We start from the raw sequence: 72,089 nt of genomic DNA on the forward strand, positions 1-72,089 counted from the left end.
TCTTTTTAAAAATTGTGGACCGGAACCGATGAGATTTGCTTATGTATCTCACATCCGGTGAGAATCAGACCCGCATAGTTTGTCAGTTTTGACGGAATAGAGGAAACATGACTTTTGAAACAATCACTTATTTTCTTTCTCTCTTTTTTTGAAAATTTCGGTGGAGTTTCGGATTTGAAATACCTACCTCTCACTTTTGATTTTTTTTCGAGTTTCTTTTTTTTTATTTTCTTTCCTATTCTAGATGTCAGTCAACATGCAAGCCGAAACAGACAGATACGCAAGTAGTACGTAAGATGCATAAAGATGGTCTTTTAATTTGGGTACACCTACCCTAGACGGATGCAACCCTTGTGTTGAGTCCCCAAAGTCAAATGCACGTGATGCAAACAAAACGTTCCTACTAGGGACCCGGCATGAGGCTATATTATTCTAGGTTTAAAACCTAGGTGTATTGTTCTAGACTTTGTTTACCCGAGCGGACAGCTCGAGCCAAGGGGGCAGCATACTGGGAATACAGAAAATTCACCGATTTTGCAACTTGTCCGAACCTCGTTCTAAAATTGCGATATGACTCTAACAGAAAAGAAGTCACACGAAGTGCACACTTCCCAGATGATTTAGAAGACTCAGAGAGAAGAGGGTTTCGTAACAATTTATATACAGTTCAAACAATATCAAAGCGGAAAAAAGAGGCATTTAGCACATTAGGTTCAAACATATAAAAATCATATAATAAATATAGCCAAGAATAACAGTTATTCTAAGCTCGAATTCTGAACCCTGAACCAGAGATTCTGGGTTCTTATCCCCAGTAGACGCTAGAGCTGTCACACCTCCTTTTTCTACCCCGAAAAAGGTATATAAGGGAGTTTTTTCCAATTTAAGTGACAATCGAAACGGAATTATTTATATTAAATTCAGAGTCGCCACTTGGGATAATTTATGGTGTCCCAAGTCACCAGTTTAAATCCCGAGTCGAGGAAAGATTGACACTGTTTTATGGTCCGCAAAACACAGAAATTTGGGTAAGGAATTCTGTTAACCCGGGAGAAGGTGTTAGGCATTCTCGGGTTCCGTGATTTTAGCACGGTCACTCAACTATTAAGAATTGGCCTAATTATCTTATTAATCGCATGTTTTAAACCTCCGTGCATTTTTAACCTTTTTAACTGCTTTTAATATTTTTTAGGAAAATTTAAAGTTATTTAAAACACATCGTAAGTCACGCTACATGAAATGCACCCACGGTTCACGACACGTTTTATTTAATATTGTTGGAAATTGAAGTAGGGTCACATAAAATGTACACCCGGATTTATAACAAATCACAACTACATCACAGGAGCCGTACCCGTAGCCATGATAATTTATTTAGACGCACCTAAAGCAAGCTACGATGTTCATAAATTATTTTCTAAACTTTGAGATTGTGGTAAGGCCAAATTTATGAACAAGATATTATCGGGACAAAGGGCTAGCTAACATGATTTATTACTTGGCCCAAATTCGTTATGGTTCAAGACTACCTTATGGCCCATTTTTATTCTTTACCAAGAAAGAGACAACTCCAATTTTTTCATCTACTCAATTAAAAACATTTATTCAAGAATCAAGATTACGTACATCACAATCGAAATAAAAACTAATTAAAACAATTTAATTGAACACTAAGACATGCCACTCAAACAACGTAGAAACAAAAATCAACCAACACGCGTACCGAACTATCATAGCACAATAAAATGAGAACGAAAATTAAGGAATGGACCTTTTATTGATGAACCAAGTTGAAAATTGTAAATCAATCGGACTAAACAAACAATAATCCTTAGATCGAACCACCAAAATTACAAACCGAAACCTCGAATAGATATCGGCAAACAACAAATCGAATCGACCTCAGTTGACATTGCAAGCAACCATTTCTTTAGAAGTGCATTTCTAGAACCCCTCAGTACAGTACGAAAGACCAGAATGAGAATCAAGATGCCTTCAGCAATGATCCATTATGCAAATCGACTTCCAATGAAGGTCCACCAAGCATGTGCTTGTACGGCGTAGGAATAACCTCCAATATCGCCAACGCACCAGCAACTGCAGCAGCAACTGCGCTGTCTTGCAAAAAAACGTTTGGAATTGAAAATTGTGCCTACCCGCTCTCTTTTTCACTTTATCTCTTTTTGGGAATCGGGCCTTTTTCTTCCTTTGGATTTAGGAATTGTTCGATAATCCCTTTAGCTCGCTGCTGCTGCTTTCTTTTAGGGGTCGTTTGGCAGGTGTATAAGAATAGTGCAGAATAAGATGTATTTGTAATTCTTGTATTAATAATGCATGGGTTAGTAATGCAAGCATTAGTTATGCATATATTATTTTTTATTTACTGTTTGATGTGGTATATTAAAATTATAATGCATTGTATAATTTTTAAGAAAAACAGTTGTTTACAAAAATACCCTCCATATTCTCTAACTTTAAGGGACTTTAAGGATATTTTTGTCTTTAACCATACTAATGCATGCATTAATAACCTTGGTATTACTAATGCCATGAATTTCTATGCATTACTTATACATAGGATAATATCAAGTATGATGTATAACTAATACAGAGGTTGAAAAAATGTACCAAACAAGATATTAGTAATGCATAGAGCTAATGCTTGCATTATTTTTTCTAATTCCTCCTACCAAATGTCCCCTTAGTGTCTCTGTAGGTCTAGGTCCTTAGTGTTCAAGCGGCAGATTTTTTCAGCTTTTTTGGGATCTAGGGTCTTAGAGTCTAGGTATTTTTTAGGCTAATTTTGGTTATATAGAGAGGATTTTTAGGTTAAGGGGTATGGGTTTGATATTATTGGGCTTTAAAATTGGGCCAAAGACTAAAAAAAATGGACTACAAAATTAAAATAGGACAAACTAACTCAAGACTAACTCTTCCTACAAAATATAAAACTAGTCTTAATTAATTGAACTAAACTATATTGAAACTATTTTTGTGTTTTCAAGATTATATGAAAATAAAGATAAGTTACTGTTTTTGTATTATTTTATTTAAATTTATGAAAGATACGTAAGCTAAAATATTTTTGTAATTTTCATTTTTGTGACGAAATAAAGTAAAAGAATCAAAATTAGATGAAATAGCGATATTAGGCCTAAACTAAATATTTACATGCTAAAATATAAAAAATCTTTTGGAGGGTCAAAAATCACATGTCTGAAATAGCGATATTAGGCCTAAACTAAATATTTACATCCCTTCTATCTTGTTTCTTTTTGTTCTTATCTATTTCGGAGACAGACATGTATTTTGTTTGTTCAACCACTATTTGTAGTACTCATAGATAGTCTGTGAGATTGTGACACCAGTTATGGGTGAAGTATTATTATGAGTTTTGTATTGGTACTAGTTAAACTGTTAAAATCTTGTTCTTCCGCATTTCTGTTTTCCGCTATTTACTTGAATTAACTTGGTGAATTGTTAAAAATAAAGGTAAAAAGATGGAATAATCAATAACGTTGGCTTGCCTAGCGGGTTCAATGTTAGGCGTTATCACGGTCCCGACGATGGGTAATTCGGGTCGTGACATACCGGTTCGGCAGAATATAATAGATTCAGCTCAAACTCTATATTTGTATGAAGAAATTTATTTAATATATGTAAATAATCTATTCCGAACCCAATAAGTTTTCTTGTCGGAAATTTTAAAACCCATATACTCAAAATTCTGGCTCCATATTTGCTAACTGGTTGGTATAATAAGTCACCTCCACTTTCAAACGAGAGAAATTGATAAAGAAACTCTTCGAGTTTATATTACACTTGACACCAAAAGTCCAAAAATGGATCCATGTGGACAAGATTCCTCTATCACGGAGCAAGAAAATAGAAAAGAATGTATTTCTCCAAAATCGATGATTAATGTCAAAACAATTAAACAAAAGAATCTCGTTAAGGGCATTAGAGCGTCAACTATAAGAAAAACTAAAAAATTCTCAAAGCATATATAAGGATCGTCAGACAAAATAAATAGTGGCGAAAGAAAGAGAGTTAGCTGGTTTTGCATGTTTTTGTTATCTTGACTCATTATGTTTTCTAGATATCGCCAATTAGCCATTGAATGGTATCGTAAAGTTGCTTTCCCTTCCAAAGTACCTCTCTTCTTCTCAGGTGGATGCTTTTTCTTTTATGTTCAAACCCTTACCCCCACCCCCCTCCCCCCCCCCCACACACATTTCAACCACTGACTTTTTGTTTTGTTAATTTCTTTTTTCCTTTTTTCCACTGAACTGAATGAAATCAGGCCTGATCATCATCCATGGTGTAGTAGAATACAGTATGCTATCCATATTTATAACTTATCTGACGAATGACTGGGCAGTGAACTTACCAAAGGCAGCTCAAATGGTGAATGTGCACGAAGGACTCTCAACTATTCTTGTCATTGTGGTTTCACAACTGTCTGACTGCTTCTTTGGTCGCTTATACGTTATTCTCTTCACCAATACAACTTTCATTTTGGTAAGTCTCTTTCTTTTCTCTCTTGTTCTGTTAGGTTGTGAACAAAATTACATTATATATATATATATATATATATATATATATATATATATATATATTATTGTTGCCTATATAAGTTATCATCACCGTCTGATATATATTAGCTATAAAACCATTAGAAACTATAAAAAATATATAAGAATACTAGAATTAGAATTAGATAATTTTAATACCAAGGATTCTCAGAATTTCCTTTTTCATGAAATAGAAAGAACAAGTATTGAAATACAAGAGGAGAAAAATTATATTCAAACAACTAGAAATAAGATAAAATATATTCCACTAGGGTAAATCATATGTTAAGACAACATCCTATAGCCAAAGAAATAGCTTTTAACTATTGGCTTTTAAGAAGAGATATAATCAGAAGAGAAGAGCTAAAGAAAATACTAAAAGAAACTAAAACACTACTATCATCAACTCTAGAACTAGCTAAACAAATAGGAGAATCAGATTCCAAAATAAATAGAGAACGAAGTTATATAATTAAAAGAAGTATTAGTTTAGAAACTATATCAGCTTTAGAGTGGGAAATACAAAGTATACAAGGAGAAATATATTTACAAAATCAAAGAATAAAGTTTTTTAAGAAGAGAAAAATTTGGATACCCTTAGGATAGACAATATAGCTACCTTAAGAAACCTATATATATAAAGTAGACAAAATTGCTTATAAGGCGTTAGGAAACTCTTAACGCTACTAGAAAACTGTCAAAACCCGTCCAGGAATACCGACCAAAGTCGGTCGAAAATCTTGAAAAATCGATCGATTTCCGACCGACTTTAATCCGTCGAAATAAGGTTGATCGGTAACGAGTAGTGATCGAATTCGGTCGCAAATTCTGACCGTTGGCGGTTGGTTTGTTCAACCAAAAGTTGACCAAATTAACTGACACATTTTCTACAAAAATTAAATATATCGATTGAAGTTGGTCGGTGTAAGCACGTGATTTTTGACCCTCCCCGAGAATTTTTACTTTTTTATCGTGAATATGTGAAATTGGGTCCAATACAGTCATTTTAACTATTTTTACTTTATTTCGGCGCAAAAAGAAAATTTCAAAAAAATATATATAAATTTTAGTTTATGTATCTCTCATAAACTTGAAAAATACAAAAATTGTACTTTATTTTGGTACTTTAAATAAATTCGAAAATTACAAAAAATATAGTTCTATTAATGTTTGCAGTCATTATAATTTTGAAAAAATACAAAAATATTACGTCATATTTTTGTCTTTATTAAAGAACGAAAATTACAAAAATAGTTTTATTAATATTCTATAGTCATTTTTAACTTTGAAAAATACAAAAATATTACCTCATATTTTATCTTAATATTTAAAAACGAAAATTACAAAAAATAGTTTTATTAATATTTTTGTAGCTATTTTAAATCTTGAAAAATATTTAAAAGGATATAGTTTTGTTTAAATACTAGTCTTATTTTTGGTAGCTATTTTGCTTACATAGGACTAATTAAGCAACGTGTTCCTATTTCTCGGGTCCGGGCAAAAGAATAATATTCGGGTTCAAACTACCCGGTTTTAGGCCTAATTTTCGGACCTAGCCCATAATAAACCGTGTTGAGGACACATGGGGAACCCACCACGCGTGGGGGACATAAGTCTCGAACCCCACCACGCGTGGGGCTCATTTTTCTTGGTCAAAGTTACAAATGCACGGACTTGGACATTTTCAAAGGGGGGACCAACGAAAAGGACTTTGAAAAATGGAAAAGAAAGAAAAAAACGGACAGAAGGTGAGGGAAAAGAGGAGTGAAAATTTTTTTAAAGCAAAAGTTTTTGAAAAGGGGAATGACACGTGAAAAGTAGGAAAAAGAATTTAAAAAAAAAAAAAAAGCAAGAAATTTTTGTTGAAAAGGGGGAGAAGACTTTCACTTCAGGGGGGGACCAAGGAAAGGGACTTTTGGAATTTTAAAGGGGAGGGTACTGTACATCTTCTTCTTGATGAAGAAGAAGAAGAAAAAACCTAACGGAAAAAAAAGGAAAACCAGCGAAACCCTCCCAAACTTCCCCATCTTCTTCCAAACAAAAACCCTACTGAAAAAAGCTCGGACCATCACTTCCCCGCGTCAAAAACCTGACTGGACGACCACTGTTCAATCTTCTTCTTCAAGAAGAAGAAGAAGCAAACACCAGCGAAAACCAAGACCAAAAACCCTAAACTCCTCCATCACTACCCAACTCCATTCCCAAACTGCCTCACGACCACCACTCCGTCCCGACCAACTCCCCCATAACAACCAACAAAACCACCTCCATCACGAACCAGACGCACCTCCGTCAACCACCATTGCCATCCGCCACGAGCTCCAGCTCCACCCAAAACCAGTCGCGACTCGGAGCGTCGTCAACCTCCAAGCAGCCCGCCACTAGCAACCTCCATTACCACCATCGTTGCCCGGCCAGCTGACCCCTCTCCGTCGACCTCTGCCCAACACCACCACCCAAACACCAGCCCCCCGTCGTCCAGTCCGTCAGCTTCCTCCACCGTGTCCAGCCTCCGTCGAGCAGCGACTGCTGTTACCTTTCGCGGCGTCGCGTTGCCCAGTCGACCCACTGCCACCAACAGGCAAGCCATCCTCACGTCCAAACGATCCCTTCTGCCCATCTCCTCGTACCAGTTGCCGCGTCGGAGATACAGTAGCAACCAACAATCTTGGGGCTTCGACAGTTGTAGGGTCCAAGCTTTCCATCGAGGTCGTCTTTGGTTCGTCGAGTTGTTTGTCCGTGGTTTCGTCGTTGTTCCGCGTCCAGTGAGGTCTGGCTTGAATTCCGTCGGGGTCGTGTTCGTCGTCCTGAGTTTGCCGAGGTTCAAAAGGTTAGTAAACCTCAAGTATTAGATAAGGAAATGTTACGTTATGTAATATAGAAATTGGTATGATAATTTTCTGCTTGTGTTTTCATCGTATGCATTTTTGCTTATTTTGCGTTATGTGATTCTTGTTTATTTGATGCCATTTAATTAAGTGGGACTAGTCGTTCTATGACACAAGTTTGACGTTAATCTGTTCGTCCTTTCCTTCAGTTAGATCATTCGGAAAAAAATAGTATTATTGCATGCTGTTACTGCTGCCGAAACACTCATTCACTAAACTCCTTTTATTTAAACTTCTAACAAGTCATGGGATTTTAGTTGTAAAGAGGCCGTAAGTTTTAGTATTGTTAAAGACATAAAAATGGCATCCTTTTAAAAAAAATAATAATAATAATAATAATAATAATAAAGAATAAAACGAGACGAGCCTCGCCGAATAAAAGGGACAAATTGCGGGGCCCTCACAGATATATGTATCATAATGAACACTTAGATTCTGGGACGGGCCGTTTAACAAATTTCACGGCCCTAGCCCAAAATAATAATGCGCTAGTTGCTTTAGGAGCGCCTTTAATAATGTTATCTCCCTAAACTCGGGTGCACATTTATGTGACCCAAATCCAAATCTCAACGAAATTGAAATGTGTCTCTAATCACGGGTACATTGACTGTGACGTGGTCTGAGATGTATTTCCATGACGTTGCAAATTCTAATAAAAAATAAAATGAGACGAGCCTCGCCAAATAAAAATACAAAATTGCGGGGCCCTCAGTAAATATTTGTTTTCAAATTGCTTAGATTTCGGGATGGACCGTTTAGCAAAATTCCACGGTCCTACCCAAAATAAATACGCTAGTCGCTTTAGGCGCGCCTTTAATAATTTAATTTCCTTAAACTCGGGTGCACATTGATGTGACCCAAATCCAAATCTCAACGGAGTCAAAGTGTGTCGACGACCACGGGTACATTGATTGTAACGCGGTTCGAGATACATTTTCACAACGTTGCAATTCTTGATAAAAACAGTAAATGATAAAAGCGGTTAAAAGTTAAATTTTGCACATAAGTTCACACTTGTATAAAATCAGATAATCAAGCCGAATATAACAGTTGAGCGACCGTGCTAGAACCACGGAACTCGGGAATGCCTAACACCTTCTCCCGGGTTAACAGAATTCCTTATCCAGATTTCTGGTACGCAGACTGTAATATGGAGTCATTCTTTTCCTCGATTCGGGATTAAAATTGGTGACTTGGGACACCCTAAATCTCCCAAGTGGTGACTCTGAAATAATTAAACCAATCCTGTTTCGATTGTCCTTTAATTGGAAAAAACTCCCCTGCGCCCCCGGGCGCGGAAAAAGGAGGTGTGACAGTCGGTATATTGAAAAATAATTTTTTTTTTTTTAATATAGCGATCGATATCGGTCAATATATTAATTTTACATTTTATTTGAAAATGTAAAATGATATCGGTCGGTGTTATTAAAATATAATAAATTTGAAAATTTAAATCTTGACCAATTTCGGTCGATAATTGTTAATCTTGGAAATTTCACATTACAGAACTATTGATTTCGGTCGGTATTTTTAAAATTTTGGGATTTTAATGTTGAACTTTTCGACTGACTTTCGTCGGTATGCGATCAGTTTCTGGATAAAAATTTGACAGAATATTGCTGCTTTAAAGCTACACCACCTGCCAATAAAAACCAATAAACAACCTATAATGACAACAATACATTACTGTCGTTCAACCACAACCATTCAACCACAATTTCAACATAATACACCAACAATATAGAAAAGCCAACCAATACTACAACAATGACGCCAAACACTATAATTAAGCAACCACAATATAAATTTTTAATAGCAAAATACTATCAACAACATTTATAGAGTTGCAACAATATATTCCAACAAACTATTCACAAGTTTAAGACTTCACATAGCAATACAAACACCATTCAAGGAGTATTTTGTACTGCATCATCTCCACTATTAGAAGCTTTTCATCGGCACGGTTTGAAGGATCACGATGAGAAGGAGTAGCATCTGGGGAAGACTCATCAGACAGACCCACTAGCAAGAAGATTGGTCAGCTGACTTTGAAGGCTATTAAATTGTTGATCTCTCTTTTCATCTCTAGCCTTTGACTGTTCAAGCTCCACTTACAGTTGTGCGATCTTCTTCTCCATAGCCGAGAGAGTCGACCTATCAAGTATCTCACCCTGTAACAGCCTAGCCCGCTAGTGATATTATCCACTTTGGGCCTAGGCCTGTACGGTTTTAAAATGCGTCACTAGGGTCTAAGGCTTATCTACTTATATACCCAGCATCTCTCCCGTATTTTATCGATGTGGGATTCACCTAGGGTCTCACGTACACCGCCTCTTAGGGACTCAGCGTCCTCGCTGAGGTTTGCCCCACCACCATTCAAGGTTGCACGCGGAGTGGCTCTGATACGATCTGTAGCAGCCCAGCCCATTATGATATTGTCCGCTTTGGGCCTAGGCCCGCATGGTTTTAAAACGTGTAGAGATGCTGGGTATATAAGTAGACATGCTTTAGACCCTAAAGACGCATTTTATAGTCATACGGACCTAGGCTAAAAGCGAACAATATCATTAGTGGTTGGGCTATTACAGATGGTATTAGAGCCACTCCGCGTGCAATCTTGAACGGTGGTGGGGCAAACCTCAGCGAGGACACTGAGCCCCTATGAAGGGGTGTATGTGACACCCTAGGTTAATCTCACATCGGCAAAACACGAGAGAGCTGTTGGGTATATAAGTAGACATGTCTTAAACCCTAGTGATGCGTTTTAAACTCGTGCGGGCCTAGGCCCAGAGCGGACAATATCACTAGCGAGCTGGGTTGTTAGTGATATTATCCGCTCTATGCCTTGGCCCGCACGGCTTTAAAATGCGTCATTAGGGTCTAAGGTTTGTCTACTTATATACCCAGCATCTCTCCCGTATTTTGTCGATGTGAGATTCATCTAGGGTGTTACATGCCCTGCACGGAAGTCCCTATACCTTACAATTCAGCCTTGTAGCGCCGAAATGATCTCTCTGAAAGATCACATGCTATCCCCTTTTTAGGACCACCGATAACATCCAACCAAAGTCGTTGCGCTTCTTCGTCTGGAATAGAATGTGGGTCGCTCTGATCATTTGGTGGCAGACTCTACTATACTCATCCAGGGTATTCTTATAGCGACCTTTTACTTAGAAGATAGAAAATTAGTAAGTCAATAATATTATAAATATAAATTTTAATGTATAGTAGTTATGAAACTTACATAGGTTGTCTCTGCCCGGTCTTCGACTATCTACTTGGATCCGTCGGGGCCTTCTTCTTCCGGATGTGAGTCTCCATGAAAAATTCATCGTGAGTCAGCTTCCTCCCATAATGTTTTCCTACAAATAAAATAAAACCTGTTAACTAAAATATAGTTCAAAAAATAGATTTTAATGCTTTAAGGAATTACCATTAGTCTCCTCGCAGTCCCCATGCTCCTTGCACCCACAAAGTGCAAGGAGCCACCATTCCAAGATGCTCAGACCTTCTTTCCTAGTTCACTCTTTTTCTCGAACTTCTCAATGGCCCACTGCCATAAATAATTTGAGTGCATATTAATTTGAATACAATATTGTTCTAACTCTAGCATTAATCATAATTAGACTAACTCTTTCAATGAATTAGTTAAGCCATTCAATTAGACTAACTCAATTTGTATTAATCATAATTAATAAATCCTAAATCTAGTAGATAAACCCTAAATCATAATTCAATAAACCCTAGCATAATCGTAATCAATAAAATTGAAAAAGTTAAAATTAGCTAAGAAAAGCATAATTATAACCTTCTGACATAGCTAATGCTATCATAAACATTAATCAATAAGAGTAAACCCTAAATCTAAAGAAACATTAACTAAACCCTAGTTTATACAATTGAAAGAATTAAAATAACTTAAATTAAGAAATGTAGATAACTAACCTTCAAAGAGAAGAGGGGTGGTTTAACTTTGGATGATAATGGCAGTAGGTGGCGGCTGTGGCGGAGCAGTGGTGGCGGAGGAGCAGTAGTGGTATGCGGACAATGGTGGCGGTGACGGCGGACGGGAGAGAGATGAAGGGGGGCTTTGATTTTGGGTGAAAAGGGAGGTAAGAGTTGATTTTGGGTGGGATTTGGGGTGAAATCACACCTTTGGAAGAGAGAATGAGAGATAGAGAAAAGAGAGAAATGGAGAAGAAGCCCATCGCCTGGCAGACCTAAATTAGAAATTTCCGACCGACTTCGGCCGGAAATGTCAATCGGTATGTTTAAGTTTGAGTGTTTGACCACAACATATCCGACCGAAATCGATTGGTAATGTAATTTTAAATTTTCTAAAAAATTATTTATTTACAAAACCGACCGAAGTCGGTCAGTTTTAGTCAAGTTATCAAAATTACTTTTATATAGGTACGATTTAACATTTGATTAATTTTCTAATCGATCTAACATACTAAAATTATATATATATATATATATATATATATATGTGTGTGTGTGTGTGTGTGTGTGTGCGCGCGCGCGCGTGTGTGTGTGTGTGTATTTAATTACTTTTATATATGCACTATGTGTTTATGTATATATACATATATGTATTTAATTAGAAACCAGCCTTTGCAACGGCTCAATTTACTTTGATTATTTTCCTAATTTTACAGTATCTCTTAGAGATAAAAATATCTTATTGTTACTTGTTTCCTATCTTTACATTTATTTATTTTTCCCCTAATCTTTTAGGGGCTTCTCTTCTGGTCCACTTGTTTCCGGTTCCTTAAGTATCAGAGCCATGGGGGAAGTAAAGTTTATTATTCTTGTTTTTAACTTGCTTTTATGTAGTATTGATAGACCAAACTAAAGAAATATTTTAGATTCTTTATCTCTCAATATTAAAACAACGAATTATAAGACCAAAACCGGATCCTTACCAGTAGCAATTATTTATAGAATACATTATAAAGACGTGAGTTCAGCCTTTAATACCGGAGCCATGAAAACCCTTCATAAAAAATTGTTCTCTTCGAAAAAGATCTACAAATATCTCATCTATCAATACCAAAACCCATTTCTTGGAGCCAAGTTTCTCTGTCGCAAAACTGGTTGTTGCAAGATGCTACTCAAGCTGAGAAACTAGAAAATATGATAGTCTCTCAGATCTAACAATATTCTAGCGGATCTGTATACATTTCTTTCCAGAGATCCCCTAGTCAAAGAGTTTATGTCTCTTCTTCTTAAGCACAATCTGAAATTCAATCTGGTAGACATTCAATATCTTTCTTTCCTTCTAGGATCGAAACTATTAATTTTGACTCTAGGATCCCACAAGCCAATATTCTGTAGAAACAACCCCTCCAACAGAAGTTAATTATGAACAAACTCAATCTCCTACTTACTCAGCCTTGACTGCTGAATTAGGTGTTTTAAAAAACGATTTTCAAATTGATAAAGAAAAACTTCGAGGAAATTTATATATATATATATATATATATATATATATATATATATATATATATATATATATATATTCTCCAATCATGGGATTTGACTAAGTATATGTGGTTATTACTACAACTTAAATTTTAATATAGCACTACATCTTATAGCACTATACATTTTGTTTTCAAATGTATTTTAGCGTGTTGGATACCGATACTTAGACTCAATCGCTCACACATTAAAACTCAATATTTTAATTTACTAGACCGTCAGTATGCCCAAGCGTCTTGTCAGTTAAAATAAAGAATGATGCATGTTCTAGGTTAAATTAAGGGCGAAATACATAAATGACCCCTTTAAGTTGTCCTTATTCCTTAACGATAAAAAAACACTTTAATTGAATTATTTACCATTTATACACTTTAAGTGGCTATTAAGTGTTTCAAGTAAACATCCGAGCACAGCAAACTATATGCGTGAGTTACACTAGCTAATGACGCGTCAAATGAACCAATTAAAAACGACACATGTAATTTGAATTAACAAAAAAAATACATTTAAAGTAAAAAAAAAATATTTTTCCTTACTTTTAACCAAACCACCGCTGCCACCCTCCCCTCCCCCCCCCCCTCCCCCAATCATCTTGCTTTCACCCATCAGCCGTCCCCCACCCCTTTCTCCAAATTCACCTGCACCCCAACTCCCAACAAATTAAACGTAGTTACGGACTAAATGTGTAAGCTGCGCTACTTTAAGACCAATTTCAAAAATTGAAGAACACTAGAGTTGAAGAATATAGCAGTTTTCTTCGGCGTTCTTCCGACTTGCTCAAATTTTTCAATCCAATCGCAGTCGATACTTCACCAAATGAGTCCAAACTTGAAATAAGAACTCTAATTAACACCTATATCAAACCACAATACCAAATTTTTACAAGCAACAACAAAATCAAAAGACCCCGTCGTTGTCTTCTTCTAATAGACTTCAAAAGTTTCAAACCAAAGCCAATCGAATCAACTCCAGTCGACCGAAATCTGTAGATTCCGTTTCATAAAGAAGTTTTCGACAAAGGTTTCAAACACCCAATCAATTTGGACCTCCAACTTTCATATCGAAACAACCCAGCTTCTTCCACAATGTTGGACAATGAAAAACGATGAAACACGAACTCAAATTTCAAGAGTTGTGATGGGTTTCGAAGACTTCTTTCCAAATTTGAAGTCTAGAGCAATGGCAAGGATTAAATTTAGATCAATTCAGAATTTTAATACCAGATAATGAAGACCATAGATTCATAAGAAGCACCCCAAGCAAAATTTTCTAATTTCTTTTCGAATTTTCTTGTAATTAATTAATTTTTTCTTTGATTTGACTACTGAAAAAATGACATTACGTGCCCAACACTTTGTTAGCAAACACGCATATGCCACAACAGTAATGTGTGTTTACTTGATATATTTAATAGCCACTTGAAGTATCTAAATGGTAAATGAGTCAGTTAAGGTGTTTGTTTGATCGTTAAGGACAATTTAAAGGGATCGTTTATGTATTTCGATAAAAAAACATATGCTAGGTTAATCGAATATAATTAAATATTGATCCATTGATCAAGTATCCAAGCAAGGTACTAATCAGATGATCGAGAATAAAATATCCAAGCGCACCATACACTAAAGCATCTAAGTGTAAATGACTTAAAGCCCGTTTGGACATAAGAAAATTTTCCTTTTTTCAAAAAAAAGATTTTCAAAACAGTGTTTGGTTATCAAAATCTTACAATTTTTCCAATCTCACTTGAAAATGTATTTTCAAATTTGAAAAACTAGTGAGAACTAGTTTTTCAATTGGAAATTGGAAGGTTGTTATTTTTTAATTTTATAAATTTACCTTATATTTTTAAAATTTATAAAAAGACCCCATCAGTTATTAACCTAGGTAACCATCAACTACCACATATTTCCCTTCCATAAAGTCAGAAACACAAAATGCAAGCAGCAGGTCTTCTTCTCACCAAAGTGTGCGAGTGCCTTTCCCACTAGTCCTAGTTGATTCTTGAATTCTGCCTACTAGAATCTTGATCATATGGTTATGAGAAATATGTGGCTATGCCTGTTTTTGCACCTTCTCTGTGTGTCAGTAGAATTAGAACACGTGATATTGAATTTGCATCTTCTGTGTGTTGCACTAAAGCAGAATATGACAACAGCTAAAAAATAGTATGTTTGATTGTTTGTTTCAAGTAGGACAATTAAATTGGGGTGGTTTTGATATTTTTTTACAAATTGTGGGGTATAAATCATGTTTTATGATTTTGAAAAAAAAAAGACATTTAAATATGTTGCAAAAACTATAACCAAACACAACTTCATCTTCAATTTAAATTTTAGTGAAATTTCAAATTTGAAAAAAAAAATAGGATTTATGTCCAAACGCCTACTTGGAGTATGTAAATATGTAAGTGTCACGATCCAAATTTTTCCTCCGTGGGATGTCCTGATGGCACCTAGTCTTAGGGACTAGGTAAACCTAATATTTACTGAAATATTAACCACATATAACTAACGACTGACAAATACGAAATAGAAATCTCTATACAAGACTTACAATCCCAAAATCGATAGTACAAGTCATAAGCTCTACTGAGTTTGCTAGAAAAATCTCTAAATACAACTGTTTCAAAATAGAGATAAAACAGTGCAAGTACAATATCAGAAGGTGACTCCGAAGCCTGCGAATGCCGTAACAGGTTTACCTTGAGTCTCCACAGTAAGATCCGAACAGCTGGCTAATGATCGACTAACCCCGAAATACCTGGATCTACACAAAAATGTGCAGAAGAGTAGTATGAGTACACCACAGTGGTATTCAGTAAGTATCAAGACTAACCTCAGTGGAGTAGTGACGAGGGACAGTCAAGACACCTACTGAACTAGATAATCTGGACAAGTATAAGTGGAGAACTAACAGAGTACAATATCTCTACAATACTATGCATAATGACAACAATAATACGATGTTTGCAATAAGAAATAATAGCAACAATTAGCAGCAGAACACAACAAATAATAACACAATAGAATAAGCTGAACATAGTTTAAATCCGGTGAAAACAAATAAAGGAAGGACAAGTAGAAACTCGATAGGAATAACCGCTTTCACACTGGGTTTATCCAATAATCTCCACGAGGTATCCAACCTCCAAAATAGTCACAATTCACGGGTCCCAATTGGTGAACCTTAAATACTTGACATCTTGTGCCCTTATTATAACTGGTAACTGCATGGACGACTCACGTGCCAATAGAACCATTCTCACATAGAAGGCAAGTAGACGAGGGTATGGATGAATTATCAATAACATCAGGATCCATCTTCTTAAAACGATAAGGGTGATTAATTACGTGTATGCTTGTGCAAGTGTGTCACGACCCAAACTCACTGGATCGTGATAGTGCTTAACGGGGAACTAGGCAAGCCAACTCTTTTACCCCAAACAACCCGATAATCAAAAATGAAGATATTTTTTAAGCTATTAATTAATAGAACTTCATAAATATAAGTCTGAATAACAATGTGCGGAAAGAAACAAAAGCCCGACATAGGGGTGTCACAAGTCATGAGCATCTACTAATATTGTCTAAAAATACTAAGACTAATACAGTCTGGAAATTTAACTATTATTATCTAAAGGAAGATAGGAGGGATAAGAGCAAGGTTGTGGGCGCCATGCATCTACCTTGCCAACTCCGAAATATCCGTGACGGATGAAAGATCAGCGCTCACTATCACGTCCAGCAACCCCTGGATTTGCACACAAGGTGCAGGGAGCAATGTGAGTACGCTAACTCAGTAAATAATAAAGGTAAATAAAGACTGAGCAGTAAGAACCACATAATATCCACATCATGAAATCTCAGTAAGTACAACATGTTTTTAAATCAGTATATGAGTCAAATCATCTTGTTTAAAATCCAATTTCGGTAAAAATCGTTTAAAGATATTTTTTTCAATAGTTTCAACAGAGGTTCAATGCAATTTTGAGTAAAAGTGATGAAAATCGTAAAAAGCCCCTCGGGCAAAACATGAATCATAAACCGCCCCGCGGGCATAACATAACTCAGAATCAGCCCATCGGAAAAACCTCACAGTCATTTGTATACCGATCCTCGAGAACAAATGAATCAAGAACAGCCCCTCAGGCAAAACATCATATCACTCACTTAGTGTATCCGTGCTCACTAGGGTGTACAGACTTCGGATGGGCTCCTACAGCCCAAGCGTTATAACAAGCCACCTCGTGGCGTAAATCAATCAGGCCCTCGGCCTCTCATAATCACAAATCAGTAACAATATGCTACGGCTTGAAGCCCGATACCATAATATCCTCACAACACAGGCTCTCGGCCTCACTTAGTCAGAAACCTTTCAAGCCACTTGGGTTATCAGTAAAATAGGGTGTTCAACCCAAAATATCATTTTATGCATCAAAATAGAGTGATAAAGACTGGGTTATGAAATTAGTAAACATAGGATGATTGAGTATAGATTTTTAAATCAAAACAGCGAGAGGATAATAAGAAAAGGCCCCTAAGGGTCCAAACAGCTTGGCATCAGGCCCAAATATGGCATTCAATTCAAATTATAGAAATTTTTTCTAAAACACAAAAGTATCATATAGTTTCCAATCAAATACGCAACTAAATAGTTGCAACGGGATGGACCAAGTCACAATGCCCAATGGTGTACACCACACGCTCATTATCTAGCATGTGCGTCACTTGAAAATAGTGAAAGGATGTGAAATCCGGGGCTTCATACCCTCAGGACAAGATTTACAATCATTACTTACCTCGAACCTGTCAAATCCCTACTCTGCGATGCCCTTGCCTCTGGAATTGGCCTCCAAATGTCCCGAGTCTGACCAAAAGCAATACAATGCAGTCAATATAGGCCAATGAATCAATTCCATATGAAAGATTGTCAAATTATATCAAAATCCCGAAATTCTCCCAAACCCAGCATATAGGCCCACGTCTCGAAATTCGACAAAAATAAAAAAAAAAACTAGAAACTCCCTTCACTCACGAGTCTATACATACCAAATTCATCAAAATATGACCTCAAATGGTCCCTCAAATCCCCAAATCAAACTCTCCAATTTCAAGCCCTAATCCCCTCAATTTCATCCCTAATTTCTACTAATTTCATGCTTAAACAATTGAGAATTACCATAACCATAAGTATTAAGCTCAAATAACTTACCTCAATGAGTATCCCCTTGATTCCCTCTTCAAAACCCTCCAAAAAGCTCAAAAATCCGAATGAAAATGGTGAAGAATGGCCAAAATTCGCGAAGGGTCCAATTTACACCTTCTGCCCAGGCATTTCTACACATGCGGACCTTTTCTCGCACCTCCGCAACCGCTTCTGCGGTCCAATAAACCGCACCTGCGGTTTTCACTTAAATGCACAGGACCGCATCTGCGCCCCAGGCACCGCACCTGCAGTCCCGTAGATGCGTCCAACTTACCGCATCTGCGATCTCGTACCTGCGGTCCCCAATCCGCAGGTGCGGAAACATCAGAAGCAGCAGCTTCAGCTGCACAATCTAAATTCCAACTCTTCCGTTCACCATCTGAATTCATCCCGAGGCCCTAGGGACCTCAAACAAAAATACCAACAAGTCACATATCACCATTCAAACTTATTCAAACCTTCGGAACACTCAAAACACCAAATTACCCTTGGATTCAAGCTTAAGAACTTCCAAATTCCGCAAACGATACCGAAACCTATCAAACCTCATCCGAATGACATGAAATTTTGCACACGTGTCACAAATGACACTACGGACGTACTTAAATTTTCGGAATTCCATTCCGACCCCGATATCAAGATTTCCACTGTCGACCAGAAAATGCCAAAATTTCAATTTCGCCAATTCAAACCTAACTCTACCACGAACCTCTAAATTACATTCTGAACACGATCCTAAGTCCAAAATCACCTAAAGGAGCTACCCAAACCATCAGAATTCACATCCGAGACCTCCTACACATAAGTCAACATCTGGGTGACTTTTCCAACTTAAACTTCTAAATAAGAGACTAAGTGTCTCATTCCACTCCAAAACAACTCTGAACTCTAACCAACCAACACGATACGTTGAATTATAGCTGAAGAACACATAAAGAAGAAGAAATGGGGAAAACAAGGCTATAATTCATGAAACGACCGGCCGGGTCGTTACATCCTTCCTCTCTTATACAAACGTTCGTCCTCGAACGAGTCCAGAAACATACCTGGAGCCACAAATAGGTGTGGATATCTGCTCCATATCTCCCGCTCGGTCTCCCAAGTAGCCTCATCCACGGGGCGACCTCTCCACTGCACTTTCACTGATGCAATATCCTTTGATCTTAACTTTCAGACTTGCCGCTCTAAAATAGACACTAGCTCTACATCATAAGTCAAATCACCGTCTAACTGAACCATGCTAAAATCCAAAACATGAGATAGATCGCCTACATACTTTCGGAGCACAAAAACATAAAATAACGGATGCATACCCAACAAGCTAGGTGGCACAGTAAGGTTGTAAGCCACCTCCCCAATCCTCCAAAGCACCTCAAAAGGCCCAATGAACCGAGGGCTCAATTTGCCCTTCTTCCCAAATCTCATAACACCCTTCATGGGTGAAACCTTCAGTAGAACCTTTTACCCAACCATGTAAGACACATCACGAACCTTCTTGTTAGCATAACTCTTTTGTCTCACCTGAGCTGTACGAAGCCGCTCCTGAATCATACCTTGTACAAAGCATCTTGTACCACGTGTGTACCCAAAAGCCTATCCTCTCCTGGCTCAAACCAACCTACTGGAGATCTATACTGTAAGCACGTGATTTTTGCCCTATATGAGAATTACTCCCAAAAAATTCAAAAAAATAAAGTAATTTTTCTTGGTGTACAATTTTGTGATGTTTTGTGATATTTTGAATAATTATTTGTATTTATCTGTGCATGTTTATTTGCTAAATTAATAAAAAAATACAAAAATATGTCGCATTTTGCATGTAGGATTTAATTCTACAATTGTTAGTAATTAAATTTGTTTTACAAAAATTAAAAATTACAAAAATAGGCATCGTTTGCATTTTTAGCATTTAATATCCAAATATACAATTTTATGCTTAATTATTACTTAATTGTGCGTTAATTGTTATTGGGAGTTAATTTGCGCTTTTATAACTTAATTTAGTTCTTAATAATAAGTTAAGTATTTTTATAATTTAGTTTTAGAGAAATAAAAGAAGAAAAGAGAGCGAAAATATAAAGAAAGTCGGAATTGGGCCTCTTCTTCAATTTCAAGCTATAGGCCCAAAAAATGGCCCAATCTTCCCTACGACCCAGTCCATTTCGAACTGGGTCGACCCAGTCCATAACCCAACACCCCTATTATCTTACAAACAACACAAAACAAAAGAAAGAAAGAAGAAAAAACCCTAAAAAACACATCCCCCCCCCTCTCTTTGCTTCTTCTTCTCCAAGCTTTCCTCACACCCCATCCATGGCTACCTCCCATGGCTGCGCTTACCTTCTTCTTCGTCCACTCAGAATAACCAACGTCACCACCATCCACGTCGACCTCCCCGTTGCATCGCCGGAAAACCCTCAATCAAAGAAGAAAAAATATCAAACCCACCGCTGCCCGCTTCATCCCCGTCGTCACTGAGCTTCGCCATCAACATCCATGGCTGACCAGCACCAGCATCACGTCCAAACCACCACCAAATGCCATTGTGTCTCGCTGCTGCCCTTGTTTCTGAAACACCATGGATTCCATGGATGCGGCTCGTCGCTGCTTACTCCGTCGCTAGCCAAACACACGAACAACTGCTCCAGCTGCCTCGCGACTGCTGCTGCCATGGCCTCCGCTGCTGCTGCTGTTCGGCATCGATCAACTGCTACTGCTTCACCAAAATACGTTGACAAAGCTCCTCCATTGCCGCAACGCTGCCAGCCCGTCCGTTACTGCCTTGTCTGTTGTTTCAACGACTTCCATGGCCATGTTTCGGTTCTTTCATTGCCATGGACACAGCTAGATTGCTGCGCACGTTGCCATTTCTGCTGTTCCTTCATCTTCTTCGTGCTTCATATTTGTTTTCAATCCGGTTAGTTTGGTTTTGAGTCTATTTCGTTTTTATATTTTTCGAAGTAAAAGCCGATAAGTATTTGATTCTTGTTTGTTTTGTTTATCGTTCGAATTAATTTTTAGTTCATGTTCATGTTGATTGTTAAATTAATTTTCAGATTTTAAAATGGAAGTTTAATTAGTTGTTTTCATGTTTATTTCATGTTTGTATTATTGTTTAAGTAAGTATTTGTTAGTTTGATGTTTGTTAGATTCAAATTGAAATTTAATCAACTATTTCTTCAATTTGTTTCATGTGTTTATGTATTGTTAGAAATTGTTAATATTGTTAAGTTCAAGTTTAAGTTCATAATTGTTTCTTCGTCGATCTTGTTATTTGTTTAAAGAATTTAGTTGTATTAAAGGAATATATTGTTTTAATCGTTTAATCCGTCATGTTTGTTGTCTTAAAATAGATTCATTCATGTTCATACTTTGTTTGGATGATCTTGAATCCGAATTTTGTATAGTTTGATTTCTTGTTTACCATTTATGATTATTGCTTGAATTGTTCTCATAATCTTGTTTAAAGTTTAATATAAGAATTGTTTGTTGTAATGTTGTTAGAGTTGATTTTAAGTTCAATATGATTGAATTTAGAAATCTTCATACTTTGTTTGTTGTTGTTGTTGAATCCGAAAATAGGATTGTTTGTTGCTAAAATATTGTTCAATCAAATTTTAGTTGTTCTTTGTTGTTCAATTCGTGTTCATGTGATTTGTTGTTGAAATGTTGTTAAAATCGTGTTCATGTGATATTGTTGTTATGATGTTCATCCATGTTCATATTGTTGTTTGAACATTGTTAGAAATTGATCATATTGTCTATATTTTGGTTAAGTTTGATTAATTGATGTGTTATAGCTGATGGGTAGTTTGGTAAATTTGTAATACGTTCAGGGGTAGTTTGGTAATTTCAGTAAGGTCGGAAGGGGTAGTTTAGGAATTGTACATTTTGAAATTGTTTATTTGAAGCATGGGGGACAAAATGAAATGGGGTGGGTTGTGATATGATTATTTAATATAAAGGGGGGACAAGATTTAAATTAAAGGGGAATCTTGCATTATTTTAAATAAAGCATGGGGGACAAAATATAATGGGGTGGTGTGATATGTTTATTTAATGTAATGGGGATGAGTGGAAAGATAATGGGTTGGGTAGAGAAAAAGTATTGATTTTAATTAATTAAAAGGTTTATGGGATGTGTTATATATGTGAAGTCTTGAAGACAAAGAATGGGAACAAGAATACAGAGAGAACAGAAAAGATACGAGAAAAAATACACACACAGATAGAGAAAAAAAACGGACAGAGAATAGAAGAGAGAAAAATTCCGAAAAATATTTAAGCTTTCAAAATAAAAATAAAAGCTAAAAAATCTACTGCTTTCTTTCTTTGTTTGAAATTAGTATTAATGGTTGTTGTTTCATTTAAAGCTTAAAGCTTTTGTTTTTGGGATTACTACTCCACCGGTTTGTACTGGGTTGTTACTGTTGCTGGGCAGTTGTTGATGTTGTACTGTTATTACTGCCGCTGATTCTCATCTTCATTTTCTTGCTTCCAATATCAGGTACATATCTGTAAATTCATGTCATGAAAAGCTTCAACATGACATATTAATGAAGTTCGGGAATTATAATTCTGTTTTCCATTCGTTCAAGTTCATTAGTTTAAAATTTGGTTTTGTTTCAGTTGATTAATATAGTAGTACGTTTGTCGTGATGAATATAAGATAATTGTTACCTCTTAAAGTTCGTATAAGTGTTGTAATAATATCACCTATTTCGGAATTTTCATTAAGTGAAGTCATGATTGAATTATCAAGGTAGGGAACATGACATAAAATGGGTCATTAATTACATCCCGTAATATTGTTAGCTAAATGTAAAGTAGAATGGAAGTATCAAGAAATTACATTATTAGTATATCTTGTAAAAAATCTGATTTTTGGTTTAGATTGATATAAGTTGTATGTTCATATATGGCATGATGATGAGTATATATATAATCATATATGGAAGGTGATTTGATATAGCTCGTTACGATGTTAGAGTGTTATGAATGTTTTAAGACGGACAATTGTGTTGCATGTAAGGCAATTTTATTCAATCGATTTGTATAATAATTCCCTTTCTTATCAACTTGATGTCTATCTACCATCATAAACAAATTAATCAAACGATTATAATTTTGGATTAAAAAACAATTAATGTAGAAGGTGATTAGGTTTATAGATTATAACATTTTTTTAGCATTCGCTTCAAATAGAACAATGAAAATTCTTCAAAAATATCACTTCCTTACATCCATTCTTTCCCAATTTTTATACATAATTTGCATGTTGTCTATTTGGGTAGGCAAATATTGTATTCACTAAATGGTAGTATTAATCACATATTTATTTTTACTCCACAAATTCGAATGGTTTGAGGAATATAATTCATACGCGAAAAACATAAATTGCGACCAACGTCCAATAAATTGTAAATTCTTTTTAAGGAATTTAGAGACTAATAGAATATTTATTTCTCATGATGTTCACATAAAAATACGTGGATATAATAAACAATTTGTAAACAAATTTATACTACCATCAAGAATATTTTTGTGATTAGGGATACGTTCGCGTAACCTAATTATATTTCTAAAGGCAATTCGGATTATGCGTTCGCGCAACTTCGATCGAATATTTAATAAAAGGGATTTCTCGGAGAATATCATTATTAATTTCATAAAAACCCGAGATGTGAGGTTCACTACTTAATTATACAAAAAGGGCGAATATTCTTGATTTTATTTAAAGCATAATTTCGAAAATAATTATTTTAATAAAAATATTATCTATATTATTGTGTACACGTGCGCGTGACACAACTCCGCATGTTTTAAAAAATATAATTTATAACACGAATATACGTACGCGTGATTCGATTCAAAGAAGGGACTTTAAATCTAAATAGAAGCGGTAACAATAAAATCATGCAATAAAAAATGTATTTAGCAAATCAAAATAATCAAGCCGAATATAACAGTTGAGCGACCGTGCTAGAACCACGGAACTCGGGAATGCCTAACACCTTCTCCCGGGTTAACAGAATTCCTTATCCGGATTTCTGGTGCGCAGACTGTAATACAGAGTCATTATTTTCCTCGATTCGGGATTAAAATAGGTGACTTGGGACACCCTAAATCTCCCAAGTGGCGACTCTGAAATAAAGAAATAAATCCTGTTTCGACTGTCCTTTAATTGGAAAAAACTCTCTTGCACCCACGCGGGCGCGGAAAAAGGAGGTATGACAGCTCTGGCGACTCTGCTGGGGATTTAACCCAGAACCACTGGTTCAGGGTTCAAGAATTCGAGCTTAAAATAATTGTTATAGTTGGCTTTATTTATTATCTGATTTTTTTACATGATATATGCCCAATGTGCTAAATGACACTTTTACCGCTTTAATATTATTTGAATTATGAATATATACAACTGCTACGAAACCCCCTTCTTTCTGAGTCTTCTAAATTTATGGTGCACACGTGCGCGTGGCCCACCTTTCTGTTAAAGTCATACCAAATAAGACGAAGTTGGGACAAGTAACTAGGCCGGGTAGACTTTCGTGCTCCCGGTACGTTGCCCCCGCTTCGGCTCAAACTGTCCGTTTGGGTAAGCCAGGGCTAGATCAATATGCCTCAGGTTTTTTCACTTAGAATAACTCAGCTTCATGCCGGATCCCTAGTAGGAGCGATTGTTTGCATCACGTGCATTTGACTTTGGAGACTCAACACAGGGGTTGGGTCTGTCTAGGACAGGTGTACCAAAAAAATGACCATCCTGATGCATCTTACTTGCTGCTACTTGCGCATTTATTTGATCCGGATTTGTGTGTTGACTGACTTTTGAATATCATGAATAATATTTTAAAAATTGAAAAAAAAAGAAATAGCGGTTAGGGAATTGACTGTTTATTTTTGAAAAAAAAAAACAATGCCCAAAACTGTCAAAACTCTGCCGAAATTTTGAGAAAATGAAAAAAAAATGTTTTATTAGTTTGTTTTATTAAAAGCAAAGGAAAAATAGAAAATGAAAAAAAAAAAAAAGAGTCTTATTTTTAAAATGGTTTTTTTTTAATTTTATTTGCTTCAAAAAATAAAAAAAATAAAAAAAAAGGTCTTTCATTATTTGTCGCAAATATATATATATATATATATATATATATATATATATATATATATATATATATATATATATATATATCCGAAAAGTTTTTTTTTATTTCCAAAAGATATATATATCTTTATTTATTGCAAAGAGTATTTGTCTTGCCAAGAAAATTCAAAATAAAATTCCAAAAAAATATGTCTTGCAAAAAATAATATAAATATCTTTATTTTCCATTGTTGATGAAACAAAAATAATAAAAATGTTTTCTTTTAAGAAAAAAAAATCCGAAAATATTTTGATTCCTCTTTCAAAATTGAAAAGAAAATTCAAAATTCAAAAAATATTTTTTAGAAGCATTTCTTTTATCAAAAGTAAAATTCCAAAAATATTTTTTTTCTTTAGAATAAAAAAAAAGACAAATGGAAATTCGAAAAAAAAACTTCCTTTTACTTTTGAAATTCTCAAAGTTCAAATCAAAAGAAAAGGAATTTTTACGAGTTTTTCTTTCAAAAAGAAATCAATCAAAAAAAATATATATACTTCCTTTGAGCAGTTCTTTCACAGTTCCAATAAAAAAAAATTAGTTCATTTACTTATTCACGAGGCCCGAACTACGCGGGTTTGATTCTCACCGGATGTGAGATACGTAGGCAACCCTCATCGGGTCCAACCCCACCTTTTTGCTAAAATAACCAAAAACCAATAAATAAATAAAAACGTGTCAAAATTTTAATTTTGTCATAAATAAGTCGGGCGGTGTCCAGCCTCCCCTTTTGCTAAAAAAATATAAAAAAAATATATGTCAAATTTTAATTTTGTCATAAAGAAGTCGGGTGACGCTGTTTTGTCAAGACATAGCCGAATGTTCCCGAAAAGGACGCCGGAAGGCTGACTTTGCATAAACAGCCACTTTTTGGGTCATGTTTAGGATTTTTGTCCAGTTGACCCACACAGCCTTAAAAAATCTTCGTCCCCGAGGCGCTGAAGGGTCGTGTTGCAACACCTGGTTTTTATTGTAATTTGAAAAAAAAAACAAAGAGTCAACGGTCGGGTGAATACCGTTTAGATTTTTGGTCAAAATAAGCCGAGCCAGCTTCGGCCGCGTCTTAAACCGTTCTTGCCGAAATAGCCTCAGAGTATCTTTCAGTTGTCGAAAGGCTATTTTCGTAAAAGACGGACAAGTGTGTAAAGTGTCATAAAATAATCCTCTCCGGCCTCAAAATTTTGAAGGGGCCACATTTGCAAAAATAACCGTTTGGTTGCATTTGTCAAAACGGGGAAAGGAAGCTGACCTTTTTGTTTTGAGGTTATAAATCTTTTGATTAGAATATGTGGGTCGTTTGATTTTCAAGTTTGTAGGTCATCTTTAAACCTTTGAAATCCAGTTGTTTTATTATGAAAATTGATAATTCCAAAGAAAAAATGTGTTTCATTGTTCTTACCCAGTCTATTGGTCCGAACTACGCAAGGTCTGATTCATGCGGGGTCATGATACGTAGGCAATCTCCATAAGATTCGACCACCACTGAAAAAGAAAATGAAAAAAAATGTTGCTAGTAATAAGAACCGACTGAGTCCATTCTAACATGTTTTATTTTGAATTGTGAAGAAAGTTAAGTTGGTCGGTTTGTTCAGAGGATTCAACAAGAGCAGTACCACTCTCCTAAGTACCACCCGTACTCGTTTGATCTTCCTTCAAAGATTGAAGAGCCTGCCCGAAAGATGGTACAAGAAGAAATGACCCAAAGGGTGAAAAACTTAGAACAATGGTTGAAAAACAGGCAAGGGTTGTCTGGCCAAAAGAGTGTTGCCTTCAAAGATCTATGTATGTTCCCCGATGTCCACTTGCCGCCTGGTTTCAAGACTCCCAAATTTGAAAAGTACGATGGACATGGAGATCCCATTGCCCACCTGAAAAGGTATTGCAATCAACTGAGAGGTGCGGGAAGAAATGAAGAATTGTTGATGGCTTATTTTGTGGAAAGCCTTACGGGAGTAGCTTCCGAATGGTTTATGGATCAAGACACGTCTCGCTGGTATGTCTGGGACGACATGGCACAATCATTTGTCAAACAGTTCCAATACAGCGTCGACATGGCCCCAGACCGCATTTCCCTTTCAAACCTGAAAAAGAAACCAAGTGAAAGTTTCAGGGAATATGCCATTAAATGGAGAGAGCAAGCGGCTCGAGTTAAGCCACCCATGGATGACCACGAGCTAATAAATGTCTTCCTTCAAGCGCAAAGAGCCAGATTACTTTCAGAACATGATGTCCGCAGTTGGCAAATCCTTCTCGGAAGCAATCAAAATGGGAGAAATAATAGAGAATGGTCTTAAGACAGGAAAAATTATAAGTCAAGCAGTTTTTAAAGCTGCAACTCACGCTGTCCGGGTTGAGTCTGATAATTTTTGCGACACAAATGAGAAGATTGAAGAAATCATGATGACATCAGGGTCAAGAAGAGGTCCTATGAGAACATCTCGAATGTATGAGCAGCCTCCTAAAGTTATATATAAATCCCCTGAGCAATATTATCCTCCTCAGAACCCACAGCACTCTATTGTTCCGCCTCAGTATGTTGTCCGGCCACAAAAACGCCCCAGAAGGCGAGCACGAGCGTCACAAAATCTCCAGAAGCCTCCACATAACTTTCAGGTGCCCTATAACCCACATCCAAGCCAGAAGTATAAAGGGGAACGAAGGTTGAAAGATAATTTTACACCAATAGGAGAGTCCTATGAAAGCTTATTTGAGAGGTTAAAGCATCACGACATGATTGCATCTATTCCTCCAAATCATCTGGACACACGTGCAAGAAGCTTTGACCCTTCTAAAAGGTGTGAATACCATTCCAATGCCCAGGGGCACAATGTTGAAAGTTGTCGGGATTTGAAAAAAGAAATAGAAAGGATGATCCAGGAAAATCTGATTGTAATCCAAGGTAATGACACCCAGAATATCGCGCAGAATCCTTTACCTGCACATCATGATGCACACTTTATGGGGAGGATGCCTGGTAACATGGGATTTTAGAGTCATCCCGAAAAGCCGCTAACCGATGATAATGATATCGAAGTTGGAAATGGTCTGGACAATACTGCAAAGCTCAGTGGCTAAAGATGCCAACTTTGATAAAATGGGAGGACGCTCTGTTCCTTGGTTAGCAAGAGAGAAGCTTGTGGTGGCTTATTTTGTTGTCATTTCTGTTGTCCGGATTATTCTTAGGGTTGTAATCCGAATATTGTCTTGAGTCAAACCTTCTTATTTTTCCATTTTGTCATATCAGTTTGTTTAAGTTTTGTCAAGGCTGTGTTAGGATTTTATTCTGCTTGTTTTGTTTGTTTTATTATTCAAACTATTTCGCCAGTAGTCTAATACAAAAGCCGGTCTTTTATTATTTCCAGTTTTCTTTTGACTAGTCCTTTTATCATTTTTATTCAAGCGCCGATTCTAGTAACATGACATGCGCACACAGTTTGGGCCTAGTCTTTAAAGATAATCATAAAATCCTGGAGAGGTGATCAAAGCATTTAAGGGAAATAAGAACAGTTTGAAATTATTTGAAGCCCGAGTCATGTGGAACTGGGGAAAGTAAAATTTAAGGAAAACCGTTAAATGCAAGATTCACCAAATTGGCATGAGGGTCGTTCATGAGAATGAGAGTGTCGCCCAACGGTGCTTTAGAAATGACAAATGAAAAAGCAAGTGTTTAACATAATTGTCAAATCCAGCACCATCGGAAGAGACTATAAATCTATGATCAATTGTGTTGTTTGCATTTGGCATGTTTTGAAGACTGGAATGACGAAGGCATTTTGTTCTGCTATCTAAACATTTTATCCTTCGTTACCCCTTTTGAGCCTTATTTTATTTTCTTTCATACCCCTCGTTCGGAATCAATAGCAACGACTAGGAAATACGAGCCTAGAAGGTAAAAAAAGAAAAAAAAACGAAAAAGAAAAAGAAAAAAAAGAAAAAAAGAAAAGAAAGTCAAATGAAAAAAGAGGAATTGGGAACTACGTTTGACCTGATTCCTCAAAGAGGATACGTAGGCGCCTCACGGCTCGGTCATAGGGTGCATAGTGTGCATAGTGTGCATGGTGTGCATAGTGTAACAAAAAATTTAAAATATATATATAATAAATAAATAATCCCCAAGCAAGAAACTGGGGCAAGGGTTGCACTTGTTATAAACAAATATGATTTCGAAGGTTGTAATTTTAAACCCCAAATTGATTTGTTTTTGAGCCTTTAATACCCTTTCTTTCTAGCCTGTCCAAAAACCCACATTACGGTCCAAAGAAAGACCTTCTGACCAGTCTGCAAAAGATGCCAAGTCAGACAAATGAGAGTCTTACCGGCGAACATAACATTCTGTTCCACAGCAGAAAGGACTCTAATCTCCAGCAGAGAGAGTCATACCGGCAACACTCCAAATCCCCAGCTGGAAAGTGATACAAATGAGAGAGTCTTATCGGTGAAAATCTTTACGGACACCATAAGGCGACGCAAGCTGAGAGAAAAACCAAAATGAGAGAGGCTTGATAGTGAAAACCCTTCGGGCACTACAAGTCGAATAAGATTGGGAATCAGATGGGGAATTGCCAATTGAAGGTCTTGAAAGACGATTGACGGCAGAGGATAGGCCACATGTGCATGTCATGACCATTAGAGTCGGTATTTGCATTTGATAGGTTTTTATTTATAGTTTCTTTTGTTAAAGAGTCATCTTTTTCTGTTGTCTTTTATTCTGTTCCCTTTTATCTTTTCCTTTCATAGAAATTTCCCCAGTAGAGTCTGTTTGGTCAGAACCAGTGGGAAATGACTTCAAAATAGGCCATCAGCTTTCCAAGATAAGATCTGACTAATACATCCAAGTGATATAGTCAGGAAGGAACAAGCGCGAGGCCAATGTCAAGAAAGATATCCCCAGCAAAAGGGAATTGACAAAAGGATCGACGAGTGTCAAGAGGGATATCCTTGCCGAAATCAAAGGTTATTAAACCTCAAGGCCAAGGCCCATGGACAAACAAGGAGAGCAATAAGCATGATTTGAGAAATTCATGCGAGACTAAAAGGTCGGGAAAATGCAAGTTTCCGAGCCATGTCACGAAAGAAGAGGGATATCCCCAGCAGAAATGGATTATACCCAGCAAATAATATCATCCCCAACAAGTTTTGGAACGCAAAGCAGGGAAGGAGAAAGGGAAAAGTCATCCCAGTGGAGTATCACAACTAACTACCACGCTTTAAACTAACAAATTTTGTTTGAGTTAAAACAGGTAAAGGAAATGGCATTGATGTCGGAAATGCATGCCACAAGAAAGATTGTCAAACTGGGGCAGAAAATTTTCTTTTCAGTTAGAAAATTTTCTGGAAAATCAGGTACCCATCTGGGGAAGAATAAAGATAACACCAAGGAAGTGGTCTTTGAACCAGTGTTGCCCCAACAAAATAAGTTTCAATGGAGGAAGTTATCCCCAGCAGACAGAATAAAGGGATGACGCTTGTGCTCAGAAAAGCAAAAAGCTATTATCATCCCCAGCAGCTTCCAGAAGAATGAAGCATCGATTTAAAGGGATAAAATTCCCCAGCAGCATTATCCTCAACAACGTTATCCCAAAAGATAACACTTTTATCCCCGGCTGTGTTGAGAGAATATAAAAAAAAACAAATTTGAAGGAGGGGAAGAAAGGAGACTCCCACAGTGGTATAATCCCCAGCAAGCAAGAACAAAGCAGCGCAAAGGAAGGAGAAAAGAAAAGAAGAAATTACGAAGGTAAGTTTCTCAAATCATTGATCTTTACTACATTTTTCTCCTAGGATAAAAAGTCCTAGTCTGATGAATTTACCTCCCGGATACAATCTTGGTCCGATGAAATTTTTCTCCCAAGATAAGATAAAATCTTAGTCGGATGAATCTTTCTCCTAAGATCACAACAAAATGGACCTAGTCTGACGATTTATCTCCTAGAGTCAAAATCTTGGTCTGATGAAATTGTTCTCCCAAGATAAAATCTTAGTCGAATGAATCTTTCTCCTAAGATCACAACAAATGGACCTAGTCTGACGATTTATCTCCTAGAGTCAAAATCTTGGTCTGATGAAATTGTTCTCCCAAGATAAAATCTTAATCGGATGAATCTTTCTCGTAAGATCACAACAAAATGGACCTAGTCTGACGATTTATCTCCTAGAGTCAAAATCTTGGTCTGATGAAATTGTTCTCCCAAGATAAAATCTTAGTCGGGTGAATCTTTCTCCTAAGATCACAACAAAATGGACCTAGTCTGACGATTTATCTCCTAGAGTCAAAATCTTGGTCTGATGAAATTGTTCTCCCAAGATAAAATCTTAGTCGGATGAATCTTTCTCCTAAGATCACAACAAAATGGACCTAGTCTGACGATTTATCTCCTAGAGTCAAAATCTTGGTCTGATGAAATTGTTCTCCCAAGATAAAATCTTAGTCGGATGAATCTTTCTCCTAAGATCACAACAAAATGGACCTAGTCTGACGATTTATCTCCTAGAGTCAAAATCTTGGTCTGATGAAATTGTTCTCCCAAGATAAAATCTTAGTCAGATGAATCTTTCTCCTAAGATCACAACAAAATGGACCTAGTCTGACGATTTATCTCCTAGAGTCAAAATCTTGGTCTGATGAAATTTTTCTCCCAAGATAAGATATCAAATCTTAGTCCGATGAATCTTTCTCCTAAGATAAGATATCAAATCCTAGTCTGATGAATTTTCTCCTAGGATAATTTGAAAAAAAAGAAGTTGTTGAAGTCAGGAGCCCCCCTGAAGAATAGAATGACGATTTATTGGTTGAAGTCAGGAGCCCGCCTGAAGAGAGGAATGGCGATTATTTTCAAAGTTGTTGTTGAAGTCAGGAGCCCGCCTGAAGATAGGAAAGACGTTTTAAAAAGATGTTGAAATCTTGCCAACCTAAAGAAAGGAATGGCGATGTATGGTTTGAAGTCAGGAGCCCGCCTGAAGAGAGGAATGGCGATTATATTTCAAGTGTTGAAGTTGGGAGCCCGCCCATAATAACAGAGGAATACATTCAGTCTTTACTTTTCAAGTGTTGAAGTTGGGAGCCCGCCCATAATAACAGAGGCATACATTCAGTCTTTATATTTCAAGCATTGAAGTTGGGAGCCCGCCCAAATAACAGAGGCATACATTTCAGTCTTTAATTTTCAAGTGTTGAAGTTGGGAGCCCGCCCAGATAACAGAGGCATACATTCAGTCTTTAATTTCAAGTATTGAAGTTGGGAGCCCGACCATAGAACAGAGGCATACATTTCAAGATCAAGTCAGAGGACAATAAAACAGAGGGTTACAATAGGAATCCCCAGCAGGAAACAATAAAATTCCCCGGCACCGGGAAACAGAAGGTGGCAACAAGAGGTCACAGTACAAACTCAAGTACATGTGTCAAAAGAAGAAAAGCACCGGAAGAAATGCAAGCAGATAAGGAAGCAAGGCAACAAAAACAAATTGTACTCTAGCCTAGCTTCTTGTTTTCTTTTAAGGAAGATGTAACAAGGAGATCGGTAAGCAGTGGTAATAGCATGCAACAACAGTAACATTACAGTCCAACGGTAGTCCCAGCTACCAAAGCTTCCCGAACTACATTGACCTGATTCCTGTTTAGCCCAGGATATGTAGGAAACCTTTGAAGCAAAGGTTCGGTCAAATCTTTTTCAAAAAATGCTTCACACGGAGTACTCGAATGGGCAAAAAATCGCTCGTTTTATCTTTGCACGAAAACTCTTCGTGTCTTCGGGCAAAGAGGGGCAGCTGTAAGCACGTGATTTTTGCCCTATATGAGAATTACTCCCAAAAAATTCAAAAAAATAAAGTAATTTTTCTTGGTGTGCAATTTTGTGATATTTTGTGATATTTTGAATAATTATTTGTATTTGTCTGTGCATGTTTATTTGCTAAATTAATAAAAAATACAAAAATATGTCGCATTTTGCATGTAGGATTTAATTCTACAATTGTTAGTAATTAAATTTGTTTTACAAAAATTAAAAATTACAAAAATAGGCATCGTTTGCATTTTTAGCATTTAATATCCAAATATACAATTTTATGCTTAATTATTACTTAATTGTGCATTAATTGTTATTGAGAGTTAATTTGCGCTTTTATAACTTAATTTAGTTCTTAATAATAAGTTAAGTATTTTTATAATTTAGTTTTAGAGAAATAAAAGAAGAAAAGAGAGCGAAAATATAAAGAAAGTCGGAATTGGACCTCTTCTTCAATTTCAAGCTATAGGCCCAAAAAATGGCCCAATCTTCCCTACGACCCAGTCCATTTCGAACTGGGTCAACCCAGTCCATAACCCAACTCCCCCTCTTCATTTTTCATTTTTTCATTTTTACAAAACAAAAACAAAACAAAACAAAAGACAAAAACCAAAAACCCTAAAAAAACCTAAAAACACATCCGCCCCCCCCCCCTCTCTTTGCTTCTTCTTCTCCAAGCTTTCCTCACACCCCATCCATGGCTACCTCCCATGGCTGCGCTTACCTTCTTCTTCGTCCACTCAGAACAACCAACGTCACCACCATCCACGTCGACCTCCCCGTTGCATCGCCGGAAAACCCTCAATCAAAGAAGAAAAAATATCAAACCCACCGCTGCCCGCTTCATCCCCGTCGTCACTGAGCTTCGCCATCAACATCCATGGCTGACCAGCACCAGCATCACGTCCAAACCACCACCAAATGCCATTGTGTCTCGCTGCTGCCCTTGTTTCTGAAACACCATGGATTCCATGGATGCGGCTCGTCGCTGCTTACTCCGTCGCTAGCCAAACACACGAACAACTGCTCCAGCTACCTCGCGACTGCTGCTGCCATGGCCTCCGCTGCTGCTGCTGTTCGGCATCGATCAACTGCTACTGCTTCACCAAAATACGTTGACAAAGCTCCTCCATTGCCGCAACGCTGCCAGCCCGTCCGTTACTGCCTTGTCTGTTGTTTCAACGACTTCCATGGCCATGTTTCGGTTCTTTCATTGCCATGGACACAGCTAGATTGCTGCGCACGTTGCCATTTCTGCTGTTCCTTCATCTTCTTCGTGCTTCATAGTTGTTTTAAACCGGTTAGTTTGGTTTTGAGTCTATTTCGTTTTTATATTTTTCGAAGTAAAAGCCGATAAGTATTTGATTCTTGTTTGTTTTGTTTATCGTTTGAATTAATTTTTAGTTCATGTTCATGTTGATTGTTAAATTAATTTTCAGATTTTAAAATGGAAGTTTAATTAGTTGTTTTCATGTTTATTTCATGTTTGTATTATTGTTTAAGTAAGTATTTGTTAGTTTGATGTTTGTTAGATTCAAATTGAAATTTAATCAACTATTTCTTCAATTTGTTTCATGTGTTTATGTATTGTTAGAAATTGTTAATATTGTTAAGTTCAAGTTTAAGTTCATAATTGTTTCTTCGTCGATCTTGTTATTTGTTTAAAGAATTTAGTTGTATTAAAGGAATATATTGTTTTAATCGTTTAATCCGTCATGTTTGTTGTCTTAAAATAGATTCATTCATGTTCATACTTTGTTTGGATGATCTTGAATCCGAATTTTGTATAGTTTGATTTCTTGTTTACCATTTATGATTATTGCTTGAATTGTTCTCATAATCTTGTTTAAAGTTTAATATAAGAATTGTTTGTTGTAATGTTGTTAGAGTTGATTTTAAGTTCAATATGATTGAATTTAGAAATCTTCATACTTTGTTTGTTGTTGTTGTTGAATCCGAAAATAGGATTGTTTGTTGCTAAAATATTGTTCAATCAAATTTTAGTTGTTCTTTGTTGTTCAATTCGTGTTCATGTGATTTGTTGTTGAAATGTTGTTAAAATCGTGTTCATGTGATATTGTTGTTATGATGTTCATCCATGTTCATATTGTTGTTTGAACATTGTTAGAAATTGATCATATTGTCTATATTTTGGTTAAGTTTGATTAATTGATGTGTTATAGCTGATGGGTAGTTTGGTAAATTTGTAATACGTTCAGGGGTAGTTTGGTAATTTCAGTAAGGTCGGAAGGGGTAGTTTAGGAATTGTACATTTTGAAATTGTTTATTTGAAGCATGGGGGACAAAATGAAATGGGGTGGGTTGTGATATGATTATTTAATATAAAGGGGGGACAAGATTTAAATTAAAGGGGAATCTTGCATTATTTTAAATAAAGCATGGGGGACAAAATATAATGGGGTGGTGTGATATGTTTATTTAATGTAATGGGGATGAGTGGAAAGATAATGGGTTGGGTAGAGAAAAAGTATTGATTTTAATTAATTAAAAGGTTTATGGGATGTGTTATATATGTGAAGTCTTGAAGACAAAGAATGGGAACAAGAATACAGAGAGAACAGAAAAGATACGAGAAAAAATACACACACAGATAGAGAAAAAAAACGGACAGAGAATAGAAGAGAGAAAAATTCCGAAAAATATTTAAGCTTTCAAAATAAAAATAAAAGCTAAAAAATCTACTGCTTTCTTTCTTTGTTTGAAATTAGTATTAATGGTTGTTGTTTCATTTAAAGCTTAAAGCTTTTGTTTTTGGGATTACTACTCCACCGGTTTGTACTGGGTTGTTACTGTTGCTGGGCAGTTGTTGATGTTGTACTGTTATTACTGCCGCTGATTCTCATCTTCATTTTCTTGCTTCCAATATCAGGTACATATCTGTAAATTCATGTCATGAAAAGCTTCAACATGACATATTAATGAAGTTCGGGAATTATAATTCTGTTTTCCATTCGTTCAAGTTCATTAGTTTAAAATTTGGTTTTGTTTCAGTTGATTAATATAGTAGTACGTTTGTCGTGATGAATATAAGATAATTGTTACCTCTTAAAGTTCGTATAAGTGTTGTAATAATATCACCTATTTCGGAATTTTCATTAAGTGAAGTCATGATTGAATTATCAAGGTAGGGAACATGACATAAAATGGGTCATTAATTACATCCCGTAATATTGTTAGCTAAATGTAAAGTAGAATGGAAGTATCAAGAAATTACATTATTAGTATATCTTGTAAAAAATCTGATTTTTGGTTTAGATTGATATAAGTTGTATGTTCATATATGGCATGATGATGAGTATATATATAATCATATATGGAAGGTGATTTGATATAGCTCGTTACGATGTTAGAGTGTTATGAATGTTTTAAGACGGACAATTGTGTTGCATGTAAGGCAATTTTATTCAATCGATTTGTATAATAATTCCCTTTCTTATCAACTTGATGTCTATCTACCATCATAAACAAATTAATCAAACGATTATAATTTTGGATTAAAAAACAATTAATGTAGAAGGTGATTAGGTTTATAGATTATAACATTTTTTTAGCATTCGCTTCAAATAGAACAATGAAAATTCTTCAAAAATATCACTTCCTTACATCCATTCTTTCCCAATTTTTATACATAATTTGCATGTTGTCTATTTGGGTAGGCAAATATTGTATTCACTAAATGGTAGTATTAATCACATATTTATTTTTACTCCACAAATTCGAATGGTTTGAGGAATATAATTCATACGCGAAAAACATAAATTGCGACCAACGTCCAATAAATTGTAAATTCTTTTTAAGGAATTTAGAGACTAATAGAATATTTATTTCTCATGATGTTCACATAAAAATACGTGGATATAATAAACAATTTGTAAACAAATTTATACTACCATCAAGAATATTTTTGTGATTAGGGATACGTTCGCGTAACCTAATTATATTTCTAAAGGCAATTCGGATTATGCGTTCGCGCAACTTCGATCGAATATTTAATAAAAGGGATTTCTCGGAGAATATCATTATTAATTTCATAAAAACCCGAGATGTGAGGTTCACTACTTAATTATACAAAAAGGGCGAATATTCTTGATTTTATTTAAAGCATAATTTCGAAAATAATTATTTTAATAAAAATATTATCTATATTATTGTGTACACGTGCGCGTGACACAACTCCGCATGTTTTAAAAAATATAATTTATAACACGAATATACGTACGCGTGATTCGATTCAAAGAAGGGACTTTAAATCTAAATAGAAGCGGTAACAATAAAATCATGCAATAAAAAATGTATTTAGCAAATCAAAATAATCAAGCCGAATATAACAGTTGAGCGACCGTGCTAGAACCACGGAACTCGGGAATGCCTAACACCTTCTCCCGGGTTAACAGAATTCCTTATCCGGATTTCTGGTGCGCAGACTGTAATACAGAGTCATTATTTTCCTCGATTCGGGATTAAAATAGGTGACTTGGGACACCCTAAATCTCCCAAGTGGCGACTCTGAAATAAAGAAATAAATCCTGTTTCGACTGTCCTTTAATTGGAAAAAACTCTCTTGCACCCACGCGGGCGCGGAAAAAGGAGGTGTGACATATACCACCTCCCATATAAAGCCTCATATGGAGCCATCTGAATACTCGACTAATAACTATTGTTATATGCAAACTCCACGAGCGGTAGAAACTAGTCCTATGGACCCCGAAATCAATGACACAAGAGCGCAACATGTCCTCCAATATCTGAATAGTGCGCTCTGACTGTTCGTCTGTCTGAGGGTGAAAAGTTATGCTCATCTCAACCTAAGTACCCAACTCTCGATACACGGCCCTCCAAAACTACGATGTAAACTGAGTACCTCTATCTGAAATGATGGAAACTGGGACACCATGCAGGCAAACAATCTCTCGGATATAAACCTCAGCTAACCGCTCTGAAGAATAGGTAGTACACACAAGAATGAGGTGCGCAGACTTGGAGAGCCAATCCATAATCACCCAAATGGCATCGAACTTCCTCAAAGTCTGTGGGAGTCCAACTACAAAATCCATGGTGATCCACTCCCACTTCCACTCTAGAATATCTATCTGCTGAAGCAAACCACCTGGTCTCTGATTCTCATATTTCACCTGCTAGCAATTGAGGCACCGAGCTACAAACCCCACTATATATTTCTTCATTCTTCTCTACCAGTAGTGTTGTCGCAAATCCTGGTACATCTTCCCAGCACCCGGATAAATGGAATACCGCGAGCTATGGGCCTCCCAAAATCGACTCTCGTAGTCCATCTACATTGGGCACTCATATCCGGCCCTGCATCCTCAAAACCCTATCATCACCAATAGTTACATCTCTGGCATCGTCGTGCTGAATTCTGTCCTTGAGGACAAGCAAATAAGGATCATCATACTGGCGCTCTCTGATACTATCAACCAAGGAAGACTAAGAAATCACACAAGTTAAGATCCAGCTGGGCTCCAAAATATCCAACCTCACAAACTGATTGGCCAAGGCCTAAACATCAACTGCAAGAGGTCTCTCCCCAACAAGAATAAATTCATGACTACCTATACTCGCCACCTTCCTACTCAAGGCATCGGTCACCACATTGGCTTTTCCGGATGGTACAAAATAGTAATATCATAGTCCTTTAGCAGCTCCAACAATCTCCGCTACCTCAAATTGAGATCCTTCTGCTTGAGCAAGTGTTGGAGGCTACGATGATCAGTAAACACCTCACAAGACACACCATAGAGATAATGCCTCCAAATCTTCAATGAGTGAACAATGGCAGCCAACTCCAGATCATGTACAGGGTAGTTCTTCTCATGAGGCTTCAAGTGGCAAGAAGCATAAGCAATCACTCTACCCTCCTACATCAACACACACCCAATACCAACCCGAGAAGCACCACAATATACCGTATAAGAACCTGATGCTGATGGCAAAACTAACACTGGAGCTGTGGTCAAGGCAGTCTTGAACTTCTGAAAGCTCGCCTCACACTAATCCTACCACCTGAAAGGAGCACCCTTTTGGGTCAATTTGGTTAAGGGTGATGCTATAGATGAAAATCCTTGAACTAACCGACGGTAATAACCCGCCAAACCAAGAAAGCTGTGAATCTCTATGGCTGAGGACAGTCTGGGACAATTCTGGACCGCCTCTATCTTCTTCGGATTAACCTGAATACCCTCACTAGACACCACGTGCCCCAAGAAAGCCACTGAACTAAGCCAAAACTCACACTTGGAGAACATTGCATAAAGTTTCTCCTCCCTCAAACGCTGCAATACAACTCTCAAATGCTCAGCGTGCTCCTCCTGACTACGCGAGTACACCAGAATATCATCAATGAATACAATAACAAACGAGTCGAGATAAGGCTGAAACACGTTATTCATTAAATGCATGAACGTTGTTGGGGCATTGATCAGCCCAAAAGACATCACAAGGAACACATAATGACCATATTGGGTTCTGAAAGCTGTCTTAAGAATGTCCGAGTCCTTGATCTTCAACTGGTGATACCCTGACCTGAGATCAATCTTGGAGAACACTCTCACTCCCTGAAACTAGTCAAATAAATCATCAATACGAGGCAAATGATACTTGTTCTTGATTGTGACTTTGTTCAACTACCTGTAATCAATGCACATCCTCTTTGTGTCATCCTTCTTCTTCATAAATAGAACAGGCGCACCCCAAGGCGACACGACACACTAGGCCGAATAAACCCCTTATCACGGAGTTCCTGAAGCTGCTCTTCAATTCCTTTAACTCTGCCGGTGCCATACAATACGGTGGAATAGAAATGGGTTGAGGGCCCGACACCAAATCAATAGCGAAATCAACATCCCTGTCCGGCGGCATGCCCGACAGGTCTGCATAAAACATATCCAAAAAATCCCTCACTACCGGAACTGAATCAATGGTAGGAATCTCTGCACTGATATCCTTCACGAAGGCTAAATAAGAAAGATAACCCTTCCCAACCATCCGCTGGGCTTTCAAAATTAAAATCACTCTACTGGAAAGATAATCCGTCGAACCTCGCCACTCAATCCGTGTCACCCTCAGCATAGCCAACTTCACTATCTTAGCATGATAGTATAAAATAGCACGACACGGAGATAACCAATCCATGCCCAATATCACATCAAAATCAACCATACTAAGCAACAAAATGTCCACTCAGGTCTCCAAACCCCCAATAGTCACCACACATGACCGATATATACAGTCCACAAGTTGCCACAAAAGTAGATAAATGAACAGATGAAATAAAAGACTCACGGGGAACCAGGAAAATATGATGACACATATGAAAAAGTGGAACCGGGATCAAATAATACAGAGGCATCCATGTGGAAAACTGAGACAATACCTGTGATCACGACATCTGAAGCAATATTATCTATTCTGGCTGGGAGTGCATAGAAACGGGCCTGACCACCACCTGATCGACCTCCCCCTTTGGGGCGACCCCTAGCTAACTGTCCTCCACCCTAGCTGACTGGGTGGGTGGTGAAGTAACTGGTGCTGAAGTCGATGGCTGACTCCTCTGCTGAGGCGGACCCCTATAACGACGAGGACACTGCCTCCACATGTTCCCCCAACTCTCCACACTCATAACAACCCCCTGGTGCTGGTGATAGGGACTGAAGGGAACCCCTAGCACCCGGATGGCTAGTAGAAAAACCTGGCAAGGAAGAGCCCTGAACCGATGGAGCACGGGACAAACTCTAGGCTGGGAGGGCACTAAGTGATAAATGTCCTTGATGAGAACTATGAGAACTATGGCCCGATGATGCCCCACAATGAACTAGGCGAGCTGACTGAGCATGTCTAAATGGATGGCATCTGCCATGTTGAAACTGACCCCCATGAGGAGCACCACTGAATCCACCCTATTTACGAGGACTCTTGGCCTCCCTCTCAATCCTCTCCTGACCATGAACCATCTCAATCTGTCGAGCAATGTCGATAACCTCATCAAAAGTGGCACCAGACACCCTCTCTCTGGTCATAAGCAACCGAAGATGAAAACCGAGGCCACCTATAAACCTCATGATCCTCTCTCGGTCTTTAGGAACCAACTAGACCACATGACAGGCCAACTCGGAGAACCGCATCTCATACTGTGTAACAGACATATCACCCTGGCGAAGCTGCTCAAACTCTCTGCACAGCTCCTTCCTGCGAGACTCAGGTACAAACTTCTCCAGAAAGAGAACGGAGAATTGCTGCCAAGTAAGGGGCGTTGTGCCAACTGGCCTACGCCTCTCGTAAGCCTCCCACCAATTAAGTGCAGCCCCAGAGAACTGGAAAGTAGTGAATGAGACCCCACTGGTCTCCATAATACCTACGGTCTGAAGCAACCTCTGACACTTTTCCAAGAAACCTTGTGCATCCTCACCCTCGGCACCACTAAATGACAGAGGCTAGAGTTTCCCAAAACTCTCCAATATGCGTTGCTCGTCCTCTAGCATAACATGAGCTACATAGTCCTGAGCAGCTGCAACCATCTGGGCTGGAGGTGCCCCCGGTGTCTGAAGTCCCTGAACAACCTGCTCAGGTGTGCGAGTGGGGAGAGTCTGAGTGCCTCCCCCGGCCTGAGAAGTAGCTGCGGCCGTAGTAACTAAGACCGCCTGAGCCAGGCCAGTGCACACTAATAGAATCTGAGTTAGGGCCTCTTGAAGGCCTAGGATAACAATAGTCATAGTCGGTACTTAAGCAGGTCCTGCTGGAGCATCCATAACTAGTACCTGATCATGAACTGGGGCGGCTGGTGGATCTGCAGGTGCTACCCTAGCTATTGTGCGGGCTACACCCCTACCCCTACCACGGCCTCGACTGCGACCTCGGCCTCTCGTGACCCCCAACTGGTGGTACTGGTGGTCGTCCGTCCTAACCGGTAGCACGTGTCCTTACCATCTGTGAGAGAATAGAATAACAGAAGTTTAGTTACCAGAATCAACAGATTCGCAAGACAAGAATTCAAGAACATGGAATTTTCTTAAAGGTTCTACAACCTCTTGAAGATAAGTACAGATGTCTCTATACCAATCCAAAAGACTCTACCTACTCATGACCCATGAGACCTATGTAACCTAGGCTCTAATACCAACTTGTCACGACCCAAACCCACCGGATCGTGATGGCGCCTAACGGGGAACTAGGCAAGCCAACTCTTTTACCCCAAACAACCCGATAATTAAAAATGAAGATATTTTTTAAGCTATTAATTAATAGAACTTCATAAATATAAGTCTGAATAAAAATGTGCGGAAAGAAACATAAGCCCGACATCGGGGTGTCACAAGTCATGAGCATCTACTAATACTGTCTAAAAATACTAACACTAATACAGTTTGGAACTTTAACTAATATTATCTAAAGGAAGATAGGAGGGAGAAGAGCAAGGTTTTGGTCGCCATGCAGATGCCTTTCCAATTCCAAAATATCCGCGACAAATGAAAGATCAACGCTCGTTATCACATCCAGCAACCCCTGGATCTACACACAAAGTGCAGGGAGTAATGTGAGTACGCCAGCTCAGTAAGTAATAAAGGTAAATAAAGGCTAAGCAGTAAGAACCACATAAATCCACATCATGAAATCTCAGTAAGTGCAACATGCTTTCAAATCAGTATATGAGTCAAACCATCTCGTTTAAAATCCAATAACGGTAAAATCGTTTAAAAATATTTTTTTCAATAGTTTCAACAGAGGTTCAATGCAATTTAGAGTAAAAGTGATAAATATCGTAAACAGCCCCTCGGGCAAAACATGAATCATAAACCGCCCCGCGGGCATAACATCACTCAGAACAGCCCCTCGGGAAAACCTCATAGTCACTCGTATACCGCCCCTCGGGCATAAAATGAATCAAGAACAGCCCCTTGGGTAAAACATCGTATCACTCACTCGGGGTACCCCCACTTACTAGGGGTATACAGACTTCGGAGGGGCTCCTACAACCCAATCGCTATAACAAGCCACCTTAATCTGTAACAACATGTTGCGGCGCACAGCCCGATCCTATAATATCCTCACAACACAGGCCCTCGGCCTCACTCAGTCAGAAACCTCTCAAGCCACTCGGGCTATCAGTAAAATAGGGTGCTCAGCCCAAACTATCATTTTATGCATCAAAACAGAGTGATAAAGACTGAGTTATGAAATCAGTAAACATAGCATGACTGAGTATAGATTTTTAAATCAAAACAGTGAGAGGATAATAAAAAAAGGCCCCTAAGGGTCCAAACAACTTGGCACGAGGCCCAAAAATATGGCATTCGGCCCAAATTATAGAAATTCTTTCTAAAACACAAAAGTATCATATAGTTTCCAGTCAAATACGCAACTTAATAGTTTCTACGGGATGGACCACGTCACAATCCCCAACGGTGCACGGTGCACGCCACACGCTCGTCATCTAGCATGTGCGTCACCTCAAAATAGTGAAACGATGTAAAATTGGGGGCTTCATACCCTCACGACAAGATTTAAAATCATTACTTACCTCGAACCGGTAAAATCCCTACTCCGTGATGCCCTTGCCTCTGGAATCGGCCTCCAAACGTCCCGAGTCTGACCAAAAGCAATACAATGCAGTCAATATAAGCCAATGAATCAATTCCATACGAAAAATTGTCAAATTATACCAAAATCCTGAAATTCTCCCAAACCGGGTCCCCGGGACCATGTCTCGGAATCTGACAAAAATCACAAAACTAGAAACTCCCTTCACTCACGAGTCTATACATACCAAATTCATCAAAATCTGACCTCAAATGGTCCCTCAAATCCCCAAATCAAACTCTCCAATTTCAAGCCCTAATCCCCTTAATTTCATCCCTAATTTCATGCTTAAACAATTGAGAATTACCATAACCATAAGTATTAAGCTCAAATAACCTACCTCAATGAGTATCCCCTTGATTCCCTCTTCAAAATCCTCCAAAATCTCAAAAATCCAAATGAAAGTGGTGAAGAACGACCAAAATTCACGAAGGGTCCAATTTATACCTTCTGCCCAGGCATTTCCGCACCTATGGCCCTTTTCTCGCACATGCGCAACCGCTTCTATGGTCCAATCAACCGCACCTACGGTTTTCATTAAACGCACAGGACCGCATCTGCGCCCCAGGCACCGCACCTGCTGTCCCGCAGATGCGTCCAACTCACTGCATCTGCGGTTCTTCTCCTGGACCTCAAGCTTCGCATCTGCAGCTTCCCCACCACATCTGTGACCTCGCACCTGCGGTCCCCAATACGCAGGTGCGGAAACATCAAAAGTAGCAGCTTCAGCTGCACAATCTAAATTCCAACTCTTCCGTTAACCATCCGAATTCATCCCGAGGCCCTCGGGACCTCAACCAAAAATACCAACAAATCACATATCACCATTCAAACTTATTCAAACCTTTGGAACGCTCAAAACAACATCAAAACACCAAATCACCCTCGGATTCAAGCCTAAGAACTTCCAAACTTCAGAATTCCGCAAACGATGCCGAAACCTATCAAACCTCATCCGGATGACCTGAAATTTTGCACTCATGTCACAAATGACACTACGGACCTACTCAAATTTCCGGAATTCCATTCCGACCCCGATATCAAGATTTCCACTGTCGACCGAAAAATACCAAATTTCCAATTTCGCCAATTCAAGCCTAACTCTACCACAGACCTCCAAATTACATTCCGAACACGCTCCTAAGTCCAAAATCACCTAACGGAGCTACCCAAACCATCAGAATTCACATCCGAGACCTCCTACACATAAGTCAACATTCAGTTGACTTTTCCAACTTAAGCTTATAAATAAGAGACTAAGTGTCTCATTCCACTCCAAGACCACTACGAACCCAAACCAACCAACACGATACTTTGAATTACAACGAAGAACACATAAAGAAGCAGAAATGTGGAAAACAGGGCTATAATTCATGAAACAACCGGTCGGATCGTGACAAAGTGTTCTATCATAATTTCAGGCCAACTAGTAAGAGTAGAGAAAATTAACGGCACATAAGAAACAATCCTCACGATTTGCACAAGGTAAAACTCACACAAGTTAGGCACGTCACTACACAAATATCAACAACAATAGTGCCCCCGAGCCATCACAAGTCATCATAAATCAATCCCCGACATAGCCTACCTTGTCTCGCCACATGCGCAATAATAAAGTAAACGTCTGCCTTGTCTCACCACACACGCATAGTAACGTTCCCACCTTGTCTCACCACATGCACAAACACATAGATATAGCCTGCCTTGTCACGCCGCATGTGTATAATAGTAACAATAGCACGGCAGAAACCTCGTGCAAACACCCAAACAAAATCTTCCAACAATATCACGTGCCAAAAACACAACAACACAATAGAATGGCCTTTACAACATGTGCCTATATTCCACAACATTTCCACTAAACATTTTCAATACCACAACCACGCATAGCCATCGGCTCAACAAATTGAGTACCACATCAACAACCACAACAATACACGAAAATACAACAAGTAAATCAACCTAAGAGCTTTAGAACATAAAGAAGCGGTAGAACGAGCTCACAAAGAATAAACAAAATAGAGAATACTAGTCTCAATAAGAATAGCTCAACAAGGGAGAAATAATACATAACAAATGATTCCATAAAAGTACAATTCAACAACAAGGGAGGTAACATAAGTCAATAATCCCAAATAAGGATAAGTCAACTATGATAAAGGATAACTAGACTTCATTTGGGGTTGAGCAATTACGAAAATGATACAACAAATTCAGTTAAGGATAAGCAACGGAAAAATCATAAACCTCAATTAAGGATAGATAATTACAAAAGAAATAATGATAATTTCAATTAAGGATGAACAATTAGGGAACGATATCATGGCAGTTGAAGAGGCAATAACTTCAGTTAAGGCACACAGGGGTCGAATAGGTAATAAGAGTGGAACATGAAGCAATTAATTCTAATTAAGATATGTAGAGGTAAAACTAGCAAATGGGGCATTTAGCATAACAAAACAACTTCATATCAAATGAACATAAGGATCCAAGAACTCTAAAAGGTTAACTTTCTGCAAATAAGCCCGAGCATGTACTCGTCACCTCGCGTACACTGACTTCACATGGCACAATTAGCATTAAAGATTCAAATCCTAAGGGGTAGTTCCCCCACAAAAAGTTAAGCAAGATACTTACCTCAAAGAAGCTAGATTGATACTCTAAAATGGTCCTCTCAAGTGAAACAACCTCCGAACGGCTCAAATCTAGCCAAAATAACTTCAAATCATAAATAAAACTCATAAGAAACAATTCCGGATAATATAGCTTCAAGCTTTAACAAAAACTAAAAAGTGTTCCAAAAGTCAATCCTCGGGCCCGCACCTCGGAACCCGATAAAATTCACGAAATCCGAACACTCATTCTGATACGAGTTCAACTATACCAAAATTATCAAATTCCGATACCAATTCGTCCCTCAAATCATCATTTTACATTTTGAAAGGTTTCTTCAAAAATCCCAATTTTTCCTCAACTCAAATCACTAACTATGAGATAAAAAATAAAGATAGAATCATGGAATATAATAAATTTCGGGTGAAAAACAATTACTCAATGATTTTCTTGAAAAACCCACGAAGAATCGCTCAAAACCGAGCTCTACAACTCCACAATGATAAAAATGGCTAACCCTCGAAATAGAGTACTTGTATATTCTGCCCAGGTATTTACACAACGCGATCACAGAAGAAGAACTGCGATCGCGAAGAAGGAAAGGTCCATTGCCAAAATTTGTACTACGCGATCGCGAATAGGTACATACGATCGCGAAGAAGGAAAGCATGGATTCCCCAAGAAGTGTATTACGCGATCGCAAAACAGAGAATGTGATCGCGAAAAGGGACCAGCTGCTGAGCTATTTTACACAAACGCGGATTGGTAAACGCGAACACATTGAAGGGGGATACACACTTACGCAATCGCGGGCAGTCGCATACGAACGCGAAGAACAAATATTCCTTCCTCCAAAATTACACTACGCAAATGTGGAGGAATTGACGCGAACTTGATTAAGAAAAACCAGATAGCTACAAAATAGCAGTCCAACGACATAGAGAAATGGCTCGTAGCCCATCTGAAACACACCCGAGGGCCCCAGGATCTCGTCGAAACATGCCAACAAGTTTCATAACCTAACACGGACCTGCTAGAGGTCTCAAATCATATCAAACAATGTTGAAACTACGAATCGCACCAAGAATCGAACTTGTGAACCTTCAAATCTTTCAACTTCTAAAACTCGTGCCGAAACATAACAAATCAACCCGGAATGACGTCAAATTTTGCATACAAGTCCCAAATGACATAACGGGGCTAATCCAACTCTCAGAATCGCATTCCGACCCCCATATCTTTAAAGTCAACTCTCGGTCAAACCTCCCAACCTTCTAAAACTTCAATTTTTTAATTTTCACTGAAATGCTTCAAATTACCCTACGGACCTCCAAATCCAAATCCGGACGCACGCCTAAGTCAAAAATCACCAAATGAATCTATTGGAACCATCAAAATCTCATTCCGGAGTCATTTACCGGCCGGGTCATTTCAGTAAGGCACTCACATAATGTAGTGTCATCTAAGTTATTTACACTTAGATGCTCTAGTGTATGGCACGCTCGAATGTTTTATTCTCGATCACCTGATTAGTAGTTTGCTCGGATACTTGATCAATGGATCAATTAAAAATTCAATTATATTCGATTAACCTAGGATATGTTTTTTATCACTTTATTTAACCTAGAACATGCATCATTCTTGGCTTTAGCTGGCAAGACATTTAGGCATAATGGCGGCCTCAGTAAATTAAATATTGAGTTTTAATGTATGAGCGATCGAGTCTAAGTATCGACATCCAACACGCTAGAACACATTTAAAAACAAAATATATAGTGCTATAAGATGTAGTGCTATATTAAAACTTAAGTTGTAGCAACAACAATATATACTTGATCAAAATCCCACGATAGAGGTGTGTGTGTGTGTCTTATATATATATATATATATATATATATATATATTATAGCTTAGAATATATAATATAATATTATAATTTAGGATGTTAAATATATGTAGATTGTAAATAACAATAATATATAAAAGGCTGACCATGTTTGACCACTAATACCAACCGACAATGGTCAGTAATTTCATTATTTTTTTAAAATTAATTTTGTTATGGAAAAAAATAACAGACAGTAGGCGGGAAAAAGTAAATTAAAAATATCGATCGATATCGGTCGGCATTTTGGAATTTTTTTTAAACGACGCAAGTAAGTCTGACCAAGGATTGGTCAAAGATTGACTAGTTTTCCGACTGACGTCGGCCAGTATCTTCAAACAAGTCAGCAAAGGTAATTTTTGGATATTTTGGGACCCAAAATTACCGACCAATGTTGGTCGGTAACAACATTTTGAATTGTTCCTTTGACTTTTACGACCGATAATTCCAATTTCCGATCGATTTCAGTCATTTTTTCTTCCGACCGACTTCAATCGGTATGCTTTGGACGGTTCAACTTCGGTTGGTATGATTTGGACGGTTTTTCGCCAATTTCTAGTAGTGTAATAGTGTGAGATCTTCTGAGATTTCCCTGAATTTGTTTCAAAAAACGAATAGTTTAATTCAAAAGTACAGAAAACTGAGAGAAAAATCTCCAGTATATACTAGAGGTGTACATAGGCCGGATTGGTTCCGATTTTTCAATTACCAAACAAAACCAATTGTCTCAAATTTTTAAATCTATTAACCAAACCAAACCAACAAAAGTAGGGTTTTCAATCGCGGTTTTTCTCGGATTTTTCAATTTTTTTCGGACAAAATCTTCATAGCATAAAATTTATAATTTTTGCTCTAATATTTCTTAGGTCCTAGTAGGAGTAAAACTATATAAGATATTACCCAATAAAATAATATAAGATGAGTCATGATTATACTAAAATACTCAACAAATCGCATAAGATAAATATTGCTAATTAATAAGCCGTAATAAACATAAACATAATCTAAAAGTATTAAGTCATGTTAAAATAAGTACGACTAATAAGTACTAAGTATTAATTACATGACTAAATAATATTAAAAGTAAGTTATGCATTTTCACTATCTAAGCCAAAGCAAAACTAAAAAAATAAATATCCAATACTATTGTCATTCCTAGTATTGAATTGAATGTTTTTTACTAGCATTAATATTGATTTGATTTTGCTTTGGACTTTATTTGAGTTACTAACTTTTATGCGTTATAAAATATATTTGACCATTCAAAAATTCTAAGTCCAAACTTGAAATAATACATTAAAAGAGAGAACTATTAAAGAGTTTAAAAAATATTTATAAATTACATTACAATAATTATTTTTATGTATAAAATATTTTTAAAACTTATATACATGTAATGTCGGGTTGAATTGGTTTCGATTTGACTTTTTTTAGTTAAAACCAAACCAAACCAATTATGGTCGGGTTTTTTTTGTAACATCATACCAAATCAAACTAAACCATAGTCGGGGTTTTTTCTTGGTTTAACTCGGATTATCGGTTTGGTGCGGTTTGTCCGTTTCCTTTGTACACCCCTAGTATATACTTTAACTGATAATACTGTATGTAGCATTAGTAGCCTGATAAGCTAAACGGAAAAGGGCAATCTTGCCCATAAACTATTTGAAATAGCACAATGTTGTCATCTATTTCATTTTTTCACCCAAAATTGTAGCTCACTTTTGCCTCTCCCCACTAACACCATGTCATATAATAAAGGGTCAATTTTGTCCTTTTACTATTCGAAATAGAATAATTTTTGTCTCTCATTTCGCATTCCTCAATTTGAACCAGACATGAAAGTCATGTTTAGACTAAAATGTGCTCATGTTGTGTATGATTGCAACTACTTGCAAGAAACAAAAATAAAATCTAAATGAATGCTTGTGTTTCCATAAAGTTTTCTTTGAGCAAAATCTTTTTATTCTTTGGACAGGGATTGGGGATGCTATGGTATGGGTCTCGCGGGCTAAGTATTAATGTTGTTTGGGGCGCTGGCGTTGTTAACTCTTGGTAAAGCTGGGCGAGATGTCATTTTGAAAGCATTTCTAGCTGATCAACTATGGAGATCTAACGAAGAAACAAACGAAGAGAATGAAAAACTTATAGAGACACGTCGAAAAATTATTTGGAGAGTTTGTTGGATTTTGGGTATAATTATAGCAACTGTAGGCTCTCAAATACAGAGTGGGAGGTGCTTGCAAAGATATGTACAATCGCAATGGTAGCAGGATTTTCTCTATTCTTTTTAGGCATCCCATTTTATGAACGCAAGAAACCTTCTCCTAGCCCCATTCTTGATTGTTTCAAGGTTGTTAAAGCGGCACTATCAAAGATTCATCTTGATTACCCAGTTTCTCCAAGTCAGTTGTTCAGGAATAACACAAGTGACACAGAGATTCTTCCTAATATTGCACTCCTCAGGTCCCATATATGCCTACTCTCCCTATCTGCTACTTTAATCCCTGAATTCCCTCCGTTAAAAAATTAAATTTTTTTATTTGCTTTATAAGATACTATTCAAGTAGAAATAGTACTCCCTCCGGTCCAAAATAAGTAATTTTCTGGTTGTTTTCACACATATTAAGGAATTCACCTTTTAACATTAATTAGCAATGAAATTGACCATATTAACATTTACTATCTCTTCACATAAACACTCCTAACACATACTCCAACATTAATTACTCTAAGGGCAATGTAGGAAAAAAATAATTAATTCATTCTTGAAATCTGGAAAAATCACTTATTTTGGACCACAAAAAAAAAGCTAAAAAATCACTTATTTTGGACCGGAGGGAGTATTAGAAGCATATACCAATAGTGTTTTAAAATTTTATAGCCACACAAATGTTGTGGAATGTTTAGATTATGTTATAAATCAATAAAAGAAGAAAAAGAGTATAAGTATTGCAGAGAAATGTAGAGAGAATTTTTATTGATTTAGGATGAATAGAACCCTCTATTTATAGGGGAAAAAGTGACCAAGCCACAATCTAAAATCTCTTTAAAAGGTAGACATTCACCAAAAATAAAATACTATTTATAATAGATTACAAGTTTTAAAAGTATTCATTTTTTTCTTTTTTAAACTTTGTCACCAGTCAAACAAATGAAACAGAAAGAGTAGTTAATTTAAGTCTCACACTAAACAGTACCTAAGCTAACCACATATTATCTAAATTGCAGATGGTTAGACAAAGCTGCCATTTTGGAACCATCGCCTCTAGTATCAATAGAGCAAGCTGAAAATGCAGGCAGACTTGTTGAGGTAGCAAAAGTTAAGGATGTGAAGCGCTTGATGAGTATGTTTCCTCTTTGGTCAACTTTCTTTGTATACAGTCTCGTAGGAGCTACAGCGAATACTTTCTTTTACGAACAAGCTAATGTCATGGATGACCATCTTGGAAAGAAATCTCATGTCCCACTAGTAATATTTGTTATTATCAAAACCTTCACAAGTTTCGTTGTATCACACATATGTGAATTGCTCAAGAGCGCCGTAGGAAGTACACGACGTCCTCCACTATGCAGAACTACATTTGGAATGTTATGCTCTTTTCTTTGTTGCCTAGTTGCTTGGCGGGTCGAAAAATACAGACATGATGATATGGAGATAAGGGTGGACGAGGATAATGTAGAGTTTAACGTTAATGAAATGAGTGTTTTTTGATTAATACCTCAGTTCGTCTTGGTTGGCCTCATGGATGGACTTTCATCGAGTGGGCTCCAAGATATCTTTGAAACTCAAGTTTGTGAGTCAATGAAAGGGCATGAACCAGAGTTCAGCGAATTCTTCACTGGCATTGGCAAATTCGTCAGTGTGATCTTCATCCTTATTTTTAGATCTTGGTTTGAGGAAGACGTGAACACAAGTCGCTTGGACAAGTACTATGCTATCTTAATGATTCCTGCCTTCCTTAACTTTCTTTTCTGTTGGTTTCTATGCTGTTGGTATTTGAGACAGCCATATTTTGACAGCGATAACAATGATGCTGCTCAAGAATTAGAAGATGGTATTGTAGAAGTCTTGACAAATGAGAACACTGACTTTGACATTGCTCAAGAATTAGAAGATGCTGTCATAGAAGTCTTGACAAAAGAGAACACTGACTTTGACATTGCTCAAGAATTAGAAGATGCTGTCATGGAAGTCTTGACAAAGGAGAATTCTGGCTTTGACATTGGTCAAGAATTAGAAGACGGTATCATAGAAATCTTGACAAGTGAGAATTCTAGCTTGACTCCATCTACCAATAATTGATATGTTACAAAACACGAGCTAAAGTCAAAGAGCTAGCCCATGGGTCACTAAAACTTCAATTTGGATCTTTGAAACAAACACTTGTTCTAAATGTTCACCCATTTTGTGGAATGATTTGTAGTTTAGTTTCTCAAATTTTAATGAGGATCTATGTATGTAATACCTCAACTGACGAGCATATTTGAACTATGATTTTTGAATATGTTATGAATTTGTTAATATGGAATTTGAAAGAAACTACAGAACAAACTCTCATAAACAAATGAGATACAACAGCTCCAGTATTCAAAAGAATTGTGCATTTTTAAACTCTTTACTACATTCGACTGTACTCTTAGAGTTCTTCTTCATGAGCATTTTCGACGTTAGGCTCCTTAGTTGATGCTTCTACTTGTGTGTGTTTCGATTCCTCTAACTGCAATAGAAGATAACACCAAGTTTGTTCCATAATGAAGAAAACACTGAATTTTTGTGAGGTATTACCACACATTATCAGACTTCAACTTGATAATGGCATTACTGTCTTCATAACCAAAACAATAAATAGACACAGGGAGGGTAACTAATTGATATGAAAGATATTCAATTGGCCACACAAGGATTACCAGAAGGAAAAAAAGAAGAGAGAGGGAAGAATAACGGAAAAGAAAAAGCTGCCACAACAAAAACAATCATCTGCACAGCTTAAGAAACTACAGTGAACTAGGTTGGTCATACCTCCCTGCATTTTTCTTGGTGCTCTTTTAGAAGTTCATCATATCTGATTTGCAAATCTGATAACTCAGCTTGTAGCTTTTCATATTCGGACACCGTTGGACCACCTAACTTTTGCTGGACAAATCTGAGAGATCAGAAACCAAATGATTATTTCATATAAGTTCTCTAAAGAGAAGGATCAAAAAAGAATAATCAGCACAACCATGAGATGACACGAACAAATTTAAGCAAAAGCTTTGAGCCTTTTCACATGCATGTGTTATTTTGAGATGAAACCATGATGTGATAAGCTTTTCAACCAACCCCACCATTATAGTCACAAGCGATGTTGTTAATCATCTATAGAATGAGTTTGGTGGTTTCTAAAGAATACTTACTCAAGAGCAGAAGAAGGTTTGTCATTCTGTTCGTACAGTGCGACAAGGACTAGAATGACAGGAAAACACACAAAATGAGATGAACTGTTTCAGAGAAAAATTAACCAAAAAAGAATGATGACTATCGACACTAATTTAGGAAGTAAGACAGAACCTTTGGTTAGAGCGTCAAGAACTCCACTGGCCTCCAGATACTTTCTGAAAGCTTCTTTCTTTGCTTCCTTTTCCTGCTCAATAATCCAAGTAGGTAAAATCAACACAGGAAAATGAGGCATCTGTAAGAGATAATGGCGCGAAGCAGAGAAGGTAACAGATAGCAAGGAAATTTAAGGATAGATAGCCAACAGATTTTTTTAAAATTACTTTAAGATGTTTAAATCACCGATATTCTAAATTGGCCTCATCCTCTTTTGGAGTTTTCTGCCATATCTGTGCATCTCGGGATCGGAGGTGAGGAGAGTGTCAAATTTACTAAAATTGATAAAATAAGTGGCTTAGAATAATCATGCTAGGATGTTAATTAAATTACATAATGGTGAACTTGAGTTTATTTAATATGAAAATCCTCTACAAATTGGATAGGCTATTGTTTTAGCCAAGGTCTCCTAAATTACACTAATTATATGATTTACACCAGATATTAGGTAATATTGAGGTTTGGTAGCAAATTGCAATCCTGTTCTCTCATTCTGTAAACAGAAAGATCCAGATATTAGGTAATATTGGCTAAAGGTCTGGAGACAAATTTCCACAAATAATAATAATGCCACCTCTCCTTTATATGGAGGATGGTTGCTTCCCAAAAGTACCAAAGAACAGCTACATAAATTAAAGCCATTACCTTGAAGACTTGTGAGGATTACGTTTGCAAACAAGCAACATAAAACAGAGAAACAGAAAAATTATAATGGAATTAGCCAGTTGAACTCTATCTCATTTAAACGGAGAAGGGTAGAAGGGCATGCCCATTATCTACTGAGATTTGAAGATAGAAACAGTCAATTTCTCGGTCATTAGAAAGAAAAGAAAAGAAACTATACCTCATTTAGTAAGCTAATATATACACAAGGAATATTTGGAAGTTTTTAACACAATCAGCTTGCATCATCAAGCTCCAAAACTAAGTATGACTCAGAAAACAGTCATATAAGGCCTTGACAATTTTTCTAGACAAAATATCACAGTATCAAAAAACATGCTTCTGTAATGAGCAAAGTGCCCTGTCAAACTCATACATTAGCCAATATTACTCCTTTTGACCTCCTTAGCTAACTAAACTGAAAAAAATTCTAATAATTTCTCCTTCAAAGTAACTTTCCCCCATATCTTGACTTATCAGTATCGATTAGCACATCCAATTGTTCTACCATCTTGAGTTTGAGGTGATGCTTTGAAAGTTAAGAGGAAAGTCAATGGAATCATTAAGAATATTTGGTAGGATGCCTAATGATTAAGTCGTAATAATTAGGGAACGCAAGAATTAGTGAATATTTTTTATAACGGTAGTGTCCAAACCACCTTGCATGGACCTCGTCTAAAACATCGGATGCTTGCAACCTCTCACCAGCATAGAGAACAAATCAGTCTGCTCACCAAGGTTTAAATAGATGGAAATAATTTACCTGGTGGCGCCTCCATCGGAATTCGAATCTTGATTTCTAAGGTTGTCAATCCAACTCTTTGACCGCTATGACACCCTCTTGGGGGAAAGAATTAGTTTACTTTCTTATTCATGTAGTTCAAAACTCCTACCTAAGTAACCCTCTTGTATGTTGTTAATCACCAATTCGAACAAGAATTTTCTCTTTTCTTCTCCTTCCACGGGGATTGATAACTGGAAGATGCAAACTAAAAAATTCTAGATTTAATTGGCAAAAATCAAAGAGTTTTCAGTACATTTACTGAACTGTTGATCTTCAGGCCATTTGCTCACTGGAGAATTCATATGCTAGCTTATGAGATGTATCAGTATATTTACAATGGCAAATTCAGCCTAATTCGGTTAACATTAACAAATGATGGGAACGCAATGCAGTTGCAAATTGGAAGCAAAATCTGAATAGGCTGCGTAAGTTCCTGCCCAGTATTCTTGATTCCGAATTACTGGTAATCATGAAGAGCAGTTTTTCTGTATCAAGCATCAGATGATCAGAGGATTCCAACTAAAATGCAATGTATATCATCTTTCTTGAAAAGAAAAATATATATGTATTGATTAACACAAATGCTCCTGTATCAGACTAGCAATGCAATCTTAGACCTCAAGTTGTGTATGCAAAAGTGCAACTAAACATGCAGCTGACTTCAATGAATAACCCGAATCCCAGAGTAGCAGCTGACTAGCGTTAAAACACTAATCAAACGTAAGAAAAACACCAAGCAAGGTGGAAAGAATGTGTAAATATGTTATGATGGATCTTACACGATTGGCACTCTGTGATCGTGCTATTGACAATCTGACATACAAACATAGGCAAATCTACCTTTTCAGCAACAAATGCAGCTCGAATAATATGTAGGGTTAAATTCATTAATTTCTGCTCCCATTGTTCCATAGGAGTTCTGGGTGCACTTCTGCACTCACTCCGCATAAACTACAGTGATGTAATTTCATCATTGGATCATTCCCTATCGCTTTATCAGAATGCCCTTGAAAATGGTCCCAATTGAGGCAACATTTCCATTTGTTGCCTAAAATCTATGTAGCTAGGACTCTTTAAAAATGTTGATGGGTGTGCGTCGGATCCCCCAAAAAATAGTACATTGTTGGAGGACCTGACCCAAGTGCGGCAACATATTTGGAGAGCCCGCAACATAGCCTAAAATCAATGACACTCATTTAACAATAAAAGTTTCTTTTTTGGTCTTGAATACAAATATGCACATTGACCATGAACAATAACACAAATTTAAGCAAGTGGGTGCAGAGTCTCATAGCACACGCTATTATGATGGATATTAATTTGGTACAAAAACATATATTCATCTGTCGGCTTTAAGTTCTATGCACTAACTGTGTAAAAAAGATTTACACAATCATGTCACATAAAAGGTAATTGCAGGTAACTCTAATAAAAAAAATCATTGATTGGTAACCAATAATAAATGATAACCAACCAACCTACTATAGCAGGTTAAATTACAGTGATGGTGTAAAAATTACTACACTGTTTGGCGTATATATGACTTAAATCCTTATCAAATTGAATCTTTTTTACACAATTAGGTCACTTAAAAGACTGCAGGTAACTCTAATTAATAAGCATTTGATCGATAACCTAGTATAAATGGTAAGTAACCTACTATAACTGGTTAAATTACATTGATGGGTAAAATTTGACTACATTGTCCGTGTATATAACTTAAATCCTTATAAGAAAACTAGAAAACTGAATCTTTATTACTTCCCAGTCAGGTAAAGAACTTCAGTATAGCTAACTGACTATTACTGTGAAAAAGAAGTAATTTTTATGAATTAAGAAGCAGAGATCGGAGGTAATTCTAAGTTTTAAATAACAATGTCATTTCTGAAAAGATTGAAGCTCACCATTTTCTATTTTTCTTCACTGGGATTTCAATTTCCAAGCTACTCCAATTGTGAAACTCGTTTTCCCCCTTTTTTTGGTAGAGAATTTAGATCAGGGGTGGTGTTTGAACCTTTTACTTTACAGGTTGGGGCCATTGATATCGAGTTATCTGAACCGGAGTGCCATGCTAATTTAAACCGAGCCGGGCGAATATTAGTGAATTGGGTTTTCCCGGTTTTAAACGAGGATATAATAAAAATGATAATTTTTTCTTTTCATGAATAGTGGAATAAAAGAAGGTATAAATAGGAAAATAGACATATTGTTATAAATATATTATATTATGGATGTTCATTTAGTACTACGTTGTAAATAAGGTTCCTAAAGAAGCTTGTCCATATGGGATCCGCCGTAAATATGTTTATCTATTTAGTACTCTATTGGAAATAAGCTTCCTGAAGAAGCTTATCACTTCGGTACCCGTTTATGGATAAACATTACCCTCGGTAGAAGATTATTCATACCGGGTATAATAAGCTTATCCTTTCGATACTCCGTTATAGATAAATATTATCCCCGGTAGAAGATTATCCATACCGTACAATGAGCTTATCCATTCAGTACTCCGTTATGGATAAATATTGCTCTCAGTAGAAGATTATCCATATCTGGTATAGTAGCAGCTCATAGTAGCAGCTTACACAGCAGTTTGCAGTAGCAGCTTCCTTTCTTCTATAAATAGAAGAGATTTCAGTTTATTATGTACATCAGTTTGAATTCGAATAATATATCAGTTTCTCTCTATACTTGTCTTTACTTTACGGTCGTTATTTTATAACACATTATCAACACGGGACTCTGACATCTCGAGCAAATATCTTGAAAGTATATGAGGTACGAACTTCCTTTTCCTAAATAATGTCAAATCTTTCTAAACTTGAATTTGTAGCCCTGGATATATCGGGCAAAAGCTACATATCTTGGGTGCTTGATGCTGAAATTCATCTTGATGCGATGGGTCTGGCAGACACCATCAAAGACAAAAATCAGACATAAAACCAAGACCGTGCCAAAGCAATGATATTCCTACGCTATCACCTTGATGAGGGCCTGAAAATGGAATATTTTACTGTTAAAGATCCAGTCATACTGTGGAATAATTTGAAAGATAGATATGACCACCTGAAGATGGTCGTTCTTCCACAGGCACGATATGATTGGACTCATCTAAGGCTACAAGATTTTAAATCTATCAGTGAGTATAATTCTGCTATGTTCAGAATTATTTCCCAATTGAAGTTATGTGGTGATAATATTACTGATCATGATATGTTGGAGAAAACTTTCACCACTTTTCATGCCTCGAATATGCTCCTGCAGCAGCAATATCGAGAGATGGGATTTAAAAAGTATTCTGAACTTATCTCACATCTTCTTATAGCAGAGCAACATAATGGGCTATTAATGAAAAATCATGAAAGCCGACCTATTGGTTCTTGTCCATTCCCTGAAGTGAATGAGACGAACTTCCACCAAGCTAAACGTGGAAGAGGTCGTGGCCCCAGTCGTGGTCATGGCCGTGGTCGGGGAAGAAACTCTAATCATGATAATAATAATAATGCACTAAAGAATCCTCCTCACCACCAGCAGTGGAAAATAAAGGAAAAAAAGCATGAAGCGGTGCAAGTACCAAATATAGAAAATGCATGCTACAGATGTGGAGGAAAAGGGCATTGGTCACGTACCTGTCGTACGCCAAAACACCTGGTTGAGCTTTATCAAGCCTCCCTGAAGAAGATAGAGAAAAATGTTGAAGCAAATTTTATTTTTGAAGATAATTTAGACTTCATGCATTTGGATGTAGCTGATTACTTTGCACTCCCAGAAGGAGAAACAAGTCATGTAATCGGTAGTGAATTTGTAGAAATATAAATATTTTAATTTTTGTTGTTTGTAATAGATAGTATGGTTATGTAATTATTGTACATAAATAAAAGTTATGCTTTGATAATGATGTTTACTATAATATATTTTATTTATGTCATTTTGAAGAATATGGATAATCCTCAAATTATGTTTGGATCAAAGACAAATCATGAAGATATTTGTGTTATTGATAGTGGAACAACTCATGCCATATTCAAGGATCAGAAATACTTTTCTTATTTGCATAAGGAAAAAGCAAATGTTTCAACAATTTCTGGTAATATAAGTTTGATTGAAGGCTCCGGAAGAGCCATAATATTTCTGTCTAAGGGAACAAAACTTATTATAGATAATGCATTGTTCTCCTCCAAGTCCCGAAGAAACTTGTTGAATTTTATAGATATCCGCCGAAATGGGTATCACGTTGAGATAATAGATGAAATGAATGTGGAATATCTTTGTATTACAAAAAAAATTTCTGGCCAGAAATGCATTGTAGAAAAGTTACCGACTTTATCTTCTGGCTTATACTATTCAAAAATTAGTACAATTGAAGCACACTCTATCGTAAACCAGAAGTTTACAAATTCAAATACTTTTGTGCTTTGGCATAGCCGTTTGGGCCATCCTGGATCAATAATGATGATATGAATTACTGAAAATTCAAGTGGACATCCATTAAAGAACCTGAAGATTCTTAAAAATGATGAATTTTCTTGTGATGCTTGTTATCAAGGTAAAATGATCACTAGACCATCACCAATAAAGGTTGGCACTGAATCCCCTGCCTTTTTAGAGCGTATACATGGGGATATATGTGAACCTATTCACTCACCAAGTGGGTTGTTTAGATATTTTATGGTCCTAATAGATGCATCTTCAAGATGGTCTCATGTGTGCCTACTATTATCTCGCAACCTAGCATTTGCAAAGCTATTAGCCCAAATATTCGATTAAGGGCACAATTCCCAGATTATCCTATAAAGGCTATTCGCCTTGATAATACTGGAGAATTCTCATCTCAAGCTTTTGATGATTATTGTCTATCAGTTGGGATAAAAGTTGAATATCCTGTAGCTTATGTTCATACTCAAAATGGCCTTGCAGAGTCATTTATTAAACGCCTGCAATTGATAGCAAGACCACTACTTATGAAAATAAAATTGCCCACTACTGCTTGGGGCCATGCTATCTTGCATGTAGCATCACTTATCTGTCTCAGACCGACACATTATAATAAATATTCTCCGTCACAATTAGTTTTTGATCATGAACCAAATATTTTCCATTTACGAATTTTCAGATGTGTTGTATATGTGCCAGTAGCACCACCACAACGCAGTAAGATGGGACCACAAAGAAGGATATGAATATATGTTGGGTTTGAATCACCCTCTATTATTCGCTATCTTGAACCATTGATAGGAGAAGATCATCCATTTACAGAATATAGCAAATCAAATGCCAGACGCATTTACTGATTTGAAAAGGATAACTAAGTCACATATCCCAGCAGAGAATGTGCCTATCCGAATTGATGTCCCAGTAGGACCATCTACTAGCATGAGAGCTAGTGAACCTAAAGCACGCCTGAAGCGTGGTAGGCCTTTGGGTTCTAAGGATCGAAATCCTCGAAAAAGAAAATCGACAAATGATCAAAACGATACTATGAAGGGATCCCCTGAAGAGACCCAAAATCTGATTAGTTCTGAGATTCCTGAAGAAATCAATGAACCTGAAGCTCATGTGAGTGAGGAACTTTTAATAAGTTCGAACGGTGATGGGATTAATTTAAATCGATTTGAAATAGTGGTGGATAATATTTTTGCATATAATGTTGCACTTAATATTATGCAAGATAGTGAGGATCTTGAACCTCGATCTGTCGAAGAATGTCGACAAAGATCTGATTGGCCAAAATGGCAAGAGGCAATTCAATCGGAATTGAAGTCACTTGCTAAAAGAGAGGTCTTTGGACCAGTAGTCCAAACACCTGCTGGTATAAAACCAGTTGGTCATAAATGGGTTTTTGTGCGAAAAAGGAATGATAAAAATGAAGTTGAAAGATACAAAGCTCGCCTTGTTGCACAAGGATTCTCACAACGACCTGGAGTCGATTTTGATGAAACATATTCACCTGTTATGGATGCCATAACATTTCGATATCTCATCAGTTTAGCACTACATGAAAAGCTTGAAATACATCTAATGGATGTAGTTACAGCTTATCTGTACGGTTCACTTGATAATGAAATTTATATGAAAATCCCTGAAGGATTTAAAATGCCTGAAGCAAAATCTCAGGAAATGTATTCAATCAGATTACAAAGATCTTTGTACGGTTTAAAGCAATCTGGGCGCATGTGGTATAATCGCCTTAGTGAATATTTGCTGAAAGAAGGTTACATAAATGATGTTATTTGTCCATGTATTTTTATAAAGAAAATGGCATCAGAATTTGTTATACTTGCTGTTTATGTTGATGACATAAATCTTGTTGGAACTCCAGAAGAGCTCCAAAAGGCAATTGAATATCTTAAGAAAGAATTTGAGATGAAAGATCTTGGAAAGACAAAACTTTGTCTTGGTCTGCAAATTGAACATTTAGCAGACGGGATCTTTATCCATCAATCTGCCTATACAGAAAGGGTCTTAAAACGCTTTTACATGGACAAAGCGCACCCATTGAGTACACCAATGGTTGTTCGATCACTTGAAGTGAATAAGGATTTGTTCCGACCTCCAGAAGAGGACGAGGAACTCCTTGGTCCCGAAGTACCCTATCTCAGTGCAATTGGTGCACTAATGTATCTTGCTAATGCTACAAGGCCTGACATAGCATTTTCTGTTAATTTACTAGCAAGATATAGTTCTTCTCCTACACGGAGACATTGGAACGGGATTAAGCATATATTGCGATATTTAAAGGGAACTCTTGATATGGGTTTGTTTTATGCTAACAAAGATAGTGCAGACCTTGTTGGTTATGCAGATGCAGGTTATTTATCTGATCCCCATAAAGCTCGATCTCAAACCGGCTACGTATTTACATATGGAGGTACTATCATATCATGGCGCTCCACAAAGCAATCTATTGTTGCTACTTCTTCAAATCACGCTGAGATAATAGCTATTCATGAAGCAAGTAGGGAATGCGTATGGTTGAGATCAATAATTCATTTTATTCGAGAAAAATGTGGTTTAGAATTTGAGAAAAGACCCACAAGTTTATACGAAGACAATGCTGCATGCATAACCCAATTAAAGGGAAGATTTATAAAAGGAGATGGAACGAAACATATTTCACCAAAATTATTCTACACACACGACCTTCAGAAAAATGATGACATTGATGTGCAACAAATCCGTTCAAGTGATAATCCAGTAGATTTATTCACTAAATCTTTGCCAACTTCAACTTTTGAGAAGATGGTATACAAGATTGGAATGCAGAGACTCAAATATTTGAAACAAGGTTTTCATCAGGGTGAGTAAAATACGCGATGCACTCTTTTTCCCTTACTAAAGTTTTTTCCCATGGGGTTTTCCTTATAAGGTTTTTAATGACGCACCTAGCAATGCGTATTACTAAATATGTGTATTCTTTTTCCTTTACTAGGATTTTTCCCAAGTGGTTTTTTCTTGTAAGGTTTTAATGAGGCGCATTATCTTTTAATGAACATTCAAGATGGAGTGTTATGAATATATTATATTATGAATGTTCATTTAGTACTCCGTTGTAAATAAGCTTCCTGAAGAAGCTTATCCATATGGGAATCCGCCGTAAATATGTTTATCTATTTAGTACTCTATTGGAAATAAGCTTCCTAAAGAAGCTTATCACTTCGGTACCCGGTTATGGATAAATATTATCCCAATAGAAGATTATTCATACCGGGTATAATAAACTTATCCTTTCGATACTCTGTTATGGATAAACATTATTTCCGGTAGAAGATTATCCATACCGGGTACAATGAGTTTATCCATTCAGTACTTCGTTATAGATAAATATTGCTCTCAGTAGAAGATTATCCATATCTGGTATAGTAGCAACTTACACAACATCTTGTAGTAGCAGCTTGCAGTACAACAGCTTCCTTTCTTCTATAAATAGAAAAGATTTCAGTTCATTATGTACATCAGTTTGAATTCGAATAATATATCGGTTTCTCTCTATACTTGTCTTTACTTTACATTCATTATTTTATAACACATACTCCCTTCGTTTTAATTTATGTGAACCTATTTCCTTTTTGGTTCGTGCAAAAAAGAATGACCCATTTCCTTATTTGAAAACAATTTACCTTTATGCATTATAGCCACACAAAATTTATGTGCCTCATTTACACTACAAGTTCAAAAGTTTTCTCTCTTTTCTTAAGCTCCGTGCCCAGTCAAATGAGTTCACATCAAGTGAAACGGAGGGAGTATCAATTTTGAAAAATGATTTTAGTGTGATTGATATAGATTTTAAGAGTGAAATATTGAAATTTCAACTCTGTATTTAAATTTGTATGATGAATTTAGAAATATTTGACTTCTTCTCAAATTCCAATATAACCAATATAAGTTCAAATTTTAAACTTTTTATTTTTAATAGTGATAATTATGTTTTAAGCAAATTTTTAGCTTATGGGATAGTTCTCGAAGTTGAAGTGACATTTTTACTTTTTCACTTTGGCATTGTAAGTACATGATATTTTTATAGAAACATTATAATTTATATGGTAAGACGGAAAAATTTATGAAATTCAACTACAAAAAGGTGGCAAAAATACTGAAAATATTTCATCAAAAACTTTGACACAAGTCAAATAATATTTACGATTTAAAATTCTCTCATTTTATTTTCAATTCCGTCAAGTGGCAAATCAATTGGTTAAGCATAACTTTTTTTTTATTAACGAGCATCTAGTATATTGGGAAAATGAAACTGTATAGCCTCTCTAAAAGTAATAGCCGGAAAATATATATACATTTTGTATGTTATATATAAAGCATATATAAATTTTATATATATTTTTAGGCTACCAAATATAAATAATTTTTGGCTCGGGCTAAAAGTGAAAAAAAACCCAAGTATATTGGATTCTGTATGAATAGAATAAATACATTAATTAAAGAAAATTATTGATAAAGTGGTCAACTAAGAGTCCGTTTGGATTAGCTGATTGTAAATAACTGATAAGCTTAAAGTGCTGGAAAACTTTTAAGTGCTGAAACTTATTTTTTATATAAGCATTTATATGTTTGGATAGACATGCTGAAACTACTAGTTGATGTGTTTGGTAGGAAAAAAATAGATAAGTAATTTTTTTGTTAAAATGACTAAAATATCCTTAAAGACTTTACAAAAGATTATAAATTAAAAAGTTTTTTTTGTAAAGAACAAAATGCACAACGAATATGGAATCAGAATAAAGTTAGAAAATTTTATTTTGGAAAAAATATTTTATGAATTAAAAAATATTATTAAGGATAAACTAATAAAAACCTTAGTCAAACTAAAAGTACTTATAAGCTAAAAGCTATGATTTTAGCTTATAAACACTTGGCTTATAATTACTTTGGATATTTACCAAACCCATAAGGGTCTGTTTGGAAAGCCACCAGGTAATTAGAATTGGTGTAATTACTAGGGTAGTACAGTTGTATAATTACGACGACATGTTTGTTTGTCATAGTATAATTACAATGTAATTACAAGTATACTGTTTGGTTGCACAAGTGTAATTACACAGTTAGATTAAATTTTAAATAAAATAATTATCAAAACTTAAAAGTTAATATAATAAATATATGCCTATAAAGTTTTATAAGTATAAATGATATTATATTTGGTATTTAAGATGTATATTTTTTCGTGTATATACATTAATTAGTAATCATATATTTATAACTAATATTATAAAAATAATATATATATATATATATATATATATATATATATATATATATTTCAAATTAATAATATTTTACTTTTGATACTTACAAAAACTAAAAATATATGTCTTGTATGAACATCATGGAATTCATGTTTGATAAAATAAATTAATATTTATAAATATAATGTCATAACATTATTCAAATATTTGACAAAACTCTATCAATTCTAACTAAAAAATGAATAACATGCAATCTGAACCAATACTACTAAAACAAGCAAATTAGAACCATAAATATAACACAATTTTAAAATTCAAAAAAATAGTTGTTTAGCATATGTCAAATTCCAACATAATAACAGTAAGTTCCACTATAACTTAAGATTAGAAAAAATAATAAGTTTATAACCACATTAAACAATGAAAATTCACTTTAATTGCATCACTCATTATATGTCAAGTTTGTTAATGACTCATTATTTATAATATTAGGAGGTGTAGTTTCAAAAAATAGAATAATAAAATAAATAAAAAATAAAATATAAGCAATTACATTGAATCACAAGAAGTAAAGGTAGAGAAATAAAAGATAAATAGTGTACAAAGAAAAATATATTTTAAAATTTCAAAAGAAATTAAAAAATTAAAATAATAGAAATAAAATTTATAAAGAAAATAAATTTTAAAAAAAGAAACTAAAAAGCAACCTTGTAATTAGACAGTGTAATTACTAGGGGTGTTCACGGTTCGATTTGGCCGGTTTTTGATTAAAACCAAAACCAAACCAATTTAATCGGTTTTTAAAATTTTAAAACCAAACCCAAACCAAATTACATACAAACCATCAGTTCGGTTGTTGTTGGTTTGGTTTGGTTTGGTTCGGTTCCTAGTAAGCTAATGATGAGTCGATAATAGTAAAATAACACTAGACAACAATCTGAAAATAATTTGCTAAATTTATGCTTTTTTATATATTTATTTCGGAACTGAAGGTTTATTTACCTGTTTATACGAAAAAATGAACAAAAAACAAACTAAACGTTTACTTTCTCAAGCTTTAGCTACTATAGTCTTGCTATTTGAGTTTGCTTTCTTTACTCACGTCATACATTTTTTTTTCTAACTCTTTTATTAGGAAAAAGTATGTGTGCAGGTTAGAGAATTAGATTCTATTAAGGAAAAGAAAATTGACCGATTCCTATTCTTTTGGGCTTAGGTAATCTTTTAAGATATAAGTAGGATAAATCAAAATTCAAAATAATAATTAAAATGCATAAAGTATTTACGAAAAGATATTATATCATATATCAATAATTATTAATATTTTTATATAATTAATCGGTTCGATTCGATTTTTTCGGTTTTTTATAATTGAACTAAAACCAAACCAAATATTATCGGTTTTTAAAATTTAAAACCAAAACCAATCCAAATCAAGAAAAATATCGGTTTACTTAATCGATCTGGTTCGATTTTCAGTTTGGATCGGTTTTCTGTCAAACCGTGAACAGCCCTAGTAATTACCACCAATTCTCACCTCCCCTTGAGAATTGGAGATTGTAATTACACCCAATTTCATGCTCCCATTTCATGATGACCAAGTAATTAGTTGGCCAAATAAATATATTAAATTATGTAATTATATTCAATTACAGCCAAATCCATTTCCAAGGTGGCTTTCCAAACTTGCTCTACATAAACTAAAAATTAAGTATAAGCCCCAAACAACCTCGAGAGGCAAATACCAAGTGCATTTGATTTTGAACGCTTCGTTGCCCGAATAAAAAAAAGGAAAGAGAGGGAAATTGCAGTTTCTCCGCTACTTGTGAATCTGATAGCTTAACGAACACCAATTGTTCGACAAAGTGTCTGTAAAGGTTTTGACTTGATAACCAAAAGCAAGATTCTGAAATCCGCACCAGCAAATTTATTCGAAGAAACACAAATATGGAGGAGAGCAATAAGGAGGAGAATGCTGTTTTTCTCGATCGTTCTTCTCGAGCTACCAGAGGCAAACGGTAAATCAAGAATCCCAATTTCAATTTTTTTTTTATCTTTTTTGGGAGTGTTTGTTGTGTTTATTTTTTCTAAAATTAGAGTGTAATTAAGTTTATTTGCCTGTTCAAATGGGATTTATGTTACAGGATGACCAAATTGTTGGATGACGAATTAGAAGAGGATGAACTTTTCTGGAATCAGGAAGCTCTTAAGGATGTAGGTATCTGTTGTTTCACTAACATGTTAGTACATTTATTGTGTCTCTCTTTCAAATTATAGCCAGTAGGTAGCAGCTTATGCTTAATGTTTGTGTGTACAAGGTATTTATTATAACTTTATGAAAAAGATAATTTTTTTTAGCACCCAAGGGTATGGTGTAGTGTTCAACGAAGTGGAATAAGAACTATGAGGTGTTAGGTTCAAATCCCCAAAGAGGCAAGAAAATACTACTTAGGTGATTTCATTTCCATCTAAGTCTTGATCGGTAGAGTTGCCCGGTACATCTCCTGGTGAGAGATATCAGGTCCTTGGTGGAATAGTCGAGCTGCGTGCAAGCTGACCCTGACATCATTGTCATTAAAAACAAATTCTTAGTTATCCCGGAGGTTTTTCCATTTGGGGGTCCCTTCTTGTTTCCATAGAACATGCCTATCCAACTCGTTGTAAGGCTCAAAATGATCACATTTACGAATCAATGAAATGGATTATCGGGTGGTTTGAGAACTAAGAAACCAAAAGCGATAGTATCCAATGCGTGTTTATTGGGAATACTAGAGGCAGAGTGAAGTGCAACTGCTACTGGCTTTTAGAGATTTACATATCTTTGCTTTCTCTGGCAAGTCAAAAAATAGCAATAGAGCAGGAAAAGAAATATGATGAAAACTGAATTTTCTAAGGTATAGGTTTAATTGTGCTTCTAGAAAGAATATAACAACGGAAAGTTTGTTTCTCTGGAATAACTGCAGCCTCTGTACTCTACTTTTCTTAAAATAATAATGATAATTATAGTAACTGCAGCCTCCATTATGCCCTGCAGCACCAATTGAAGTGCAATTTTTGACTCAAATCTTAGGTCTTGACATCTCTGATCCATGGTTGGATATCGGGCGTGCAAGTTTTAAGTTCTTAATTGGTTTGGCAATCAAGAGCCATGCAACTTCCATAAACTACTTGGTTTCTGCTTGTTTGGCCAATTTGCTAATTGAATTTAATGAGCTTTTGCTTGGATGCATCTCAGGAAGAGAATGACATAGAATATGAAGAGGAAGGGGAAGCTATTGATGTTTTCGATAGTGACTTTGATGAAGATGTAAGTCCAGAGTGTTCCATTTCTCATCACTGACCTTTTCATTACACAGATTTTAGTGACTGCTTGGTCAAGTGAACTAGCAGCTGTAGTTTGGAAGGTTATGTTTATATGGATAATTCTGTTGTCGTGTGACCTCTGTTGAAAATGAGTAACCTATTGTTGGTCTCAGGAACCCGAGCCTGATGAAGAAGGAGAAAATGAACCAGATGACAGGTTTCACACATTCAAGTTGATGGGAAGTGTTGTTTTTGTTTCATATGAACAGTCATTAGATTATAACTCTTCTCTTTTCTATGGCAGGACACGGACCAAAAAGCGATTGATTTTTCCAGGAAAACCATCTGCAAAGAAGAAAAAGAAAAAGAAAAACCTTACCAAGTCAGAAAAGGCAACCCAAGAAAATGAAAAAGCTCCAGATCCAGATCCGTCCACTCCTTCTGAACATCATGATACTCATGACGATATTGAAGAAGAAAGAACAATTAGGAAATCAACAAGAACAGCTGTCATTGTAAAGCAAGCTGAAAGGGAAGCCATACGTGCAGCGTTGCAGGCAACAATGAAGGTTTGGTGCTTGCAGTACTATGCTATTTGTCATAATAATACTAACTATAATTTTTTATATAGCACGCTTTTTATTTCTTGTTTTTTTTTTTGATGAAGTAAGATGTTTTATTAAAAGACATCAAAAGGTACAAAAGAGGGATTGTTAGCTCCAACACATCAATTATTTTCTGGACTTAGGACACAGCCCTTTTATTCTTGTATGTTAATTTAGTTTGTAATCCTGTGTCACGTGCTGGTTTTTCTTGATTTCAGAAATCATTACTTGGACACTGAAATTAGAGTTTGTTTTTATTTTCTACCACTATTTGGTTTGTGTCACTATCTTCTGATTATGCTTCTGATTCTTCAGCCTATAAAAAGAAAAAAGGAAGGTGAGGAAAAGAAGATGACTCAAGAAGAGATGCTTCTTGAAGCAGCTCAAACAGGTTTGGATTCATTTCTTTACTCAATAAAATTACTTTCAGTTCTTATCTGTGCATTTTCCACTAATTATATGTAACCTGTCTTGGGAAAAAATTGCAGAGGTCATGAATCTGAGGAATTTGGAGCGTGTTTTAGCAAGGGAAGAAGAAGTCAAGAAAAAAGCCATTGTGCATAAAGCAGTTTACACTGGCCCTCAGATACGATACTTATCCAGAGATGGCAAGTACCTTACCATAATTTAGGATCCCTAAAACTTTACTCTCTTCTCTATATAATAAAAAATTCATATACTATAGCTGCTTCCACTTGAAATGTTTTTCTGTTGGATATTCATTTGAAAACTCAGTTGTTTGCTATCATTCTGAACCATGCATGTTAAGGTTGTCTTGCTCTCTGCAGGTTCTTCCTATCTAGAGTTTGTCAATGGAGCATCTTTCAATTCACAGATTTCAACAACTTCCACTCCATGTAATTACAAGTCTTGATATACTCCATTCCTCTCTAAGTTTACATAGCCCTAACAATCAGCATCATAGGCATATGGGTGATTCCATGTTGCTAATGTATTTTCAGATGTTATTTATCACAATTTATTCCATTATGATAAAAACCTGATTTTCTTAGGTAAATGTTCTGTAACTGCTTGCTGTTAGCTTTCTGGTTACCTAGTTGTTATTATTGTTACCTATGTGCTTGCCCAAGTGGAACTAATTTTAAGGGTCTAATTACCCTGTGTTTATGGAATTTATGGAAACATATAATCCTTCAGAATGCACATAAAGCATATTGTTCATATGATATCAATGAATGTATCTTGCTGTCCTGAACCTTCTAACTGAGCATCAGATTATCATCTAATACTTTGTACGGTCCCTAATTTGCAACATTTCTCGTAGAAAACTATACTGTGGCCACATGAAGTCTCTCTGATTGGTATTAGGAAGATGTTTTGCTGTATGAAAGCCTTATGAGTAAATGTTATGCTTTTTTCATCTGATAATATAAGTGGAGGGAAAGGAGTCGTTGGTTCAAGTCAAAGTTTTTAAAGTAGAAACTTTCCTAGCTCTAACTTCTCTAATGAAACTTGTTCTTATTTTCTCTTCACAGTCAAAACTGTATGAACTATGAACTTTGTGAAGTCTTAGTTGTCAGCAAGTCTAAATTAAAAGAAAAAGTAGGAATGTTTTTGGTTAAGAGATGACGATTTTAGTACATTTCTTTCGAGTTTGAGCACTTATCTTGCTTATTATCTGTATGAGGTTTGAATAAATCAAATACCAAAAGTGTGCACTGATAGCTAATTACCACTCATGTCAGCAGTTAGGTGAAGGTCACCTTGTTTGCTCTATTTTCCAAGTTTCCTGAACATTAGCTTTAGTTATTTTCCCTCATAAATCTATATTCAAGTAATGGGGAAACAAAGCCTTGATGAAAGAGGAACTGGTGGTTACATTAGTTATCTTAGACTAGCTTTCTGGAGCATAAGTACACTATTTTTGCTTCTTTTTCGAGCAACTATATGAGCTTCTAATATTGTTGAAGTCTTATCATTTTTGCAGTTTAGTTCTTTCACGTGTTCCATACGACTGACAGCTTATGATTATTGACTGGTTTCATCTTTACAGACCCCGAGAAGGCAGTTTGTGCAGTTACTGGATTGCCAGCACGGTAACATGTTATTTCCACATTCTCTTACTGATATTTGTTTTTATTAAGTGTCTGAATTCTAGCAATCATCATTAAAACTTATATTTCTAACCTGCTTTTTTGAAAAGTAAAGATTCATTCCATGAAAGGCTCCCAGTATCTATAATACAAAAACTCAAACTCCTCTTGTAATATGAAGGAACTAGGAAATTTGGCAAAGCATCTACGTCATATGCATTTAACATGCTTCTCCAAAAAGCTAAAAAAATACGAACATCCGTATCTGATACTTTGTTAAGCTCTTTTTTCCCCTCAAACATCTCTGATTCTTTTCCTTACCAAATTATCCAAAAACTGCAAGCTGGTATACCACTGTCTAGTACCAGCTTCCTTGTCATACCTATCGCCTCATCTACCCCCCCCCCCACACCCACACACCCACCCACACACACAAACCTTGTCTTCCATACTCTACATATCTGGAAAATCATCGTCAATGTCATCAAAGGATCATTCTATGATTGTACTTGGATTGATGCTCTATTCCTCCTCACAGCTTGAGGTGGAATGGGTAGTGGTACTGAATGATCTCTCCTCTCAATATTATCAATTCACTCCTCATTTTGATCTATTCTCTGGTTCATATTGGCGAGATCACTGCACACTTTTTGAAACTGCTATTGCATGTTATTAATTTGCTGTGCAAGTGTGTGCAGCAAGGCATTGGTATCCCCAATCTGCTTTGTAGTCTTAGCTTCACTTGAGTCATCTTTAACACCTGATTTTGACTTCTCAAAAACAATATAGCGAAAGTACCTTACCAAAAATAAATAAATTAATAATATAATAATCCTCATTTTCGTTCTTTAATGGCTTTTTCCATTCTAATAATCCCATGCACTAGAGCATTTTTCCACTCCATGGGAATCCTCAAAGTTTGTTTCAACTCATTGAAATCACCAACAGGTGACTGAATTTCCTGAGGCAATTTTCTAGAAAGGAATTGATGTAAACAAAGAAGGACCACTTAGCTAACAGACTCGAATCAATGAAATTCCACGAAATAAACAAGAAGACACAAAGGAATTGGAACGAATGGTAATTGAATTCAAATATTAAGAACATTTTAATGTTGAACTAGCACTAGGTCATTCTTAGCAAGAATCTCAAATGTTAAACCAACAACAGAGGATCTCAATTTACCCATACAATGCAAAACTT

At 36.3% G+C, this 72,089-nt stretch overlaps 4 protein-coding genes and 1 long non-coding RNA gene across 6 annotated transcripts in view; 4 read left to right on the forward strand and 1 right to left on the reverse strand.

Moving 5' to 3' along the window:
- The first annotated feature begins 3,969 nt into the window (after positions 1-3,969).
- LOC138888978 (uncharacterized) lies at positions 3,970-22,982 on the forward strand. Its single transcript, XR_011406508.1, has 3 exons — positions 3,970-4,170; positions 4,304-4,521; positions 22,665-22,982. It is a non-coding gene; the product is annotated as an uncharacterized lncRNA (long non-coding RNA).
- A 27,148-nt stretch (positions 22,983-50,130) lies between these two features.
- LOC104222360 (uncharacterized) lies at positions 50,131-52,576 on the forward strand. 2 transcript variants are annotated; one of them, XM_009773606.2, is made up of 3 exons: positions 50,131-50,649; positions 51,415-52,113; positions 52,207-52,576. In XM_009773606.2, exons 2-3 carry the CDS (start codon positions 51,929-51,931, stop codon positions 52,487-52,489), a joined length of 468 nt encoding a protein of 155 aa, XP_009771908.1. In that variant the 5' UTR covers positions 50,131-50,649; positions 51,415-51,928; the 3' UTR covers positions 52,490-52,576. The 2 variants fall into 2 exon arrangements, with proteins under 2 accessions (XP_009771908.1, XP_009771903.1); XM_009773601.2 differs by having other exon boundaries at positions 51,415-52,576.
- On the forward strand, positions 50,447-51,898 carry LOC138868088 (protein NRT1/ PTR FAMILY 5.6-like). The gene is made up of 2 exons (XM_070172573.1): positions 50,447-50,649; positions 51,415-51,898. The coding sequence occupies exons 1-2, from the start codon at positions 50,447-50,449 to the stop codon at positions 51,896-51,898; spliced, it is 687 nt and encodes a 228-aa protein (XP_070028674.1).
- A 91-nt stretch (positions 52,577-52,667) lies between the features above and the next one.
- On the reverse strand, positions 52,668-57,259 carry LOC104222382 (uncharacterized). Its single transcript, XM_009773618.2, has 5 exons — positions 57,131-57,259; positions 53,738-53,810; positions 53,584-53,632; positions 53,207-53,330; positions 52,668-52,904 (listed from the first exon to the last, which is right to left on the reverse strand). The coding sequence occupies exons 1-5, from the start codon at positions 57,131-57,133 to the stop codon at positions 52,824-52,826; spliced, it is 330 nt and encodes a 109-aa protein (XP_009771920.1). The 5' UTR covers positions 57,134-57,259; the 3' UTR covers positions 52,668-52,823.
- Positions 57,260-66,643: 9,384 nt separating this feature from the next.
- Positions 66,644-72,089, forward strand: part of LOC104222390 (SWR1 complex subunit 2) — an 8,158-nt gene continuing 2,712 nt past the window's right edge. The window contains exons 1-9 of the mRNA XM_009773624.2: positions 66,644-66,942; positions 67,069-67,138; positions 68,160-68,231; positions 68,401-68,444; positions 68,532-68,796; positions 69,148-69,223; positions 69,321-69,440; positions 69,621-69,689; positions 70,847-70,889. Of these exons, the coding sequence (XP_009771926.1) occupies positions 66,872-66,942; positions 67,069-67,138; positions 68,160-68,231; positions 68,401-68,444; positions 68,532-68,796; positions 69,148-69,223; positions 69,321-69,440; positions 69,621-69,689; positions 70,847-70,889 (830 nt within the window). The 5' untranslated portion in view covers positions 66,644-66,871. The remainder of the gene's footprint in view (positions 66,943-67,068; positions 67,139-68,159; positions 68,232-68,400; positions 68,445-68,531; positions 68,797-69,147; positions 69,224-69,320; positions 69,441-69,620; positions 69,690-70,846; positions 70,890-72,089) is intronic.

The sequence above is a fragment of the Nicotiana sylvestris genome, chromosome 4 (assembly GCF_000393655.2).
Source record: "Nicotiana sylvestris chromosome 4, ASM39365v2, whole genome shotgun sequence".
NCBI lineage: Eukaryota > Viridiplantae > Streptophyta > Magnoliopsida > Solanales > Solanaceae > Nicotiana > Nicotiana sylvestris.

Coding starts and splice junctions, on each gene's coding strand:
- LOC138868088 (XM_070172573.1), top strand. CDS start 50,447: ATGGTAGCAGGATTTTCTCTATTCTTTTTAGGCATCCCATTTTATGAA. Junction 50,650..51,414: donor CCTAATATTGCACTCCTCAG/GTCCCATATATG, acceptor TCTAAATTGCAG/ATGGTTAGACAAAGCTGCCA.
- LOC104222382 (XM_009773618.2), bottom strand. Junction 53,633..53,737: donor TCTTGACGCTCTAACCAAAG/GTTCTGTCTTAC, acceptor CTGTCATTCTAG/TCCTTGTCGCACTGTACGAA. Junction 52,905..53,206: donor ACCAAGAAAAATGCAGGGAG/GTATGACCAACC, acceptor CTTCTATTGCAG/TTAGAGGAATCGAAACACAC.
- LOC104222360 (XM_009773601.2), top strand. CDS start 51,929: ATGGATGGACTTTCATCGAGTGGGCTCCAAGATATCTTTGAAACTCAA.